Source organism: Ostrinia furnacalis, unplaced genomic scaffold (assembly GCF_004193835.3).
Source record: "Ostrinia furnacalis isolate ACB-3 unplaced genomic scaffold, ASM419383v2 OfSCF0694, whole genome shotgun sequence".
NCBI lineage: Eukaryota > Metazoa > Arthropoda > Insecta > Lepidoptera > Crambidae > Ostrinia > Ostrinia furnacalis.
The window spans coordinates 25,094-91,224 of record NW_021130933.1 but is presented as its reverse complement, the minus strand read 5'-3'; the positions used below and the strand labels follow the sequence as shown (position 1 = coordinate 91,224).

Here is a 66,131-nt window from a genome sequence, read left to right as displayed (position 1 = left end):
ATAATCTGTATAATCTACCGGCTCTGCTTTTTGTATTCCTTTGCCTAAAATGTCGGTCAAGTGCGAGTTGTGCCCGCATGGCATGGTTCGGTGTATTTTGGTCAGATTTTCTTACCTTTTCTTGTAATTAAAACAGTTTTCAAACCTTTATTTTAAATTGAAATTATTTCATCTTGGTGAATTAAACATTTCAACAGTTACTTGATTTTAAAATAAACTGATTTTGATAAAATTGAAACGTAACCAATCCGGGATCATCCTTTGAAACACATTTTTTTATTGTCAACAGCAACATTATCATCATTTCAGTCACAGTCACAGGACGTCCACTGCTGTACATACTAGGCCTCCCCCAATGATTTCCACATAACCCGTTTGGTAGCGGCCAGCATCCAGCGCCTTCCTGCTCTCCTCTATGAGGAGAGCAGTACTACTACGTTTTCCTGTACGTGACCTCCACCCCACACTGTCATACTGACAGAGTGCTCCGAACAAAAAAATACAAAGCCTCTCCCTTTTTAGCATTCCAGAGATAAAGAAAAGAAAAGTTTATTTTCTTAGTTAAGTAAACGGTTCAATTAATATGCAAAGGATGTATTTACCCACGGGACCCTAAACTTGCAGTCCAGGTCCTAACAAGATACTTCGGGCTCTGTCACTAGTCATTAGTTAAAGGCCCAGACGGCGCGAGATGGCTCGGTGGTCGCCTGAGGCGAGCGTTCCCGGTTCGATTTCCAGTCGGGTCAGGAACTTTTAGGGGGAAATTACGATACAAACTCTCTAAATTTAAAATTAACAAGTTTTAAGAACATCTTTAGCTAGCAAACTGTCGTGAACTTACCTAATGCCGTTCGTTCGTTTCAGCCGAAAGACGTCCACTGCTGGACAAAGGCCTCCCCCAAGGATTTCCACAAAGACCATCCTGCGCCGCCCGCATCCAGGCACCTTCCGCGACTTTAACCAGATCGTCGGTCTACCTAGTGGGAGGCCTGCCCACGCTACGTCTTCCGGCTCGTGGTCGCCAAATGCCGATTAAAATTGAAATCGATCATATTTTATTTTGTCTGTCCGATTTAATCTAGAACGAGAGCTGTGAATCCATCCCCATCACTTAGATGGTTGGCAGTCCATTACTACAGTACGTTTCTCTAGAAACTTCCTGCCCCGTACAACCAACAAAACTGTGGAATGGACTGTCGTCTGCGGTGTTTCCGGACGGATACGACCTGTAAGCTTTCAAGAAGAGAGCGTATCTTCACCTTAAAGGCCGGCAACGCACCTGTAACGCCCCTGGGTCTGCGGGTGTCTATGGGCGACGGTAATCACTTACCATTAGGTGATCCGTCTGCTCGTTTGCCTCCTGTCCTTGTCACATAAAAAAAAAGAAACTAGAAGTACTTGGCGGTATAACAGACATAATAGTGGTGTCTACTAGGCTATCAGAGACTTTATCAAGAAGACATAGATAGTATCACAGATAGTATGTAATAAAGCATGGTATTCTTGAATTTGCCCATAGAGCTGTCCAGTTTTTTCATACATCCTTTTTCGTTATTGTCATAGTCGCTCTGCTGATTTAGGGTGTTTGTGTTTTGGTCAGACGTGATATTAGGGTGCATTCCTTCACGTTTACTGGAAAAATATAAAAAAATCTACGTGACTGGGACACGTTGGGAATCTGGGAGAATATCTCTCGGTCATTCACGAGGACCTTTATCATTGAAATCGAAAGCCATTTTTTACAGAGTAGTCGCTGGGTAAGCCTAAGGATCGTAGGTTCGATTCCCACCTTAAGCAATTCGATATTTCCAAATTACTAAAAATGTAGTTAGAGTTACGACTGTTATCGCTAAAGGCCATTATTTCTCTACTGTTTTATAACCCCGTGTCCGTTTATTGGGTTTGGTTCATTTCACTGGAAAGTAATTTTCCGGAAAATTCATTTTCTCATTGCTATTTGCTATAAACACCATAATTATTATCAAAAGGGAACTAAAATCATAAAATTAATAAAATACACTGGCAAACATTAACAACTGCCGCTGTCCGTTTCCAGCGTTCGTCACTTCCTAATAACAATAAAAAGGATATCCAGGATGTGTCCAGGAGAAAGCTTCCGTCCTTCATTTGTGTGGTCGAGACTTTAATGCCGGCTACACTTTGCATCAAATCAAATAATTTATTTACTTAAGTATAGACCCGGCACAATAAGATGGTACCATTTTAGAATTGCCTGCGGTTTCGCTTGCATGAATAGGGTAGTTGACACACTAGTCAATTGACATACTTTTTATAAGCTGACAAATTATGACTCCCAAGAGTTTGTGCGGATGTGACGTCACATTTTGCAAATTCAATTGACTAACCATTGATTGCTAAAATCTATTTTTTTGTCACTTTTCTTTTTTAATAGCTTACAGACCACAGAGCACGTAATAATAAGGTGGACCTGCGAATACAAAAAATCTGGAAGAGATACCTATCAAATGTGTTGTTTTGATGACGCTTGCGTATCTTACCCTGTTACCCTAGATAGGTACGCCAATGAGAATATGAGATTCTGTGCCAGTCTAACATCGACTTGCTGCTGTATATGTTACGGTTAATGTGATAAATTGAAAATTATTAATAATAACCGGTTATTATGAATAATTACCGACAGTCGCGGTAAAAGTGATAAATTAATCACATTTAACAGTGATTATTTAATAATTCAACCTTAGTACTATAGNCTGACATGCAAGGTGACATGTCAATGAAGTTTTCAGTTACTGTTGCCATTAAAAGAAATTAGTACCATTAGTTTTCCGCAACATGGCGAGGGTTTTTATGTTCCTGGTCAGGCTATAGGTAGGTATATTGAAATATTGGGAAGTGTAGAAGAAATAAAGGGTGTCCAGTGGGAATTTTTCAACTTCAAAAATGATTCATACAAATAAATTAATGATTTTTTATTATTTATTACTAATGCAAACTGGAGTTTAACAATGCGGATTTATTTTTTTATAGGCAATGTCTTTTAAATGATGCCCGTTTTACTATGCACTCTCACAGCCAGACCCTTACATTCGCAACTGNTTTGGGGTGAAAAATAGAAATTAGCTACATCCGTTTTAAGGCGGCTGTCAAAATGTGATACGTTTTGGCATTGGCAAAAAATGCAGGGGATGAGAACATTTTTATGGTGAAATAACTGAATTTTTAGTTAGCACTTCTTAACTGGGTTTTTGTGCTCATCTTTAATTCTTATGTAAAAATGTATTTAACACATAATTAATTTTCGATTAAGTGTAATTAATTGATCAATACAAGTAGCAAACTTCTATTTTCTTCTAAATTAATTCTACCAAAAAGAAAGTCTGTGAAAGTGTCTAAGGGCTGATTTTTCAATCGTCAGATTTCTTTTAACTGAAGAATAACTTGTCATTTTGACATATTTCCCATACTAAAACTGTCAATGTGCCAAACTTATTCTTCAGTTAAAAGTTATCCAATGATTGATAAATCAGCCCTAAATCAAATTTTATTTTATGAATTTGAAAATTTTCGTGTAATTTATTTTTCACAAACAATAAACCAGTGTGTCAATTGATTTATTGCCGCCCAGTCCGCCCACTACCAAAGATTACCAACCCCTGCCTTTTTTTTCAATCCAAATCTTACGGCATGCACCGCCTTCCGGCGACTGCACGTGGCGACATAATCTCTATAATCTACCGGCTCTGCTTTTTGTATTCCTTTGCCTAAAATGTCGGTCAAGTGCGAGTTGTGCCCTCATGGCATGGTTCGGTGTGTTTTGATGAGTTTTTCCTATTTTTTCTTGAAATTAAAAAACAGCTTACAAAACTCTCATTTCATCTTGGTGAATGCAGCATTTATTACAACTAAATTAGGGTTAATAATTCAAGGCCAAGAGGGTGCTTCGCCTACTTCCTTCGGATAGATCGTCCAAGTACTTTCCAATTTCCAATGAAGAATCCGGTGAGAGGCACCGCAAACCATACGTAACGGGAGGTGATACCGAAGATGGCTATTTTACTTCTATTTCAGCGCCTTCCACTTCCACTTCCTATTGAATCGATTTTGATAAAATTTGATAATTCTTTGAAATAGATTTTTTAACTCGATGTCTTACTGACCGAGTGCTGCGGTCAAAAATATACAAACAAATTGAGATCACTAAAATGTGCGATGAGAGAATAGGTACCTACTCTTCCGTTTTTAGCATCCCAGAGATAAAAAGAAAGTTAAAATGGTTCAAACGTGAAAATGATATATTTACCTACGGGTCCCTAAAACCTTCAGTCCAGACATAACAAGATACTTCGAGCTCTGTCCCTAGTCATTAGTTAAAGCACGGTAATAATATCATAGTATTACCGTGGTTAAAGGTCCAGATGGCGCGAGATGGCTCGGTGATCGCCTGAAGCAAGCGTTCCCGGTTCGATTTCCAGTCGGGTCAGGAACTTTTAGGGATAATTTAGGATACAAACTCTCTAAATTTAAAATTAACAAGTTTTAAGAACATCTTTAGCTTGCTACTGTTTTGAACTTACCTAATGCCATTCGTTCGTTTCAGCTGAAAGAAATCCACTGCTGGACAAAGGCCTCCCCCAAGGATTTCCACAAAGACCGGTCCTGCGCCGCCCGCATCCAGGCACCTCCCGCGACTTTCACCAGATCGTTGGTCCACCTAGTGGGAGGCCTGCCCACGCTACGTCTTCCGGCTCGTGGTCGCCAAATGCCGATTAAAATTGAAATCGATCATATTTTATTTTGTCTGTCCGATTTAATCTAGAACGAGAGCTGTGAATCCATCCCCATCACTTAGATGGTTGGCAGTCCACAACAGTACGTTTCTCTAGAAACTTCCTGCCCCGTACAACCAAACTGTGGAATAGACTTGTCTGCGGTGTTTCCGGACGGATACGACCTGCAAGCTTTCAAGAGGAGAGCGTATCTTCACCTTAAAGGCCGGCAACGCACCTGTAACGCCCCTGGGTCTGCGGGTGTCTATGGGCGACGGTAATCACTTACCATTAGGTGATCCGTCTGCTCGTTTGCCTCCTGTCCTTGTCACATAAAAAAAAAAAAAACTAGATGTACTTGGTGGTGTAACAGACAATAGCGGTGTCCTCTAGGCTATCAGAGACTTTATCAAGAAGACATAGATAGTATCACAGATAGTATGTAATAAAGCATGGTATTCTTGAGCCATTTACCCATAGAGCTGTGTCCAGTTTTTTTATACATCCTCCTTCGTTATTGTCACAGTCGCTCTGCTGATTTAGGGTGTTTGTGTTTTGGTCAGACGTGATATTAGGGTGCATTCCTTCACGTTTACTGGAAAAATAAAAAAAAAATCTACGTGACTGGGACACGTTGGGAATCTGGGAGAATATCTCTCGGTCATTCACGAGGACCTTTATCATTGAAATCGAAAGCCATTTTTTACAGAGTAGTCGCTGGGTAAGCGTAAGGATCGTAGGTTCGATTCCCACCTTAAGCAATTTGATATTTCCAAATTACTAAAAATGTAGTTAGAGTTACGACTGTTAACGCTAAAGGCCATTATTTCTCTACTGTTTTATACCCCGTGTCCGTTTATTGGGTTTGGTTCATTTCACTGGAAAGTGGTTTTCCGGAAAATTCATTTTATCATTGCTATTTGCTATAAACACCATAATTATTATCAAAAGGGAACTAAAATCATAAAATTTATAAAATACATTGGCAAACATTAACAACTGCCGCTGTCCGTTTCCAGCGTTCGTCACTTCCTAATAACAATAAAAAGGATATCCAGGAGAAAGCTTCCGTCCTTCATTTGTGTGGTCGAGACTTTATCGCCAGCTACACTTCCTTTGCATCAAATCAAATAATTTACTTAAGTATAGACCCGGCACAATAAGATGGTTCCATTTGAGAATTGCCTGTGGTTTCCCTTGCATGAATATTGAATAGGGTAGTTGACACACTAGTCAATTGACATACTTTTTATAAGCTAACAAATTATGACTTTGTGCGGATGTGACGTCACATTTTGAAAATTCAATTGACTAACCATTGATTGCTAAAATCTATTTTTTGTCACTCTTCTTTTTTAATAGCTTACAGACCACAGAGCACGTAATAATAAGGTGGACCTGCGAATACAAAAAAATCTGGAAGAGATATGCCCCTAGACAAAACGCACTTTTTGATCGAATCGAAAATCGAATCCGTCAAAACTCCATACAAAAAAGGGGCTTTTCGACCACTTTTCGACTGGTTTGCGATTATAATTTGCTCTTTGTCTAGACCCAATGGTCAGCATTATCAAATGTGTGGTTTTGATGACGCTTGCGTATCTTACCCTAGATACGCCAATGAGAATATGAGATTCTGTGCCAATCTAACATCGACTTGCTGCTGTATTAATAAAAACTGGTTAATTATGTATTTCTTATTCGTCTCCCTGTATCTCTGTTGTATTTCGTCGATTATTCCGTTCTTAACGGTTTTGAAACGATCCAAAAAACTGTCCACTTCACGCTTCGTCTCTCTCGCTAAGATACCTGAGAACAATTAGTTTCGTTTGCTCAAATCTTTAATGAAATGTAGTCACTTTGTTTAAAACATCATTGCAATAATGTAGAACATTTTGAAAGATTTCGTGATAGCTTCGTAACGTCCTATAGATTGATAAATCTATACTAATATTATAAATGCGAAAGTAACTCTGTCTGTCTGTCTCAATTTTACGCCTAAACCACTGAACCGATTTTGATGAAATTTGGCAGGGAGGTAGTTTGAGTCCCGGGAAAGGATATAGAATAGTTTTTATCCCAGTTTTTGAAACAGGGACGCGTGCGATAAAGTTTTTCTGTGACAGACAAAATTCCGGGGCGGCGGGCGAAGCCGCGGGCGGAAAGCTAGTAATGCAATAAATTGAAAAAGCCAAAGCTCAGAAATTCTATTTTGTGATGGCTTCATGTACCTATAAAACTGACAGTTTCAGACAAATAACGAAGCGACAACGATATTGAATCAGTCGGTTTCTTTGTCTACAAACACAAATGATCAAATTCCCACCCCCCTTATGCGGAGTTGCACCATCTTACTTTAACAAACGTCAAAAGCCTATCAAATTCCATACAAAAAGCGTACCGGTTATTGTTACAGTTACGGTCAAAGTAAGTTGGTGCAACGCCTTAGTTTTACAGGGAAATCGAATCGCACTTAGCCTCTTGATTGGGCCACTCCAATCAAGAGCTCTCAAGGATCCCCTCAGTAAGCAAACAGCCTGTTCAAGCCGTTACAGGCTTCTCGTAGCGATGCTGGTGATTGGAAAAACTTTTAGTAACATTCGTGAATCTTGATCCTCATCGCTCGACTTTTATTACGTTAAACTACTTTCTGCCATGAAGTGATCGCGAAATAAAATCTTTCAAAAATGTCACTGTCCAAAATTTTATAGATCACTAGCTTTCTGCCTGCGGCTTCGCCCGCGTGGAATTTCGTTTGTTAAATTTTATTGAATTTTCTTTGCTATAAGCCCGAGACCTTTCCAACGAATGCAAAACCGTGGAAATATCGGTTCGTGCGTTCTGGAGTTATAGCGTCAGGAAGGAAAACCCGATATAGTAGATTTTATCCTCTTACTTTACTATGGGCCTTATAAGAAGGCTCAAGGTCACCCAAAGGGCGAAAAAGCATAATTTTAATGTTTCTAGCAAAACTTTTGTATCTTGCATCAAAGATAGGAAGGTGATTATTTTTTCAAATATCTGCAATTAATAACGAATCTATAAAAAAAAAGAAATCTGAGAAAAATCAACCCAAAATAAAAAAAAAAAATTGTAAACCCTACTAGGTCATAAAATTTTAAAATATCACAAAATTAACTCTATCTCCTAAACTAAGCAAAATCGTATTATACACATGGGGGTGATTTAGATACACCTTGATGTAAGGAATCTAAATTTTTCTTTTTGACCTCACTGTTTTGGCCACCGTGTATATTTACTATTTATGTATTCGTCATTAAAGTGAATAGCCCAGAAAAAGAAATCAGTTTTTTTTAAAGGCCTTAATATTATGGCTTTATGTAACTTTTTGGACTTTAAATAAAAGGCGTCATTATTATAAGCCATTTTATTGATGTTTACCTCTAAGATTAAAGTATTTCATTTCATTAATAGGAAATTGTTGTAGTTTTTTAATATCCGGTATCCGGCCGGATAGTGAGTTAATATCCGGTATCCGGCCGGATAGTGAGTTACTATCCGGTATCCGGCCGGATAGTGAGTTACTATCCGGTATCCGGCCGGATAGTGAGTTACTATCCGGTATCCGGCCGGATAGTAAATTTAGGCCGGATATCCGGCCTACCGGATAGTTGCCGGATATCCGTTTCATCTCTAGTCATTATTGTAGTGTGCGTGTGCACTCATAGATAATTTAGCGTGTACCCCGATAACACTCAAAAATTAGCGGAAGAATGGTGGGGCGCGTCTTCGTGGATGAAACGATCTATACAGGCACGCAACTGTTTTACAGCTTGCAAAATACTTAACTCACCAATAAACTGTATGAACTGAGTCATAGACAATTGCTCTCTATTCGGCGCTAACCTCTCATACGACACATCGAACAAATGCTCTGTTAGTATCAAGCCATCAATAATCTGGCACTCGTGGAACCATCTGGAAACTTCGTCGTACGATGCGCCATTCCCACCGCTGGCCCCTTTTAAAACCTGGTACATTTCTTCTAAGTCCATCTTTAGTACAAATTCTTGCCAATAGATGGGGCTATATTCAAATTGCACGCGAGTGCGATTTTCTATTAGTAGAAAATACTTACTTGATAGAAGTAATTTTGTTGCTATTAATATTTTTAGTAAAAGAAAATGCACATGTAAATAAGTAGGTAATGTAAAATCAAGTAGGCTGTGCCTGTAATAAATAGTTTTGGTGGGTATTTTTTAATACGAGCCAAATTGTTGGGTTTAATATAATTTATTTTAAGTAGAATATAAAGCATAGTATTTTACCATTCATACAAATCATTCAACAATTTGTTTGAAACTATCATTATTGTTTCTGAAGTTTTAACTGCACTCTGATGGTGTGAAATGGAGGGTATCTGTAAAAAGAAACGGCATTTTTAGGAATTGATATGTATAAAATGCAATTCAAACTGAAAAAGAACACTGCGATATTTTAACAGAATAATGTACAAATATTATATTCAAAAGTTGGAATTAGTTGTTGTGGATTTTTAGATGTTGATATGCTATCGGTCATGTACTAACCCTGGCTATTATGTACATTCCGAACAAATATAGAAGCCTATGTTTATGAGAAGACTTCTAATGACTAACAGCATTTAAGGTCAATACCTTAGTCTGTTTAAATACAAATTAGAAAGGTATAGGACCAGTGTTATTCAATCTGTGGGTCGCGACACCCTGGGGGGTCGTAAAAACTGCCTTAGTAAAAAAACAAAAGTTTTAAAGATAGATTTATCCGAAATCTAATTATGCAAATGCATAAAATGTTGTATGGATTCTTTGTAAAATGCGCAAAATATTTTTTTCATACTAGGGGTCGTGTCATAAAAAATGTTTAAAAACATTGGTATAAAAGACAATCTGGGTAGCGTAAAGCTTGGCTCAAAATTCAATTACAATGGCGACAACTTATAAAATTAATCCCAACTAATATTATAAATGCGAAAGTAACTCTGTCTGTCTGTCTGTTACGCTTTCCCGCTTAAACTTCGCAACCGATTTTGATGAAATTTGGCATAGAGATAGTTTGAGTCCCGGGAAAGAACATAGGATAGTTTTTATCCCGGTTTTTGAAACAGGGACGCGCGCGATAAAGTTTTTCTGTGACAGACAAAATTCCACGCGGGCGAAGCCGCGGGCGGAAAGCTATATAAACTAAAGTAAACTAAGTAACAAAAATTAAAAAAAAAAAAAAGAGTTTTACCACGTTCCACCACCTGTTCCACTACCACTTCGGGAAAAATTTCAGTGTTTACCTCTAAAGAGTGAGGAAGTCTGGCGCGTTGTGGTGCAACAGCTCGGCGGCGCCGGCCACGGCCGCGCACCACGCGTCCAGTCGCGCCGCCAGCAACGCCGCGCCCGCGCGGGGCAGAGCCCTAGGCCGCACCCAGCGGATGCTCACTGTCTCGCTGACCTGCGACACAAAAAACAAGGTATAGATGACCCACACTGCACCGGAGATGAAAGGACTCGAGTCTTCCGAGTCCTTTGGGACCGGACTCGATTTTCATGACTCGACTCCAAAAATACAACTCGAGACTCTTCGCTGAGCCGAGGGAACTCTGATGATTATAATGAGACTCGAAAATAAAACGACTCGAGTTATTTATTGAAAGACTCACGACTGAGTTGTGAATCTTTTGATAAAGAACTCGAGTCGTTTGGCACACGACGAGCTCTATAAAATGAAAATAATAAAACTTATAAATAATACTCCAATCAAATGGTTCTATCCTGCTTTACATTACATATACGAAAATATGTGGGCAATACATAACTTTAGCTGTAGCAGTCTAAAAGTGAACTGAAATATTAGAGACTCACGACTCCAACAAGTCGTGTCGTTTTAAAATGTTTGAGTCTTTTCGTCACGACTGAAATTTGGAATCTTTTTAAATTAACTAAGTCTAAAAATAAAACAAATCATAATCGAAGAGTCCTAAAAAGCTCAAGACTTAAAGACTCAATAGAGTTGTGAAGTCTCATAAGTCGTCCAAACGAGTCGAGTTTCTTTTAAAACACTCGAATTCTTTCATCACTACGCTGAACTGTCCCACCAAACTCAATGACAGGAGGGTCAATGGATAGGACAGTTCAGTATATTGGAACTAGGCTTTTGTAATACTTGTGAAAGGACGCCATGATTAAGTTTAGTGTGTAACAGGGATGTTATGGGTATCCGTAACCGTAACCGAAACTTTAGGATAGGTATTCGAAATAAAAAATTATCCGTAACCGGTATAATCTTATTCCTATATCCGTAACCGTATCCATAACCGAAACTACATTATCCATAACATCCCTAGTGTGTAAGTATATTAAATTAGAAATGTGAAATGTAATAATTAAATGTATTGAAGATCGAGCAGGTTCCTCTTAATACAGGTTTTACAATTAGACAGGATTTCCCAAGAAATGTGAAATGTAATTTGGTTCCAATAAATATATTTTTCAATTTTTAATCCATGTAAGCAATGAATGTCTTAATATCCTTAGCTGGTAGATGTGTCCCCTGTTTAATCTTTCAGCTACCAGATCCCCTCTTATCCATCCTAAACCCGACAACGGGCGAGGTTGCATAACCACCATCATGTAAGAAATGTTCTTGTCATCCCTGATCATTTTAGCTCGACTTTTTACTCATCCTTAACCTGATCTTTCCTTTTCCTTCCCTTCATCGTTTCCTTAGAACTCCAGGCCATACCCTAGATAAGTACACAACGCTCATTCCAGCACTTCTCCCATTCACATACACACTTACACATATACACACACAGGTCAGGTTTTAGTCGGTCACGTCGAGAGCGGAGAGTCCTGGTGTTCTGTAATACAGGCTCGCAACCTAGCTCAGACACCAGTCTCCCGCAATCTAAGTGTCTGTCCACTACATTTAATTGTAATTTAAGATAATCACCTTACATTGTAAACCTTTAGATTTAGATTGTGGAGAAAATAAAGAATTTATTTAATTATTATTATTATTTATTTACCCTGGAAGTACCCTTACCTGGTCGATGTGTCCCTTGATCAGCCCCTCGGCCAGTGCCTTCATGACCAGCAGTTCGACGTCGTCATGCGGCACGCGGGCTTCACGCGCGATCTCGCTGAAGGTCAGCCTGCGCTGCGCTGACGTGCGGTTGAACGCCATCTGGGAACAACAATGATTTAATAAATAAGGTATAGAAAAAACTAAGGTATAGTCTATGCCATAGACTCTATGGATACGTCCCATAAAATTCAGGCCACAATCTACTACGTGTAGTACAGATTGGTGGAGAAGGGGAAAGGTAATTAGTGACCACTGTTGGCGGAAATTAGTGACCGCTGTTCAGACTTGACAGAATATAGCTTCTCCTAAAGCTGCCACCAGTTCTTATAATGATCTTTTTGTTTAACTACCAGCTGGTCCTCTATAAGGCACAGCAAGTCTTCTGACCTTTCGATTCGAGCGACTATGTAACACCGTTACATTACAGTCGTTTGCTTCACCCCACACTTGCTGTTGTGATTGTTTTAACGCTATCACCCAACGGTCACTCGGGGCACTCGGCAAATTGACAGAGAAAAGTCGTCTGTGTTCCTACCTCCATAAGGCACAGGATGGCCAGTTTCCGCTGCAGCGTGTGGTCAGCTCTATGTACCATAGAGGGACTCACAGAAAGAAGAGAACTGCCCTCTGTGGTGTGTGCTCTCTAGACACTAAGGCACATTCATATGGCCAGCTTTTCCTAAGTCTGTCACACCTCAAGTCTTACTGACCACCAGCAGGGAAGAGTCTTCCTATAGCACAGTAAGTAAGTCTTCCGAACTTACCACGCGCGCTGTTGTGTTTGTCTTAACGCTATCACCCAACGGTCGCGCATTGAATTAGGCACTTTTCAGGATGACTGTCACATTTGTCATCTCCACCTACGTTTGTTGTTGTGATTGTCTTAACGCTATCACCTAACGGTCGCGTATTGAATTCGGAACTCTGCCAGACAAAAGTTGTCCCTATTGTTACCTCTCTCCCAAGCCAAACTCGTCTCTATCCCTACCTCCATAAGGCACAGGATGGCCAGTTTCCTCTGCAGCGTGTGGTCGGCTCGCCTCAGGTCGGGGTGGTTGGCGCGCGCCGCGACAGCGGTGAAGGCCTGGATGTCGCCGCGGGAACACGTGCGGACCAGTTCTATGGCCCACGCGTCGGAGGTCCCTTCGAGGGATTCCAGGATCGGGTGCGCTAGCTGAAGGAGAAATAGGTGGTGTTATTGGATAATTATATGATTTATTTGAGATAAGAAAATAAAATTTTACATTTAAAAAATACATCTTTTGGCACTTCTGATCATCTTTAAAAGCTNCAGTTCTATGGCCCACGCGTCGGAGGTCCCTTCGAGGGATTCCAGGATCGGGTGCGCTAGCTGAAGGAGAAATAGGTGGTGTTATTGGATAATTATATGATTTATTTGAGATAAGAAAATAAAATTTTACATTTAAAAAATACATCTTTTGGCACTTCTGATCCCATCTTTAAAAGCTTGAAACAGGAAACTATGGTGAAACCAGGGTTCGAAAATATCCGATATTTATTATAAATATCAAAATATCGGATATTTATGATATATATCCGATATATATCAACTTTGATATATATCAATTTTGTATGAAAGCCATAGTATTATTTTATTGTATTATTCATGAATACTATTGCATATGTGTTACATAAACATGTTTTTAATGTTTTTAAAACTTAAAATCAGACAAATAAAGCAAAAACATAAAATATCTTTGAAATACGGCAAAATCAACTAAAAAAATAAAAATCTTATGTCAAAAAGTACAAATACAGTAACAAATTTTAAAAATTGATATATATCATCAAAACCGGCTTGATATATATCCCTTGATATATATCCTCGAACCCTGGGTGAAACCAAAGGTAATGGCAACTAGGGCATGCAAAAACCGAGCGGTTTGGAAAAATCGGTTTTTTTATTTTAAAAAACCGAACTAAACCGGTTTTTTCGGGTTTTTCGGGTCGACTGTTTGTAAGTAAATAAATCTCCTATTGGAGACCAAGACGTATTTTGAAGCTGAATGCTGAGCCATCAAGTATCAATAAAAAGACTTAAAAATGATAAAAATATTGTAGCAAAAAGAATAACCAGAAGTAAACGGAGGGTTTGGTCTACAGTCCTTATGCTAGACAGATGGGTAAACGTTTTTTTAGGTTCGTTTTAAATCTGAAACGTGAGTGAGGTCCACTGCTGGACAAAGGCCTCCTTCAAGGATTTCCATAACAACCCATTCTGGCAAATGGAGGAATTGTTCTACACTTCCCCTCGCTGGCCAGACGAATACAAGTATTTTTTTCTCAGTTAAAACAATTACTAATCCCAACTCAAACCGATCTGGACCTATGGAATAGAACTCTGGGGATCAGCTAGCAACTCCAACCTGGAGTTGGAGATATTACAGAGATCTCTCGCTCGCGCGTAATTATATTGCTGTCGCGACTGTGCGACGGGCGCCCGCAGTAAGTGTGCGAGCGCGACAGCAACATTATAGATAAGGATGGGTAGCTTGGGGTCATTGGACAACATTCTACGTGCTCGCAGACCAGACTACAGATGTTGCTGGCAGTTTGGCCAGCAATCCTCTTTTGATAATTGTTTATGGTTTTTTACTTTTTTTTAATATTGTTTTTTTGATTTTTGAAGTTGCTTTTGTACTCTCGTGTTCTGCTAATGTATTGAGCAATATACCTACTGTTTTGGCCCTTTTTTGGAGTTTCCTTGCTTCTTGCATACCTATAATCACCACCGGCAGGCCTATCCATCTAATACAGTCCACTCAGTCCTTTTTAACATTTGTATAGTTCCGTCCACTCACCAGCTCGCCCGCGTCATACACGCTTGGCGCGAGTACGGCAGTCAGCGCATAGAATTTTGTCCAATGACCCCAAGCTACCCATCCTTATCGCTCTCGCGTAATTATGTTGCTGTCGCGCTCGCACACTCACTGCGGGCGCGCGTCGCACAGTCGCGACAGCAATATAATTACGCGCGAGCGATAAGGATGGGTAGCTTGGGGTCATTGGACGACATTCTACGTGCTCGCAGATCAGACTAGTTCCGTCCACTCACCAGCTCTCCCGCGTCGTACACACTCGGCGCCAGTACGGCAGCCAGGGCAAGCCGCAGCGCGAGCGCCCGGCGCTCCGCTAGAGGCAGCTCGGCGCCCGCGCGGACGCAGCCCAAGTAGCGTAGCGCCGCACGGTAGTAGCGCGCCATGGGCCCGCGGACCCTGACAATAAACGTCACTGATTAAGCAACAATAATAACAATAACAATAGGCACACTACTCCCTCAGTACAACTGAATCGGTTAGGCCTTATAGGCCCAGAACAGACGGTGAAATGCAACTGCAACTGCTAGTTACTTTTGAGTTGCATCTAAGTTTCTGCCATAGCGTCCGTTGAGAGACCACATTTTGAGATAGGTTGATTAAATTGACATAATAAGTTTATTATATTTGCTGCTACGGAACCCTTTGTGCGCGAGCCCGACTCGCACTTGGCCGGTTTTCTTTCTTAGTAGTGACGTGATGAGCTAAAGCTTTCTTAAAAGAAAAGTGTCATTTTAGTGATAGTGACAGTGTTCACGAAACGATTTTGAAACAAGTGGTAAAAATAAAAAACTAACAATCCTTGATAGTAGCGCCCTCTTGTAAATGTCATAGTCCAACGGGGCAAACATTGGAACTAATAGGTAATCCAGTATTTATAGTAGCGCCTTCCTGGCAGTGTCATAGCTGGGACGGTTCAGTGTTGGACATCTTTCGTACGGCCAGAGCTCAGCATAATTTTATGCGCGTCCACTCAATGTCAAAACGTGTAATTTTTATTGATCCTGTACGAAAATTAACATACGTTCATCCATTTTCAATAGACTTTCAGAACACATTTCTAAATCCACGAAAAAAGGAATTTTCCGAGAAAGAAATATTTTACTCGACATTGGATAGGATATATTTTCAGCCCTATCCTAGACTTTACCCAAGTAACATTTTACTCCATTTAAGAGTTCAATAGTCGTTCACATGTACTCCACAAGCTGTGTATGTCAGCTGTATACGAGCTGTATAGCTTGCTATAATGCTTTTATAGAACCAGTTTGGGCACAAATTAGACAGCTTTAAGTTCACTATGGCTGTACATTAGCAGTATAATAGCATTATAATAGCAGTTTAAGTAGTAACNGGGGATGAACTTTTTTATACGCAATATTTTTAATTTTTAGTTTTTTTAATATGTGTTCACGCATTTGAAGTCGGTTTTATTTTTTTAAAAAGTTAATTATGTAATCAAAAAACATGGTTTGGTCGATGGCCGCGCGAAAAAAAAAAGACGCCACCTTCCATACAAAATCTGGCATTGCCATTTATTCTTCAGTTACTCGACGATTGAAAAATCAGCTCTTAATCTCTCTTTCATTCTTTCCCAGGATATGTACCTAAACAAGTTCACCCGCTGGGAGCTGATCGTCCAAACGGCGTTTCACTTCGCGCTATCCGTGTTAGCCATCGCGTGTCCCTGCGCGCTGGGGCTGGCCACGCCCACCGCCGTCATGGTGGGCGCCGGCGTGGGCGCCGCCCAGGGGCTGCTGCTCAAGGGCGCCGAGCCGCTGGAGAACGCGCACAAGGTGGTCATAGTCATGATGCAATAGGTGGATCATGACGCGCGAGGCGGGTCATAGTCATGGCGCGCGAGGCGGGTCACGGTCGTGGCGCGCGAGGCGGGTCACTATGGAGTCACTTTCGCGTCGCTGCGGAGTCACTGTCGCGTCACTATGGAGTCACTGTCGCGTCACTAAGTCACTGTCGGCGCTCGCCATCGCGTGTCCGTGCGCGCTGGGGCTGGCCACGCCCACCGCCGTCATGGTGGGCGCCGGCGTGGGCGCCGCCCAGGGGCTGCTGCTCAAGGGCGCCGAGCCGCTGGAGAACGCGCACAAGGTGGGGCGTGACGCGCGAGGCGGGTCACGGTCATGACGCGCGAGGCGGGTCACTATGGAGTCACTGTCGCGTCGCTGCGGAGTCACTGTCGCGTCACTATGGAGTCACTGTCGCGTCACTAAGTCACTGTCGGCGCTCGCCATCGCGTGTCCCTGCGCGCTGGGGCTGGCCACGCCCACCGCCGTCATGGTGGGCGCCGGCGTGGGCGCCGCCCAGGGGCTGCTGCTCAAGGGCGCCGAGCCGCTGGAGAACGCGCACAAGGTGGGGCGTGACGCGCGAGGCGGGTCACGGTCATGACGCTCGATTCGGGTCACGGTCATGGCGCGCAAGGCGGGTCACGGTCATGACGCTCGAGGCGGGTCACGGTCATGGCGCGCAAGGCGGGTCACGGTCATGACGCGCGAGGCGGGTCACTATAGTGTCACTGTCGCGTCACTAAGTCACTGTCGCGTCACTAAGTCACTGTCGGCGCTCGCCATCGCGTGTCCTTGCGCGCTGGGGCTGGCCACGCCCAAGGGCGCCAAGCCGCTGGAGAACGCGCACAAGGTGGGGCGTGACGAGCGAGGTGGGTCATGACGCACAACGTGGGTCATGACGCGCGAGGTGGGTCATGACGCACAACGTGGGTCACTATGGAGTCACTGTCGCGTCGCTGTGGAGTAACTAAGTCACTGTCGCATCGCTGTGCAGTCACTGGGTGGTTCATGACGCGCGAGGTAGGTCATGACGCACAAGGTGGGTCACAATGAAGTCACTCAGGGTGCGGCGTGGGTGCCGAGCCGCTGAAGAACGCACACAAGGTGGGTCACGACACTCAATGTACGAGATGGCGAGCCCAGTACGGCTAGCACGAAAAACTTTCGAGTTCGAATCGCCATAAAAAGATTTAGTACGAAAACTACAACAGCGCCCTTGTGAACGTGTCGTGAATTGAACTTAGTATGAGAAATGCTTGCACGAAACTTATTTTGAGAATGAAAATTGTCACTTTATCGTTTAATTCGAAGGTTGAGTACTTGAGTATCGAATTTTGTCGAATACGCAAACGATTTGAAGACGAAAGTTGTTCATGCTAGAGGTACAGATCACAAGGTGGAGTCAGAGAGCGTCACGCCGGTGTCACGGAGCGTCACTATGTCACTGTCGCGTCACTGCCACGTGTCGTTCACTGCCACGTCTCTGTCACTGCGATATTACATTTACAGGTGATCATGTGAGATAAGATACAGAAATTGAATCGCAGTGCTGTCGCAGCAAATTTCAAGAGTAATATTTTTCTTTTCATGTTTTTTGTGTCTTTACTATACAATTTTAATTGAATGCAACAGCGTTTAACCTATAGTTTGCCTCTTACCCCAAAGATGTAAAAGACTGGCTTTTAAAATGCTCTGTTTACAGGCATTTATATTCACTCAATAATGTATTGTAATAGTCTGGCTTTTATAATGCGCTTTTTACAGACATTCATATTCACCCATATTTGTTATTTTCAGGTGAAAACAGTGATATTCGACAAGACCGGCACTATAACACGCGGCAGTATGGCAGTGGCCCACGTGTCGCTTCTAACCGGATCAGCCAATACATTGCCGGACGTGGTCGCTTGCCTTCTGGCCGCTGAGACCAACTCAGAGCATCCGGTCGCTGCAGGTATAAATAACCAACTATAACTTTAAAAAAAAAATATAACCGACTACAAATGCGTGAACACAAAAAAATAACTAATAATTAAAATTATTGATTTTACCTATTCGACAAAAAAATAATCGTTCAAATTGGTTCATAATCGGCGGAGATATTGCGTATAAAAAAGTTCATCCCCAATTTTCCACCCTTTGGGGGTGAAATATTTTCTTCAAATTCGCATGAAACCACCCTTTTGATAATACCTATTCAACAAAAAAATTTTCGTTCAAATTGGTTTATAATCGGCGGAGATATTGCGTATAAAAAAGTTCATCCCCAATTTTCCATCCTTGGGGGTTGTTTTTTTTATTATTAAATTTAAATGGAACCACCCTTGAGGTATTACCTATACGCCGAAAAAAGATTTGTTCAAATCGGTTCATAATTTGACGGAGTTATCGCGTAACAAACATAGAAAAAAAAAACATACGGGTCGAATTGAGAACCTCCTCCTTTTTTTGAAGTCGGTTGAAAATAATATGTAGTTGCCAAAACCGCATCCAAATCGATTCACTCGTTTAAGAGCTGAGCACAAATAGACATGTAACACCCCTCTTTTTGCGTTGCGAGTTAAATGTCTTAGGATAAAGTATACAAAGAGACATATTTCCCATATAGAAATAGTTTTAGTAAGAAACTTATTTTACATTATATTATCTCACCTAAAATAATCAGAACATGCCATAAAATGTGACATTCTATAAAATAATTAGAATTCGAGGTATTTTCTCTACAAAAACAGCTTAAAATATGCCAAATACCAGTCAGCCACTGGCTTAGTTTGGGACTAGATTGTGTAAAATAGTTGTATAGTTATACTTTTTTTCTTGTAGTAAAACTTAACATATGCTTAAACTAAGTCTTAAATGTTTCTAAAGATTTACTTACTAACCAAACATTATTTCCCAACAGCAATAGTGAAATGGTGCACTTCAGTACTAGGCGAGAGCACGCCTCTAAAATGCGTGGGGTTCGTAGCGGCACCAGGCTGTGGACTCCGTGCTAGATTGAGAACGAAGAGAGACCAGAGTGTGGATGTACCTTCGTTGAAGAACGTGCTTAACCAGGCCAAGTAAGTGTGAAAAAGTTTGAGTGCATTTGTACCCTAGTGAGGTGTGGTGGAGTGCAGTTGTACCCTTCGCAGTGAAGTCGCACTATAGACGCAGCTGTTTTAACACGCGTCTAAAGTGCGTGGGGTTCGTAGCAGCACCAGGCTGTGGACTCCGCGCTAGATTGAGGACGAAAAGGGACCAGAGTGTGGATATACCTTCGTTGAAAAACGTGCTGAATCAAGCCAAGTAAGTGTGTAAAAGTTTGGGTGCATTTGTACCCCATTGAGGTGTGGGGGAGTGCAGTTGTACCCTTCGCAGTGAAGTCGCATAATAAACGCAGCTATTTTAACACGCGTCTAAAGTGCGTGGGTTTCGTCGCAGCACCAGGCTGTGGACTCCGTGCTAGATTGAGGACGAAGAGAGACCAGAGTGTGGATATACCTTCGTTGAAAAACGTGCTGAATCAAGACAAGTAAGTGTGAAAAAGTTTGGGTGCATTGTACCCTAGTGAGGTATGGTAGGGTGCAATTGTACCCTGGGTGCATTTGTACCCCAATGAGGCGTGGGGTGTTAAAAGGTACAAAGCAGCAACGCAGTGGTGTTACAGGTAAAAATATTATTAAATTCATGTCGTTTTTATTTATAGACAATTAACAACTGCATCCCACGACATTTCAATTAGATTAATCAATTAATTAATCTTGGGGTACAGTTGCACCTCACAAAAATCATCATAATTATCATCATTTCAGCCACAGCACGTCCACTGTTGAACATAGGCCTCCCCCAATGACTTCCACATCGCCCGGTTGGTAGCGGCCTGCATCCAGCGCCTTCTTGCTACCTTTATTAGGTCATCGGTCCGCCTTATGGGTGGACGTCCTACGCTGCGCTTTCTTGTACGTGGCCTCCACTTTCAAACCTTGCTGCCCTATCGGATGCTTAATTAATGAATGTAAATAAAAGTGCTTATAAAAATGAACCTAATAGCCATTATAATGCACTCAAAAAGCACCAAATCAACATTGGGGGTACATCTGCACCCCACAAAAAATACCCAACTATCTATAAACTATTTCTACCTCCATCAGGGTGGGCAATTCTTTCGAGCTACACGGCGTCTGCGTCCAAGTGTTGGCCAGCGACGGCGATGCTGCCTTAAGTTCAGCGCAGGCCGCTGCCAGGCTGCACACGCTGATCAAGACTGACAATGAGGGAGAGGTGAGTCTTTATGCCTAATAGAACGTGTGGCGCCATCTATTGACGCGCCACTACAGACTAGTGTTACACCTGTATTCACAAACGATACTTGCTTAAGTGAAACAGAAAATCGAAGGCACAGCGTTGAATAGAGTTCTGTGATTGGTTCGTGTGTGACCCTGTGTGTCCACGCGCACTGTGAGACCTCATAGTAATGTTTGTGAATACGAACGTTAGTCTTCTCCCAACCATAAAGTTAATATTACTTTGGAATAGAGTAACAACCACGAGCTGTCAAACAAACCCGATTGTTGATGACACAAGTGTGTCAGTGTCAGGATTATTTCACTGAACCAGTCACCACATTTCTGAAGCACTATTTCTCATAAACATCCACGATTTCACATTCAAAGTTCAAATTTTCAGCGTGCCACTAAGTGCCTCCGAACTGTCAAATAGTTGCAATTAACGGTATTTGATAAGTGTGCTATGACCTTAAAGCATCTACAATAATCTACATACACATGAAGCAATAGAAAAGATTTATATAGTCTATAGTCTGGTCTGTGGGCACGTAGAATTTTGTCAAATGACCCCAAGCTACCCATCCTTATCGCTCGCTGTTGCTGTCGCGCTCGCACACTCACTGCGGGCGCGCGTTGCACAGTCGCGACAGCAATATAATTACGCGCGAGCGATAAGGAGCTTGGGGTCATTGGACAAAATTCTACGTGCTTACAGACCGGGCTTTATATGTCAATGTTCAACTTGTGCTTTATTGTTGGAACTTCTGTAACATTGCGAAGTGAATAATTGAATATGAATATCATCTTCGCAGGAAGTGGAGCAGGTGGTGTTAATAGGCAACCGGAAATGGATGAACAGGAACGGGGTTCCCGTTCCACGTTCAGTCTTGGAGGCTCTTCTGAGGGATGAGGAGTTAGGAAGGACAGCAGTACTGGCTGCTATTAACGGTGAGACAAACTTATCATCATAATCAGGTCATTTAGTCTCCAGGCTAGTTTCCTAAAAAAAAATTTTTAGTCCGTCATGTTTAATATCAAAAAATATTGGACATGTATATTTTTATTTGTCAATCTAACAAATAATTACATAGTTATGGTGCGTTGAAGTTCCGCACGATGTCACACAGTGCGGCACTTTTAAGCACTCATTGACGTCACGGGCCTCTTCTCTTGAACTTTGGCGCGCTTTATCTCTTTAAATTTTCATCAGTTTGAAAAAGTGAAAAATACCTACGTGTAGAGTATTTTTTAATAAGTTAACTAACGGAATAATTAAAACTCCTGCTTTTTGACCCAGGAAACATCACTCCCCACGATGGCCATTTATCCCTTAATCGCCATTAAACGCTCGCGGTCAAATACAGTCCTCTCAACTTAAGCTGAGAATTGCATTTGTGTGAGTGCACACCGATAGTGTAGAGTGGCAATCGGCTTGAAGCGCGGCGCGTCCCGCGCATGGTTTAAACCGGTTTATTATAGCAAGCGGCCTGAAGCGCGGCGCGTCCGCCACGCACCGCTTCCTTGTCGCTCACATACTTCACTTCACCCCCGGTACTGGTAGCAGATACGTGTAATTTTATGTAATTGTGTTCCAAATATTAGTGAAATGGCTCCTACTGTAAGTGAATTTCCTGTACGAAATCCATTAAGCAGCCAAGTGAAAGAAATTTTATGAAAATTGAATATGTATTTTAAAGGTGTGAACGAAAAGTTTTTAGTGTGTTTTTATTTTGTAATTTTATAAAGTTTGTCTTTTTGTTGTATTTTGTAAGGCTGGCTGGACGCCCTCTCTATAAACGGTGCTCGCAGAATATCAGCGTCGAGGTACTTCGTGCCTTGGCATATGCTGAGCGAGGACCTGTTTTTATTTATTTATTTATGTAAAAGGATGTGTCAAGTGTCGTTACATGCATCGGCCCAATTGGTAGCAAATGTTTTATAGACTTCCTTTTAATAAAACCTTAATTTTATTTGTATGTGTTTTACTAACGGTACTTTTGGCGATCACTCACACAAATGCAATTCTCAGCTTAAGTTGATAGGACTGTACCTGCCTTGTCAAGCATAAAAAAAAAAACTTATTAATCCCAGTCAATTCTTGTTTCTTCTTATCACCAGCCAGTGCTGCTCATAGCAGCGTCACTCAGATACTTTAGAGAATGACTGGTAGAGAATGCCATTTGACATTAAGTCCGCCACTGTGAATTGCTTTTATGTGCAAAAAGTTTAAATAAATAAACAAAAACAAAGTACTCGTGAAATAAAAGTGTAAAAGTGAATAATAAATTGAAAGCGAGCAGTCGGAAAGGGACTTAAGTCTGGACTAATAAATTCTTAATAAAAATAATGAACTCAATTCAATGTTGTGTCAATGTTTTGCTTGCTTAAAGCAATAATTTTCTATCCATTTCAGACCAGCTAGTGTGTACAATAGGCATTTCAGACGAGGTGAAGCCCGAAGCCCATTTAGCGGTGTACTGCCTCAAGAAAATGGGCTTGGAAGTGTGTCTGCTTACGGGAGACAATCGCAAGACTGCCGTGGCTATAGCGCGACAAGTAAGTCCTTCACACCCTGTATCACAGTCATATATAGTACTTATTACACCCTGTGTCATGACCCTGTGTAGTACTTAACCCTATATCATGGCCTTGTGTAGTACTTACACCCTATATGTCATAGCCCTGTGTAATACTGCACAGTCCTGTATAAAACGCAGACCTGTATCATAGCCCTGTATAGTACGTAGCTTTTTATCTGTATTTAGTACTGTGCGTAGTCATGTATAGCAGCTTTGTATATCACATAACCCTGTTTTGCATGTAGCCCTGTGTAGAACCTACACCCTGTATCATATTTCCTGATGACCGGAGACATACGAGACTGTGTAATACTACGCAGCCCTGTATAATACTATGTAGTCCTGTATAATACTATGTAGTCCTGTATAACACTATTAATTTTTTCTCAGGTCGGCATAAACAAGGTGTACGCAGAGGTACTGCCCTCACATAAAGTGGCGAAAATACAGAAACTGCAAGAGCAGGGACAGAAAGTTGCTATGGTAAGCTACTTCGTTTAGAAATAGAAATAAAACAAAGCTGAGTTAGTATTACTCTAGAACGGCTGGACACATTTTGATGGTATTTGGTATTGAGGTAGTGGGCAAAAGTTGATAACACAACCTTATTCCAATTGTAACAAAGACGTATTGCGAACTTATTGGCTATTTTAGATTTTACAATCTGTTTGATGCTGACAAGGCAATGCAAGCTGCGCCCTGCCCTTATGTATTGAGTAAATTACTTGATTTGATTTGGCTACCTGTATAAAGAAGAGCCTGGATGCGGGCAGCGCAGGACCGTTAATTGTGGAAAACCTTGGGGGAGGCCTTTGTCCAGCAGTGGACGTCATTTGGCTGAAACGAACGAATCTGTATACAGGGTGTTAGGTAAATGGGTATATGAGCCGATACTAGCCCATGTTAACATGGGCATATAAGTGGTATGGTGATGTCAGAAAATTGATATCTTCATTTTCATTATTTTTATTTTCATACAAATCGGATTTTATAAAATTTATTTTGTATGAAAATTAAAAAAATTAAAATGATGATATCAAATTTCTGACTTCACCATACCAAATACTGAACTGTCCTATCAATGATATTGACAGTGGGGCGCCACCGTCAATACCGGATCGCTGGTTCCGATTTTTGCCATGTTGGAAACCATATAGTTGAACGATGGTAGCGCCCCCCTGTCATTGAGTTTGGTGGGACAGTTCAGCGTGGGTCATCTATACCGCCATGTATTTGTGTTTGACAGGTTGGTGACGGCGTGAACGATTCGCCAGCGCTCGCGCAGGCAGATGTCGGAATTGCCATCGCCAGTGGAACCGACGTCGCCGTAGAGGCCGCTGACTTAGTACTCATGAGGGTAAGTCATCACCATCATCATCATCAGAGCATCATCATCATCGCCAGGCTGACGTCGGCATTGCAATAGCGAGCGGCACTGACGTCGCCGTAGAGGCTGCTGAACTCGTGCTCATGTGAGTAAGTCACCATCATCATCATCATCATCATCATCATCGTCAGGCCGACGTCGGTATCGCCATCGCCAGTGGAACCGACGTCGCCGTAGAAGCCGCTGACTTAATGCTCATGAGGGTAAGTCATCATCATCATCATCATCATCATCATCATCGTCAGGCTGACGTCGGAATTGCAATAGCTAGTAGAAGGTAGGCCGCTGACTTAGTACTCATGAGGGTAAGTCATCATCATCATCATCATTATTTATCATCATCAGCATTGCCATCACTAGTAGAATAGCGAACCTGAACGACAGTTCCCTGTCATTGCTGGTCAAATTGATTGGGAAGGCTTGATGTTCGCATATTTATAAGAGATTCCTCTTTTATTTCGCAAAGGACGACGTTTGGCAAATGAATGACGATGCTCGACGAGGTGGTAACCTAGGCTTCAGTCCGACGAACAACTTGTCTAATACCTATTCGAAGTAGGTATTTGTTACCAAATTGTCTACTTATGTAAACTATGTATTTGTTATTAGATTGTTCCACTATCTGACCCTGGGTTGCACCATCTTACTTTAACTTTGGTTAAAACGAACTTTAACTTAACAAACTTCAAAAGTCTTCAAAACTCCATACAGAAACACCTAACTTAACACCGTCTAGTTGTCTGTCAGATATACATCACCCAAACCTTACCTCAATAGCTTATTTATTAACCTGTTTCTTTTATTCCAGAACGATCTGCTAGACGTGGTGGCGTGTCTCACTCTCTCCCGAGCGACAGTGCGGCGCATCCGACTCAACTTCATCTTCGCTTCAGTATACAACCTGCTGGGAATTCCGTTGGCTAGCGGCGCCTTCGCTGCCTATGGGCTACAGCTGCAGGTAAGACTTTGAGTAGGGGACAGTTTGGCTCAAGCAAGGGACAGTTTGGCTCATGGAGGGGACACTCTGGCTCAAAGGAGGGACAGTCTGGCTCAAGCATGGGACAATCTGACTCAAGGAAGGGGGACACTAGCTCAAGGTGTGGAAAGACTGGCTGAATGAGGGGACAGTCTGGCTCAAGTATGGGACAATCTGACTCAAGGAAGGGGGACACTAGCTCAAGGTGTGGAAAGACTGGCTGAATGAGGGGACAGTCTGGCTCAAGAAGGGGACAATCCGGATCAAGGGAGGGAGGGGGGTGACTAGTCATATAGTAAGACTGACCTGCTAGACGTGGTAGAGCTTCTGAGCGAGAGGGGGGCTGTCTGACACAAAGGGGGTAATTAAACACAGAGGAAGCTGTCTGACACAGAGGGAGACAGTCTGACATAGAGGTGGCAGTCCAACACAGAGGGTGAGGGCAATCTGGTCTAGTAGGGGGTTGGGAGTCAAGTCTCGTCTAACATAGAAGGGGGGAGGGAGAATTGAGGGTGGCATAAGAGGGAGTATAGGCCTTTATTTTAAGTGGGTGAATATCCTAGATTCTAAGCTAGGAAGAGGTAGCCTGTCTTAGGAGGGTAGGGATGCAGCTATAGGTAACGAAAGCTGAATGGTGCTGAGTTCGATTCTCAAAGGAAGCATTTTTGCTTGGTTTGTTAGAGCAAGGGGCGGGAGGCGGACTGACCCAAGGGGGCTCAAGAGGGGTTGTATTCCCCAGTAATCTGGGGTTAAAGGGTTGTATTCCCCACTAATCTGGGGTTATAGGGTTTGTATTCCCCACTAATATGGGATTAAAGGGGTTGTATTCCCCACTAATCGGGGGTTAAAGGGGTTGTATTCCCTAGTAATCTGGGGTTAAAGGGGTTGTATTCCCCACTAATCTGGGGTTATAGGGTTTGTATTCCCCACTAATATGGGATTAAAGGGGTTGTATTCCCCACTAATCGGGGGTTAAAGGGGTTGTATTCCCCACTAATCGGGGGTTAAAGGGGTTGTATTCCCCACTAATCTGGGGTTAAAGGGGTTGAATTCCCCACTAATCGGGGGTTAAAGGAGTTGAATTCCCCACTAATCGGGGGTTAAAGGGGTTGTATTCCCCACTAATCTGGGGTTAAAGGGGTTGTATTCCCCACTAATCCGGTGTTAAAGGGGTTGTATTACCCACTACAATGGGGTTAAAGTGGTTGTATTCCCCACTAATATGGGGTTAAAGGGGTTGTATTCCCCACCAATCTGGGGTTAAAAGGGTTGTTTGGCCTAAGAGAGAATGTCAGTCTGGGCCAGGTTAACGTTTAAATCACTGAATTGATATGGATAACGTTATTGAGATCTGAATTAACAAACATTTATTAATGTCCACAGCCGTGGATGGCTTCAGCAGCTATGGCGATGAGTTCGGTGTCCGTCGTCTGCTCAAGTTTATTGCTCAAGACGTAAGTGAAACATATACTTTTGCCTATATTTGACGAAATATATTTTCTTCAATACAGGGTGTCCCAGAATGGGTGATTAAAGCTTGTCCACTTGTCGGTATCGTAAGCAACGGACGCATCGTACAAAACACATCGTATCGGATGTGCGATGCGTACGATGCGGACAGGTGGACGCTAGCCTTTATTTACCCTATGCTATGGGAAGAAGAAAATTCCATACAATTTGAATAACATAAGTAAAATGTAAGTTTTTTTTTTAATTAATTCATCCATTCTGAGACAACCTGTATACAGTGTTTTAAAAAAACTGTCCGTTCTGAAAATTTATGATCCCTGTTCTCAAATAGCAACTTGTTTAGACTATGCTTAGGATTATGTTTTTCGAGTGCAGTAAGTAAGCATCAAAATAAAATATTTTCGTAAAAAGCTTGCTAAAATTCATGAAACTTGAATGTTTAGATAATGTAGTTAACTTTCAATGTATTTTACATTAACAAAAACATGTACAATTTTTTTTTATAATTAATTAACCGGTGTTTCCAGCTTCAAGAAAGCCACAGCAGAGGAACTGACTACCCCAGAATACCTGCAATCAATCCACTTGGAGGACCTGGACTCGGTGTCTGTGCACCGAGGGTTGGATGATAGATTGGATCCAGCCGGCAGGGCAGCTTCGCCTCTTGCCAAGTTAGTATAATATCTATAAGGTCACTGACTGACTCACTCATCATCATCATCATCATTTTCAGCCATAGGACGTCCACTGCTGAACATAGGCCTCCCCCAATGCTTTCCATGTTGATCGATTGGTAGCGGCCTGCGTCCAGCGCTTCCCTGCTACCTTTATGATGTCATCGGTCCACCTTGTGGACACTGACTCACTCACTCATCACGAAATCTCAGAAACTACAAGTGCTAGAAGTCTCAAATTTTGCATGGGGGTTCCTTTTAAAGCGTAGGTGCTCAAATTTTACANAAGAATAAATTGCGTGGTCAGAGATTTTCATCACCTGAAGAAGCTGTGGAAGCCTACAAAACGGCCATTTTGGAGACCCAAACTTCCGAATGCAATGGTTACTTCAATGATTGGTTTCGTGTATGGAAAAATGTGTCAAAGTTCGCGGAGAATACTTTAAAAAGCAATAAATACATTTTTAAATAGTAATGTTGTTTCACTTCCTTGATTCCCGAAATTTTCAGTGCCGCCCTCGTACATTCAGAAGCAAGTTACTTACCACGCGCTCCCGTTGATAGAAGGTGGCCTTTAAGACGCCCATCTAGCACGAGACCGCGTGGCAGTTTTGAATATATTTCTTTAGTGCCGTGCTAATTTCTACGTTAATTGTTGATACATATATTTTATGACAGGTATATCTCATTCGTGGTCATTCGGGGCACTCGGCAAATTGACAGATAAAACTCGTCTGTGATTCTACCTCCTAAGGCACAGTATGGCTCAAGTTTCGTTAGTTTGCCTGCCAGACAAAAGTCGTCCTTATTGCCACCTATCTTTCACACAAAACTCGTCTCTATCCTTACCTCCATAAGGCACAAGTTGACCAGCTTGCGCTGCAAGCGTGTGATCATCGCGCCTTATACTGATTGATATTTATGACCATGTCGAACGCTAACACATTTGTCATCTCCTCCACCCCACGTTCGCTGTTGTGATTGTCTTAACGCGCTCACCCAACGGTTGCGTATTGAACTGGGCACTCGTCACTATGCCTGCCAGGGAAAAATCACCTTTTTTGCTACCTCATTGCGAAGCAATTCTCATCCCTATCCCTACCTCCATAAGGCACAGGATGGCCAGTTTCCGCTGCAGCGTGTGGTCAGCTCGCCTCAGGTCGGGGTGGTCGCCTTAAGGCCTGGATGTCGCCGCGAGAGCACACGTCTATGTACCATAGAGGGACTACAGACACTAGCAGAAGAGAACTGCCCTCTGTGGTGTGTGCTCTCTAGACACTAAGGCACATACATATGGCCAGCTTTTCCTAAGTCTGTCACACCTCAAGTCTTAGTGACCACCAGCAGGGAAAAGTCACTGACCTCCATATAGCACAGTAAGTAAGTCTTCCGAACTTTCAGTTCGAGTGACTACGTAACATTAACACTCATCTGCTATACCCCACGTGCGCTGTTGTGATTGTCTTAACGCTATCACCCAACGGTCGCGCATTGAATTGGGCACTTTTCAGAATGACTGTCTATATGGCTTAAGTCTTGTCTGACAAAAGTCGTCCTTATTGCCAGGGAAGAATGGACCCTATAGCACAGTAAGTCTTCCGAACTTTCAGTTCGAGTGACTACGTAACATTAACACTCATCTGCTATACCCCACGCGCGCTGTTGTGATTGTCTTAACGCTATCACCCAACGGTCACGCATTGAACTGGGCACTTTTCAGAATGACTGTCACATTTGTCATCTCCACCCTACGTTTGTTGTTGTGATTGTCTTAACGCTATCACCTAACGGTCGCGTATTGAATTCGGAACTCTGCCAGACAAAAGTTGTCCCTATTGTTACCTCTCTCCCAAGCCAAACTCGTCTCTATCCCTACCTCCATAAGGCACAGGATGGCCAATTTCCTCTGCAGCGTGTGGTCGGCTCGCCTCAGGTCGGGGTGGTTGGCGCGCGCCGCCACAGCGGTGAAGGCCTGAATGTCGCCGCGGGAACACGCACGGACCAGCTCTATGTGCCATAGAGGAACTCACAGAAAGAAGAGAACTGCCCTCTGTGGTGTGTGCTCTCTAGACACTAAGGCACATTCATATAGCCAGCTTCTCCTAAGACTGTCACACCTCAAGTCTTAGTGACCACCAGCAGGGAAGAAGAGTCACTGATCTCCCTATGGCACAGTAAGCAAGTCTTCCGAACTTTCAGTTCGAGTGACTACGTAACATTAACACTCATCTGCTATATACTCCACGCTTGCTATTGTGATTGTTTTAACGCTATCACCCAACGGTCGCGCATTGAATTGGGCACTTTTCAGAATGACTGTCACAGAAAAGTCGCCACTATTGTCACCCTATTACCAAGCAATTCTCATCCCTATCCCTACCTTCATAAGGGACTATATGGCTCAAGTCTTATCAGTTTGCCTGTCAGACAAAAGTCGTCCTTATAGCCAGGGAAGAATGGACCCTATAGCACAGTAAGTCTTCCGAACTTTCAGTTCGAGTAACTACTGACTGACTACGTAACACTAACACTCATCTGCTTCACCCCACGCTCGCTGTTGTGATTGTTTTAACGCTATCATCCAACGGTCACTCGGTACACTCGACAAATTGACAGAGAAAAGTCGTCCTTATTGCTACCTCATAGCCAGGGAAGAATGGACTCTATCCCTACCTCCATAAGGCACAGGATGGCCAGTTTCCTCTGCAGCGTGTGGTCGGCTCGCCTCAGGTCGGGGTGGTTGGCGCGCGCCGCGACAGCGGTGAAGGCCTGAATGTCGCCGCGGGAACACGTGCGGACTAGTTCTATGGCCCACGCGTCGGGGGTCCCTTCGAGGGATTCCAGGATCGGGTGCGCTAGCTGAAGAAAAAATAGGTGGTGTTAGAGAAGAATGGAACGACTTGTTATTATTGATTTACCAGAGACAAATGAAGACAGGTTCGTTGAACTAAATGAGGTCTACATATTTAAAAAAAAAATGTTACGCAATGTGCATTAAGATTTTTAATGAAATACCTGCTTGCATGAAAGAGCTACACTACTTTTGACAAATCAAAACAAAGTCAAAACTGAAATGGAGGATTTGGTTGGCCTATACTCTATCTAGGAGTATAGGCTAACGAGTTGGACGGGTAAAAGTTTTTTCAAAAGTTCATTTCATAGCTGAATTGTGAGTGAAGTCTGCCGCTAAACAAAGGATTTAAGGATTTCCATAACGACTTGTTCGGCATTACCCGCATTTAAATGATGTTAGAGGCACGCTATAAAGAACTTATTAACTTGCAAATGGAGCATTTTAGTCCCTTCGCTGGCCAGACAAATACGAATTTTTTTTTTCAGGTCATCATCAATATTTCAGCCATAGGACTTCCACTGCTGAATGTTTTTCATGTTGATCGATTGGTAACGGCCTGCATCCAACGTTTCCCTGTTATCTATGTGATGTCATCGGTCTACTTTGTGGGGTGGACGTCCCACGCTGGGTTTGTTCAGGTAAATGATCAATATTATTATAATTCGGCCGTTTAATTTAGTCGGCCGTTTGGTGTAGTGGTTCAGAACGGACTATTATGCCGAGAGGTTCCGGGTTCGATTCCCGGCCGGGCAGAAATTGAAATGATGAATTTTAATTTCTGTGACGGGTCTGGGTGTGACTATGTATAATATTTATGTATTTATAAAAAAAAAAGTATATAAGTAGTATATCCGTTAAGCTAGCACCCATAACACAAGCATTAAGTTGCTTACTTTGGGGCTAGCTGGCGCTGTGTGAAATTGTCCAAAGATTTATTTATTATTTATTTATTAATCCAAGCTCACCAGCTCTCCCGCGTCGTACACGCTCGGCGCCAGTACGGCAGCCAGCGCATAGAATTTTGTCCAATGACCCCAAGCTACCCATCCTTATCGCTCGCGCGTAATTATATTGCTGTCGCGACTGTGCGACGGGCGCCCGCAGTGAGTGTGCGAGCGCGACAGCAACATTACGTGCGAGCGATAAGGATGGGTTACCTTGGGGTTGTGGGATATGATGCTCAACACACAATAAGGAAGCTAGATGTTAATGCTTCCTTCCGAGCGGGTGTTATGCTCGGGGACCAAGGTCCAATTTACACCATCTTGGTTTGTCTATATGTACTTGGCAGGGTAGAAAACTCCGTCACCGCGATGCAGGTTTGTATGAGCGGCGTAGTGTGCCATAGTGCAGTCGTAACAGCGCCATCTGTTGGTACACGTTTGTAGTGGCGTATCGTAGATGTCGCCACAGGGTCATTGGACAACATTCTACGTGCTCGCAGACCAGACTAGTTCCGTCCACTCACCAGCTCGCCCGCGTCGTACACACTCGGCGCGAGTACGGCAGCCAGCGCATAGAATTTTGTCCAATGGCCCCTAAGCTACCCATCCTTATCGCTCGCGCGTAATTATATTGCTGTCGCGACTGTGCGACGCGCGCCCGCAGTAAGTGTGCAAGCGCGACAGCGATAAGGATGGGTAGCTTGGGGTCATTGGACGACATTCTACGTGCTCGCAGACCAGTAGGCCTAAGATGCGCGCCGTGATAACTTTTATCGACGTCAATTTGTATGGGCAAAATCGATAAAATGGCGTGATAACCGCCTATCACGGCGCGCATCTTAGGCCTACAGACTAGTTCCGTCCACTCACCAGCTCTCCCGCGTCGTACACACTCGGTGCCAGCACGGCAGCCAGGGCAAGCCGCAGCGCCAGCGCCCGGCGCTCCGCTAGAGGCAGCTCGGCGCCCGCGCGGACGCAGCCCAGGTAGCGTAGCGCCGCACGGTAGTAGCGCGCCATGGGACCGCGGACCCTGACAATAAACGTCACTGATTAAGCAACAATAATAACAATAACAATAGGCACACTACTCCCTCAGTACAACTGAATCGGTTAGGCCTTATAGGCCCAGAACAGACGGTGAAAAGCAACTGCAACTGCTAGTTACTTTTGAGTTGCATCTAAGTTTCTGCCATAGCGTCCGTTGAGAGACCACCCAATANACTCCCTCAGTACAACTGAATCGGTTAGGCCTTATAGGCCCAGAACAGACGGTGAAAAGCAACTGCAACTGCTAGTTACTTTTGAGTTGCATCTAAGTTTCTGCCATAGCGTCCGTTGAGAGACCACACATGACGCGACCAGTTTGAAACTTTCAATTTCAGTTACATTCATAAGAATCATCAGAAAGTTGCAGTTTCGTTTCACCGTCTGTTCTGGGCCATAGTCAGCATACTTCAAGACCACCCAAGTCACTTACATTACAAAATAACTCAACCAAATAAATGTGTTCCAGTAAGAAATTGGCAGACATCATCACTTTCTCTCTATTCCAATAGACCTACTACTTTATGTACAGTAGAATCTCGATTATCCAGACTTCGATTATCCGGACTCATTATTTACGATTTCTAATTACCAATTTGAGGTCTGGACCCATAAAAACGGAAGGCGCCGCCACCGTAACACGGTACGGACGTCGTTTAGTTCATTTTTAAAAGAAATGGGTTCATCCAATGGTCTAAAATTTAGATTTTTAGACTCTAAATGATGTATTGAAAACCCTTTCTATTGTAAAAAGTTAATTATTGTTCGATTTTTCAACCGACTTAAAAAAAAGGAGGAGGTTCTCAATTCGACCCGTATGTTTTTGTTTGAAATCGATTATCCGGAACACCCCTGGTTTTAATTGATCCGGATAATCGGGATTCTACTGTATCAACAATCTAGTGTGGATCATGGAATGGTGAAATGGTGGCACAGGACTGGTCATTGTGGTAATGTTTGGGGGATACCTTTGTCCAGTAATGGACGACATTAGGTTGAAAGAAAAATAAGACATTAAACTCTTATGATAATTACCAACGATTGGATGAATGGATTATGTTAATTACCAACCTGTAGTACTCAGAGGCTAGTTTATAAAACCTCCCATGCACTGGAGTGACTCCGTCTGCGTCTTCCAGAGTGCCTTCCAAATGCTCAATGATCTTCTCCGTTGAATCCAGGTCGTTCAGGTCTTCGAGGTATATCTGGCCTTGTAGGACCTTTAAAAGCAATGGTAATAACTTAGTTTGTATTATGCAAAAAACTGTTTAATGATGTATCTTGCTGTTGTAAGTTGGGGCATAGTTATTTTATTTTTTTTAGGAACAGTACAGCACAATATTGTTTGAGGTTAGAATATTTTTTGTAAGATTTTGGCTCTCTATAGGACTTGTATGCTTTTCAGTTCTCCCAAAGGCAGGGGAAAACAGTAACCCTGGAATCTTTAAACTTGTTTTATCTTTAAGCAGGGGTCTTTGCATAAAATATCATTAATTGTACCAGTTCATGTTAATGCCATATTGGTACGATCAAAAATTATACTTTGTATTTAATTTGAAACCCAATTGTCTTTGTTTGGTACAATAAAGAACTTACTTTTCTTGCATAACGAGGCAGGTATTTGACCACAATCGCACCAGGTGTTAAGTGGGATGCAGTCTAGGATGGTACATATCTGCCCTGTAAGTGCCTATTCACTCTCGCCTTGAAAACAATTATTAAGATTTCTTACCTTGCACAGAGCCAATGCTTCATCGTTAGCCTTGACCTTAGCTTCAGTCTTCTCGAGGAATGCGATGGCATCCTTCTTGTTGCTGAACTGCTTGATGACGTGTGCGATGATCTCAACTAGAGACAGTGGGTTGATTCTGGATGTTAATAAAAAGTTTTATTTAGTAAAACACATATTTTATTGGTTTTAAAGATATTACATAAGTTATTCCATGTACTTTAATAGGTAAGATTCCTCTCATGCTGTGAATTATTTCTCAAATTTATTCATAATAAATCTTTTTTACAAGCTTTTATTGTAAGAATTCACTGTTAGCAGGGTCTTTTAGATATTTCTGTGGACATCGGTCATTTACCTGTGACAATTATTATGTTCATCAAAACCTAGCAATGAAAACAATCTCCCTTAGTTTAGTGCGCCTTTTAGTATACGGCTCTACCGTTGGTTTTTCACAGTTGAAAATCTATCCTAAAGATACTTGTGGACTGTGGTGTCTGTGACAAGTGACAACAACAGAAGATTAAATTCAGTTTTAGGTCAAATCTATATATATAAAAATGAAACCCGTTTTCCGTTGTCACGACATAACATGAAAACGGCTTGACCGATTTGGCTGTTTTTTTTTTGTAGTTTTCTAATACTCTGTACAAGGTTTTTACGGAAAAAAATATAAAGAAAATCTCTACGCTAAGGCGGTACGAAGTTCGCCGGGTCAGCTAGTAATGTAATAATTATGGTGTGGAGATATTCCTAGAGTGCTACTAGTCAAGGGTCACAAAAGAGTAACTCATAAATGTAGAAAAATCACTGAATCACCATCATTATGCTGACAGCATCAGCAAAACAATGATATGACTTGCAAAACTTACTTGTTCTCAAAAGTGGTAAGGAAGTTGTTGTACAGCTGAATCAAGTTATCCCCAGTCTGAAGATTCGGGTGGTCGACGAATTCCAGCAGTTTTAAAGTCAATTGATGCCATAATCTACGAAAAACAATAGGATGAGGTTAGAATTGTTTACATACAAATATCTGATAAATTATGCCAGTTGGAATGTGAAAGACTTACTTCTTGTTGTAAAGCTCCTCTAATCTTGCCCAGTCACCAGCAATATCGGGCTCTGCAGCCTGTTTTTTAGATAGAAAATCATTTACATCGACAACAGCAAACTTGACGGTGGCCATCTTTCAAAATTATAACTTGTAATGGCATGAAGTTGGCAAGCTTGATTGTCAAAAATGCAGGCAAAGAAATAAAAAAATAAAAAATCATTCGTCTAAAGTGAAGTTAGCTGCAAGTGCTGCCATCTGCCGGAGAGTAGAAAAAGCTTTTACGTCTAAAGTTCTAAGATGGCGCTGTACACATTTATTAGTTTGTGCTTTCTACACTAGGTATCGCTGTCACACATTTTATAGAGCTAGAATAATAGTAGAGTCCGAAAATAGAGTCAAATTACGTGAGAAATAGGTAATTTAGCGATATTTAGTTATGCAATAAATACTGTAAGGTTTAAGTACCTACTTTTTTGTATTTCTATCTGATTTTTAAGTAATTTAAAAGAACTCTACCAACATAATTATATTTAATTCTCACCCTAATATTTTGTAGGTATTTAGCTCCTTTTTTCAATGTATTTAGGTCTGTAGGATATTCATAAAATTGTATTCAAAGGTTTAGGCACTAATACAAAGTTACTTTTGCATTATTTTATTAACATCACCTTGAAAACTACTCTAAAAGATGACTTGTAGAAGTACATTAAGTATGAAGCTTTGTACAAAAAATTCTAGCTTTCGAATACTATAAAACATTTTTATCATTCGCATTGGAATACGTAGGACGTCAGTGCAGAAAAGAAAAAAATGCAATTCAGTTAATCAGTAAAAAACGTCCAGGTGCAATGAAACACAATGGCTTTACAAATCACCCTTGCAACACCCTTTTGCGAAAGGAGTCTTTATTTAAAAAGGGATTTTTTGTTAAAAAACAACAAATTGGCGATATTATTAACGAATATCGAAAGGGGAAGTTTTTTTACATTATTTTTTTTGTGGAATATAGAGACGGTATCGCCAGATGTGTGCAAAAGTGGCGTAACTGATTTTTAAGCGATTGTAAGCAGATATCCGGGATCTAATTTCGGCACAGTGACATTGTAAAAATGTAGCACAAACTCAAAAAAACTCAAAAAATAATAAAAGACTGAGTTCTTTGCTAAAAATCCTGTTTTATTCTGTCCTGTCTTGAAGCAGTGGTAGAGTTGTGATTTGATTTTGATTTGAGTTCAGTCAAAAGCTTTAATTGGAAAGTATAAATGTTTCTTTTAAAGCTAAAAAGGTAACTATGTAAGTTTTAAAATATAAATACAATCAGCCTCATCGTTTTGTTTAAAAGTTTAGTTTGAAGTGGTACATACAAGGAGAATAAATAAAACATTAAAGTATAAGTATTACATAATTTAATACTGTACTCAGTGAAAATCCAAATAAGTAGCTTTACAACTTCTAAACGGTTACATATTAAATTTATATCTTAGGCGCTAATTAAGTAATAAGGTACAATTTTATACAAAGAAGTTTTAAAAAACAGTAGTTACATTGAACGGAAAAAGCGTAGAAGCATTTTTTAATCCTCTCAAATCACAAAACCTATGTAATTAAAGTAGTAGTGGCTTTGACAATAAAAAAGTGGGACATTTAATTTTACTATCATGTTCTTGGGTTAATTATATTTTTTCAGATAGTAAAAAATATGCGAACATCATCCCGCCAGGGTGGTGGGTGTAGGACAAAATCTCATTTGCATTTTTGGTAAATTAAAGAGGGTCGTGCTCATGCTCCTTCAGTGGAGACTGAATGACCTGACCTGATGGTAACAAAAACATCCTATCTACTTACTTATCGAAGTCATATAATTTGAGCGTTAACTCTATCATGACATTTATTAAGGCAACCATGAATAAAATACGTTTTTGTATTGCTTGCCTGGATGCGAGCGGCGCAGGACCGGTCTTTGTGGAATCCTTGGGGGCCGTCCAGCACTTGTCTATCGGCTGAAACGAACGAACGGACGAACGATTGCTTACATTACAATGCCTTTTCTGGCAGGCTTTTTCAAGTTCTCAACTTTGTCTACACAGGCACCAGTGGAAACGACAGGTGGGAAGGTAGGAACGAGAGGTGGAAACAGTCCCGAAAGAATACTAGAATGCTTCTACCCTTTTTTCGCTTGCAAAATAGATAAATCGACCAAAAGTTTTCTGCAATTCTTCTTCATGATCTTCTTTCTTCCACCGATGCTATGCCGCCGGTTCGGAAAGTTAGCAGGCTATACAGTCTCTCCAAAATGTTGTAATACAGTACTATACAACCTACTACCTCACCGCGCCGACGGCTTATAAGTTCTTCGTTCTTCGACAATTCTTCTCCAGTAGTGAATAATTGAAATTCTTCGGATGACGCTAGATAAAATACAGGGCAATTGCAATAAAAATAATGTTATATTATTAATATGTTGACAGTTTTTGAGATGGGTTCTAAATTGCGTAAACTATTCATTTTATTGTTCAAGCACATTGTAAACGTTTTTATTAAAATAAAGATTGTTACTATTTAAATTACCAAGCATAATTAGTTATCTAAAATATTAAGCATACATTATTTAAAAATCACTTAACTCTTTCAAAAATACATAAATTTACTAGAGTGCTTACATTAGTCTTATGAATTTAACTTTATAATAAAGAAAACACATTAAAAACTAAAAGGAACATTAATTAAGAATTTTAAATTAAATTAATTTATTGTCTACGCAAAAATAATAAAAATCACTAGCGCAAAAGTGACATAACTGAAGTTTTCCAGTTATTGCAATTTCGTGAAGTTTTTTTTATCAAATGACAGATTTAATCAGTTTTGTCACTTTCTTGTCCAAACAGATACAAAAGAAAAAAAAAACAAAATGCACAAAAGAAATGAAAAAAAAGAGAAAATTCAGAAGAAAATATCGAAGAAACGATGAAATCCCACCAAAACTGTGCCCGCGTATCACCAAACTTGTGTGGAGGTCACGTGACATAGCTGTCACACCGCACCGCGACCGAAAACGAAAAGAGCGGGAAATTACGCGTTCCATATTTAAAGTTTGACAGTTTTTTTCATCAATCTCAAAATAAGGCAACGGAATAAAATTTCGGAAAAGCAAAAACAGTTTTTTTTGACAGATTTTCAGTCGCATTTGACAAGTTTGACAGAAATGTCACAGAATATTGCCTCCAACACGTGTACACGCACAAGTTCGGATCTACGGGTTCCAGTTGAGGGGGCCAGTGATGGAATAACTAAAAAGGCAAAAAATTTCGACACATATTGTTACATCCAATTGAAACACATAGTACAGGGAAAACAAAAAATAAAACAAAAATTTTGGCAAGCTTTTCCGGTAGGAAAACAATCAGCTTTTAGGTACCCATCAGAGAAAAAAGACTAGATTAAAAATTAAACTATTAATAAAAATAGCTAATGTATTCTTATTAAAATGGTACATAACTTGCCAAAAGACATGGGACTAAAAGGTTTTCATAGAATAGATGAACTAAAAAAATAAATTAATTAAAGAACATTTCATACGTCATATAAATGAAAATAATAATACTCACCTGTTACCTACGTAAATTAGACCTCATAGTGCCTAATCTCTTGTTACATAGGAAATTAAGTAAAATTAAAAAAAAACTTGCAATCTACGATAAATCGTGATAGCTCTATCAGGCCTGTTCATCTCCGCGAGCTTACGTTGAAAACAAAACAAGCACGATGGCCCACCTACAGGATACTATTCGACAAGGCCTCACATATGAGTGAACCTTGACTCACGCACACGTATTCTTGTGTATGATGGAAGAAAATAAAGAAAATGGTGTACTAAGTACTTTTTAACTGCCTAAATAATAATAAAAACACAGAATGTACTTTTTTAAGTTACCTCAAGACACTGAGAGGTAAATAAGTAGTTAATATTATTCATGATAATTCATACTAAATCAAGTATTTCCTCCGCCATTTTCCGCAGTTTGGCACCTCACGTCACATCATTTTACCGAAGTCAGCCCTATAGCTTCGGCGCTGTGCCGATCACTGACGTTTGTCAACAAAATGGTGCTTGACTCTTGAGACAGGCTAAATTACACCATATGTTAATGACATTGAGCATAATTTTTTTTAAATACCTTCGCGAAGTAAAACTTCTGTACATAGTACTTATTATTATTCTGTGGCTCTACTCTCCGCTTGACAATATTTTTTGACAACCTTGGATTTTTCAGACAGCGCCATCTAGTCGCAGATTAAGCAAAGCCTACCAAGTTTTCAAAGCACAACTTTTTATGATAAGAAAACTTACTGCCTTAAACGGGATTTGAACCCGCGACTTTTTGCGTATTCGATGACTGGTCTGGCAACTAAGCTATGAAAATTTTTGCAAAATAAAATCGTTGGATAAATATGAATAATTCACTGGTCTAGTTCGGCACTCTGAGGTGGAATTGTGTAAAGCAATCGTAATCATTTGACAGTTCATAACGTACGATAAAGTCAGTTAAACAAAGCGTTTGACAGAACAATCGTACGTTATGAACTGTCAAATGATTACGATTGCTTTACACAATTCCACCTCTGATCTATTATTGTAAAGAGTATGTCCCAAATTGGGTTCTGGGTTCGATTACCAGTGGGGGCATGTTTTGATTTGGTTGCTGGTACGGCTTTTTGTAACTTCGCCGTGCAGGCCACCATTATACCCCAAGTCTATTGCCGTTACAACAACAATAACAATGTCGTTGAGTTTCAGCACTTGGAGGTATGATAGTTCCTCTGTGGTTGAGGATTCTGGGTTCTATCATCGCCCTCATTATCACTTTCTATCAGGCTTTTTACACCGGCCAAGAGCGTCCACATTGTGGTTAAAAAACTTGCTATCTTTCCTATTAAAAGGGTCAAAACGATTATTGCAATGGGTTCATCCAGTTTTAAACATTTCATTCATTCCCATAGCTGAAAGTTTAAAACCGTGTTAAAATTGGAGCTCCATTATTTGCATCTCCTTTCTTGACCGAGGCTGGAGTCTTCTACATCTTCAAGGTCATTATTGATAAAGATAATTATTTTGAAGGGTGATTTAGAACATGTCTAAAAGGTCCATAAGTTATTTTTTTTAAATTATAATTTTTGTTCAAGCTTTAAATCTTGTTTGATAAATACTTGTAACAACATAATCTTATGGACAAACATTTACTTTATTTTTGTAGTATTGTAATAACTGAGGTGACACCTTTGAGGCCGGGCTTAACAAGCCACCATAGGCATCTGACATGGCTTTATGTGCTATACGAAGCACAAAATCATGTTTTTTTTATTTCGATTGATCGAAGCCTGAACCAAATTGCGAAGAAATTAAGAAGCGACTTTACACCAAGTGTGACCCACCTGGGAATCAAAAAATAAGAACCTTTGAGAGTCTGAATTGTCCCTACTGGACTATGGAGGAGTTAATTTAATAATACAAATTTTTTTTTTGACGGTCACCCTTTAAAACGCTTTACCAATAAAAACTTCGTTTGAGATTCTTCGTCCGGAACGACCTGAAAAATACAAAATAGTAATTAATTTACACATTTTCAAAGTAAAGATTTATGGATGGTAAAATAGTGGAGAACTATGAAATCATCTGAAGGGAAACCCTTCACTCAACTCAACTTCAATATTAAATAATAATGAATCATTATTATTACTATCCTAGCGAGGAATTCGGATTAAAAATAAATACGTATCTTAAAAAATAAATTCTCACGTTACGTCTTTTTCGCTTAATGCGTACAAACAAAAATAACAAAGATTTTTTATCACATTTTTACTAAAAAGCGCTACCTTATCCACCGTTACCGAATCTCACATGTTATAATTTTAACAAAAACGCATTTTTGACAAAAAAAATGCAAGATCTTTAGCTACGTATTCCCAAAACAGGGACAATTCAATGCAAGTATGTTTTTTACTTTAAAGGGACTTAAGNATACTCACCTGTTACGTAAATTAGATCTCCTAGTGCCTAATCTCTTGTTACATAGAAAATTAAGTAAAATTTTAGGTTCTTCCTAAAAAAAACTTGTAATTCCAAGTTTTTTTCTTTTTCTGAGGATTCAAAAAAAAAATTGTCAAGCGGAGAGTAGTCTCTCAATATTTTTTGACAACTTTGGATTTTTCAGACAGCGCCATCTAGTCGCAGATTAAGCAAAGCCTACTAAGTTTTCAAAGCACAACTTTTCATGTTAAGTAAACTAACTGCCTTACACGGGATTTGAACCCGCGACTTTTTGCGTATTCGACGACTGGTCTGGCCACTAAGCTATGAAGATTTTTGCAAAATAAAAGCGTTGGATGATTATGAATAATTTACTGGACTAGTTCGGCACTCTAATCTATTATTGTAAAGAGTATGTCCCAAATTGGGTTCTGGGTTCGATTCCCAGTGGGAGCATGTTTTGCTTTGGTTGCTGGTACGGCTTTTTGTAACTTCGCCGTGCAGGCACCACCATTATACCCCAAGTCTATCGCCGTTACAACATCAATACCAATTTCGTTTAGTTTCAGCACTTGGAGGTATGATAGCCAGTTCCTCTGTGGTTGAGGATTCTGGGTTCTATCATCGCCCTCATTATCACTTTCTATCAGGCTTTTTACACTGGCCAAGAGCGTCCACATTGTGGTTAAAAAACTTGCTATCTTTCCTATTATAAGGGTCAAAACGATTGCAATGACATTTGCATTTGGCATTGCATCCAGTTTCAAACATTTGCATCTTCTTTCTTGACAGAGGCTGGAGTCTTCTACATCTTCAAGGTCATTATTGATAAAGATATTTTGAAGGGTGATTTAGAACATGTCAATAAGTTAATTTTTTTTAAATTATAAATTTTTTTCAAGCTTTAAAAAAATACTTGTAACAACATAATCTTATGGACAAATACATTTACTTTATTTTTGTAGTATTGCAATAACTGTGACGCCTTTGATGTCGGACTTAACAAGTCACCATAGGCATCTGACATGTCTTTATGTGCTCTACGAAGCACAAAATCATGTTTTTTTATTTCAATTGATCGAAGCCTGAATCAAATTGCGAAGAAATTTATGAAGCGACTTTACACCAAGTGTGACCCACCTGGGAATCAAAGTAAGAACCTTTGAGAGTCTGAATTCTCCCTACTGGATTATGGAGGAGTTAATTTAATAATAAAAATGATTTTTTTTTTGACGGTCACCCTTTAAAACGCTTTACCAATAAAAACTTTGTTTGAGATTTCTTCGTCTGGAACGACCTGAAAAATACAAAAAAGTAATTAATTTACACATTTTCAAAGTAAAGATTTATGGATGGTAAAATAGTGGAGAACTATGAAATCATCTGAATGGAAACCCATCACTCAACTCAACTTCAATATTAAATAATAATGAATCATTATTAAAATTTATTACTATCCTAGCGAGGAATTCGGATTAAAAATAAATACGTATCTTAAAAAATAAATTCTCACGTTACGTCTTTTTCGCTTAATGCGTACAAACAAAAATAACAAAGATATTTTATCACATTTCTTAATAAAAAAAACGTTACCTATCCACCGTTACTGAATCTCACATGTTTTATCAAAAACGCATTTTTTAACAAAAAAAAGTGCAAGATCTTTAGCGACGTATTCCCAAAACGGGGACAATACAATGCAAGTATGTTTTTTACTTTAAAGGGACTTAAGAATTGTCATTTTAAAGTAACACCGTTATAAATAGGTTATTAATGGGCGGATTAACAAAACCATTTAATTTATTTTTTTTTCAGTGTGTTTTAAGTAACTTTTTTTTAAATTTATTTGATACTAATACTTTTTAACTGCAGCTTCGCTCTAGTAAATTGTGATCTCTCACAGAAAGATAATATTGACATTATTCTATTATTGACAGCATTCAAGCAACGTAATTATTTTGTTTCCCAAAATTTTTACGGTAACGATTTCAAATTTTTTAAAATTGGTTCTACCTGAAACGTCCTAACTAGGACATTTTCAGTCTAATAACGTCCACTGCTGGACAAAGGCCCCAAGGATTTCACAACAACCGATCTTGCAATGCCCGCATCCAGATACTTCCCGCGACCTACTGATAGAAACAAAGTGGTTTTTACCCGACTGCGGCAGAAGGTTATGTTTTTCATGTGTCCCTCCTGAGTATCGAACCTGGGACATCAGCTTGTTAAAGGGCGTTTAACTCGATCTCATAACCATATGCTTAACCAGCTTCATTGAACCTTCATAACGGTATATTAAATTCAAAAGCTCGTCAAGAATGATGTTTGCGGGCATGACAAATGGTTCCGTACATTAAAATAATAAGAGCAGTCGCCCGGCAAGCGGAAGGTCGTGGGTTCAATTCCCGTCTTAGGCAGTTCGATTTTTCAAGTTATTTATAATTTTCAAACATTAAAATAATGTCTAGAATTTAGACTAAATTATTACGTAATTTGTTTTTGATTTAAATTTGTTTTTTTTTAGTATTTACCCTTTTTTTATTTTTTTTCCATAAAAAGACACGCATAAAAAGGTTTACCTAATGTATAAGTAGCTCAGAGTTCAACAGTTAGTAGCTGTAGTAGTCTGGCGACCAAAGGGGTAGTGAGTTCAAATCTCACCATAGGCTATTCGATTTTTAAATTAAAAACTTTGATCCAACTCTGATTGCTAAAAAAAATAGTTTCAATAACTTCAGCCTGTCTAAACTGTCTGTGACTTGTTGAACAGACAGACACGTGAATGTGAGTATAAACTTATGACTCCGCAAAACGTAATGTAACGGAACCATAAAAATCGCAAATTTACAACTTTTTTAACAAAAAAACGGGCCATACGCCGCCATCTGCTCACTTTCTCACGCGGCCATCTTGTTTTTGTGTTTTTTAACAAATTTTCGCGCAGAGGAAGTCCTACCGCACACCTGTTCGCTTTTTGTGCCACAGCATGCCTTTGTTGTGATTAACGCATTATTTTAAGTACGAAATAGTGTGATACTTTCACGTGACACTTGATTTGTTGACCTCTTTCTGGATTAAAAAAAATAATTTTACTAGATCCCGCCATGGGAGCAAGCTTTTAAAATACTATTTTTATATCTTTATTTTTCATTTTAGCTGACTTTTTCGCAGCCCGTTTTTAAGTTTTTCTTAAGTTATGTCATTATTGTCTTTACTTGTCGTCAACAGAATTAAATTAAGAGAGCTTAAAACTGCATTTTCAAGAAAGTTTCATGTCTGATACTGTTAGATTAACTTAACCCTCCGTGCACCAGGTGACTAAAGTTACGTCCTGCACTAGGTGGGGTATGACATACCCCACCTAGTGGGTTTAATCGTTGTATTTTTTTAAGTGTTTGATCCCACAGGCACTGTAAGAGCATGTAACTCTAAGGTTAACTAAGATTTAGTAAATTATTCTAACTAATAAGATTTTTTGAAGTCTTCCGAAAAGTCAATAAATGAATGGTTTTTATGTAAAGTCACTGAAATATAATTTAATCGATTGTACAACATCAGTGGTGGTGTTACGTTACAAATTATGATTAGGAAACCCATCTGTTTGGTGTCTGCCTGTCTGACATTGTCAGTGATTCAAGGCATACTAATATTATAAATGCAAAAGTAACTCGTGTCTGTAGTCACCTTATCATTAAACCACTGTATAGAGATTTGGTATTAAGATTAACCGTAAAAAGTTTAACCCTGGGTTGCACCATTTTACTTTAAACTGCAAAACCGGTTACAGTTATAGTTACGGCTAAAGTTAAGGGTGCAAGTGCAACTGAGATTCAAACGTATATTTTATGATTCTAAAAAAATCTACTAAACCGATTCAAGTAAACGAATTGGGAACCTCTTCCTCTTTGTCTGTACACTATCTACACTAATATTATAAAGAGGAAAACTTTGTTTGTTTGTTTGGTTGTAATGAATAGGCTCAACAACTACTGGACCGTTTTTAAAAATTCTTTCACCATTCGAAAGCTACATTATCCACGAGTAGCATAGGCTATATTTTATTTTGGAAAAATAGGGTTCCGTAAAATATTTGGGTTTTTCGGAGTCCACGCGGGCGAAGCCGCTGGCGGAAAGCTAGTATCTGATAAAAAAACTGATTTTCATTTTTAAATTTCACACCTCTATGTAAAAAGGTACTCATAAAAAAAAGTAAAACCTCACTTTAAAAAGAATTACGTATCTCTTCACAACCCAACTCACTCTCACTTCATATCCACTATAAATTCTCACAATAAATTAAATAAACCACTCAAAAACGCACACGTCACAAATTCGTTATTTTGAACTGGAAAAAACCGGTTTGATCCAGTTCAATCAGCCCGAATCCGGTTTGGAATAACAAGTAACAACACTATTGGAACTGCAGATCTGCAACCTAGCGACCGGTTTCGATTACTGTCTAGACAGCCCCCCGTGGGTTGCCCCCACTAGGGAGGGGGGATAGTCTAGACGAGCCGTAGACGCCCCCACCTGAATTATTTTTGTCAAAACAATACAGTTACCTTTCAAGTGGTTATTGTAGGAGTAAGTTTAGAGCTTTTATGGTTTATTTATTTATGACTTTGTAGTCCAGTGTTTAGTGACTTGACTTCTTTCTTTCTGGGTTGGATTCCCACATGTCATAATATAGTATTAGTATAGATTAGTTTAAATATTTAAAACTTAATAATATTAAATTAAGATATTACCTGCAATAACATGATCTCAAGAGATACAGACAGACAGAGTTACTTTCGCATGTATAATATTAGTATAGATTAGTTTAAAACTTAATAATATTAAATTAAGATATTACCTGCAATAACATTATCTTCTGAATCTTTGGAAAAGCAGCAGGGCAGAGGCATCTTCTAGAAGCAACCTTCTTCTTCTTCTCTTGTTTTCTGCATTTGGTGACCCTGAAAATTATGAAAAAGATGTGTTTACATTTACAAAGAAAAATATTATTCCAATTTATGTATCTCAAGTGTAAATGTATCTCAAGTTTTTCAGCAGACGTGGAGGTGGAGCAGGCGGCTCGATGGACAGACGACCTTAAAAATATGGCGAGTGCACGCCATAACAAAGTAAGCGAGAGATCGTGATTTTTAGAGCTTCTTGCGAAAGTTTACGGCCAGCAGTGGAGTACCTTTTAAGTAGTAGAGCTAGGGAAAACTATAATTTGGTTAGGACTCGTGCAAGTGCCTGAAAAACCTCCACTGCTGGTCAAGACTATTCCCATCTCTCGTTCCCACCGCTGTAATTCCTGTGAAGCCAGGATATACAGCTTGATTGCCAATAAAAACCCAACCAGTGAAGACAAAGTTTGTCCCGGGGGAAAGTTAAACTGTCATTGGACTATTGAATTTATACAGAAGAACATAGAAGTTCGAAGTTAAGGTTCGACTTCCCTCCAGTTCAGATTAATGAGTTAATCAAAAGGCCACGCGGTCACCCATCTTAAACCTGGCCAACCTAAAAGCTCCTTAACTTTATAAATCAGTGTCAAACTGTGCGAACCAATAGGCCACGGCTTCTTTGCGGATTGCTGACGAAACATCAATAGCTATCAAAGTAAACAAACGTAATGATACTACCGGAAACGGGGCAGACGGCTGATAACAAGTCAGTCACCGGTAGGTTGTAAACAATTTATGGGGTTCCGTACCCATAGGGAGCCAACGAGACCCTAATATGAAGGACGCTTAAGGAAACTAAAAAATATGTTCATTCTGTTTTCAGTAGCAAATCAAATCAAATAAATAGTTTATTCAGTACATAGGCCTTTTTAGGGCACTTACACAAGTCCCAAATATGGCTTGCCCTACCACCACTTCGGGACAACATATGGGCTGGTGCTGAGAAGAAGTGGTGGAAGAAACTCAGTCACCTTTGTCAGCCTTTCAAAAAATAGTTACCTAAATAATGTATATGAACCTACGTAATGTAGGTATACTAAGACCTTATTAAATGAACAAATAATTAAAATGAAATAAAATGAAAATATGAGAGAGGCAATCACAGGTAACGTATGACATAAGGATAGGCGAAAAAAGTCGTATTTTGCTTTGTAATTTTTGTCCGTTTTATAGCATTTGGAGGTCTTTGTGGTTCTTCATGGATCTTTTATGATGATACGGAACCCTTCATGGGTGATTCGACTCGCACTTGTCCGGATTTTCAACTGCTACATTCACCGTCATAATAATAGCAAACGCAAGTCAGCAATTTGCAGATTGGAAGCGTATTTAAAGATAGTTGAAATAGTTTGGGGAATTTTATTCTTTAGCCCTAGTTGAGCTCGTAGAGCTTTTGGCCGTTAGGGCAGAAAAGCTCTCTAGTGGCGACTACAGGCCGGAAGACGTGTGGGCAGCCTTCCACTAGGTGGACCGACGATCTGGTGAAGGTCGCTGGAAGAACCTGGATGCGGGCAGCGCCGGACCGGTCTTTATGGAAATCCTTGGGGGAAGCCTTTGTCCAGCAGTGGACGTCATTTGGCTGAAACTAACGAATTTCTAGCAAACTACTTCAATGTTAAAATTTGCTCGTACCTATGGTCCTCCAATGTTCAAAATATTTTTTCCTATAATAGATAAGGCCGTATTTTCTACTGGACACCGTCTATTTGCACTACTAATCTAATATAAACATGCCTATTTATCTATTTGCCATAATTCGTCCAATAGATTCACAGCAAGTTATCTATAACTTGCTTATTTCTGCCACTTGTAGATAAAACATAAGTTTATATGATACGACTATTTTTGTAGCAATATTTTTATGTTACTGGACTGTTATCATTATTTGGGAAACATTTTATACCGGGATACAAATGTATGTTTAGATAGATTCGTGTGGGAAGTACCTTAGTCGAAATGAAGCTTTTATATTGTGTACCTATGTCTATTACTCAGATTCTCATTTTAAACTCTACATGAAATAAATTCAACTACTTTGACTTGGTATATTATTAGATGACCTTGTCCTTACAGTTTATCCCTAAACCATGTAACTAAATATAAATATTATCCTTACTTCGCGGGCGTGGACTACATTATCTACATATTTTACGGAACCCTATTTTTTTCCAAAATAAAATTTAGCCTATGTTACTCGTGAATGTAGCTTTCGAATGGTGAAACAATTTTTAAAAACGGTCCAGTTGTTTTTGAGCCTATTCATTACAAACAAACAAAGTTTTCTTCTTATTTATTGTTAGTGTAGATTGTCATTTTGACATAATTTCCCATACAGAAACTGTCAAGAGACCAATTTTATTCTTGAGTCTCTAGGTCAGAATGCCCTAAATTATTATGTATGACCGAGATAGCTCAATTTATAATTTGACTTTTTAACATAATTTGAGCACAGCCTCTGACCTCATAAGCGTCATTAAACTGCACAAACGGCTGGCTTAAAGCCTGCATTCTCGGCCAGTCAAAGCCAAGTGCCTGGACACCTCCGTGCAACCCGCGACGGGTCGACGACTCGCAGACGGGGGGCAGACGTTTTTTTCATCTCGCAAACCGGATTCGCGAGACGGTTGCGTGGTCCAAGGCGTGAGGTGTAGCGATTTAAAAACCATAGCGAAGGTTGGGTTTTTGTAGGCGGTCAATTAAGCTGTAGGTCCTGGCTACACAGGAGTTAAAGCGGTGGGAATAGTCCCATTAGGAGCGAAGGAAATGTCAAATTACTAAAAACCCTTATTCTGGTTGAACACAGACTTTATACTGGATTTCTTCAAACTCTGCTTCGAGCTTCTTCGACAGAATATTATAAATGCGAGAGGAACCTTTCTGTTTGTTGTCTGTCTTATAACTTCTCTGAAAACGCTGGACCGATTTAGATTGAAGGTCTATGGTTTATGGTAAGGTTTGAGCCCCGGTTTTTAAAAGGAGACACGATGGAAGTAATCCACGGGCAACAACTAGATAGGTTGTAACAAACTTGACTTAAAGTTGTTACCTTTTTATAGTTTTTGCAAGCCTAAACTAGGTGTTCATACTGTTCATTTCAGCCAATTTAAATGACGTCCACTGCTGGAAAAAGGCCTCCCCTGAGGATTTTTATAACGATCGGTCCTGTTCTACCCGCATCCAGGTACTTCTCTCCCGCCACCTTCACCAGATTGTCAGTCCACCTAATGAGGAGGTCTGCCCACACTAAGTCTGTCTAGACTATGTGTAGGACTGTACAAAATTCATAATAATTTGTATTCTACACATTTTGACATTAATTATTATTTATTACACTTTTCGACGGTCTTAAAGTTTCTGAGTTCATAATCTGAATTTTACGATATTGATTTTATAAAAGTTTGTAATACACGCCATGTCCTATAACTTGTACCACGCCCAAACCAGTTGCAACTTACTTAAGAAGTCTCTGTCCTATTTCTCTGCCTTTCATCTCGGCTAGATCTAGCCCGAAACTGCTCTTACTCTACTATTTTAGAAACTTTCTTCAGTGACTTTAAGTTACATAAATAAATAAATAAAAAATGTATTTATTGCCTTTGAACCATTAGACATAGGTAGGTACAGGTAGTTAGACTTACAACTAATAAGTGCACCGAAGGCAATTTGACCTGGCTCAGTATACGTTGTAAGGACAGATTCTTGCAACACTGGTTTTCAGCCATGCCCAATTCTCTAGGATGTTGAGCGAGAATAAAGTTATGAGGGCTTAAGAATCTACAAGAAGGGCTAATAAGCTACATAGTAACTTAAACTTTTAACGTCTTTTTGCGACAAAGATTATTGCGTTTAGAACTTTTTTTTCTTATAAACTCATAAAACTTATTTATTTGTGCAAGTAGGCTTTTAAAAAGCACTTTTACACGTCCCGTATTAACCCTACCACTGCTTCAGGACAATAAATGGGCCAGTGGGCCAGTGGTAATTCTTAGATATTATGTTTACCCAAAAATGTGCAAATAAATATTTGAAATTTGATAAATGGGAAGCAATTCTATGCTATTTAATCTTTAATGCCATATAAATTGGTACATTAGGCGAACTTAATGTCATAAGGCATTCTCTACCAGTTTACCTTTCCAGTTTACAACGGGTGGATTGCATTTAGTTTAGGCATTTTCCGTTAGTCAACTACCCATCATGAAGTTATTGGGAAAATTGCATTATACAAATGCATTAAAATAAGTAGCTACAGTTTTGCTGATTTCATGTAGAGATAGTTTGAGACCTAGGAGAAATCATAGGATAGTTTTTATCCCGATTTTTGAAAGTTCACTAGCGCGATAAAGTTCTGTGATATGTAGATTCAAGAAGGCGAAGCCGCGGGCGAAAGCTAGTGTATAAAATTAAAGGACACTTGGTTATGAATGATTAAATACAGAAAGAAGGACGATAGACTTAATTCTTTAGCAAGACGAATCAACAAATGCGAATTACGTTAACGTTTGCTAAAAAAGAAAAAAAAAACGTCATTGTGTCATCTTTTGCGTACAGAATAAAAATAGTATTGAACCTCTTTTGTGTGTTCCCCATTCGCGAGCAGCTGATTCCTTGGGCGTAAAATTAAAAAGTAAACTGTCATTGCTATACGCGGGGTTTTTTAATCGGTTTTTATGGGATTTTGTGGGCATAGCGGTGATAAGCGAGGTTTAGATAGACTAGCAATAAAACTTGCAGAAGTTGACTTCCGCAAGATGTCACCACTATGTAAATCTTGCAGAAGTTGACTTCCACAAGCTGTCACCACTATGTAAGTAAATCTTGGAGAAGTTGGCTTGCCACAGCTATTTACACAGTGGTATACAGCTTGCGGAACTCAACTTCTGCAATTTTATTGCTAGTCTAAACCACAGAATAAGTAATAGTATCTAAACTTCAAAATAGAGAATTCTATTGTCATTGTAAGATTAGATTTGAAATCAACGTATCATAGAGCCTTCTTTAAGACAAAACTAAAGAATCCAAGCAAGGCATTGACTTAGCATCTTAGGGTACTAAGTTTCTTACCCTGCTTCTTCTCAGCACTGGGATTTATTGTCCCGAAGCAGTGGTAGTTGTGGTAGGGTTAAAGTAATAGGTACTGGGACGTGTAAAAAAGCTTTCAAAAAATTATTTTTATTGACTGGTCTACGGTGGTCCAGGCAGCAGAATTAGGGCAATCAGTTGGATCACCATCATGCATTATTTTATGCATCACTTATTATTTATATGTGTTACTGTAAAAGCTCGAACTACGGTTAATCTTAAGATTTAAGTGTAAGTCTTAGGATTTACCGACATGAGTTGGTAAATGTAAGTATTTCTGAAAATACGACAATTTTTTCGAGCTTTTACCATTCGAATTCAGTATATGCTAGGTTTTACCTCTGTCAGCTGGTAGATGTTGGTTTTAGGAATAAAACAATGAGTAATTCTTAATGGGGAATTATAAAACGATCAAATAAAAAATAACTTAGCGACTGATGATGACATACTGTTTTAATAACTTGAGCGGTATGAATTTGAGTAAGCGAAAAATTAACTTAAAGTAACTAACGACGAATATTGATTAATAATCAAATGCAGAACGAGCTTACAAAAAGTGGGTTATGTTCTACCCATTTTAGATATTAAAATTCTGTCCGTGCGACTACATTACTAAGTGAGCGACTAGAAATACAAAGAGGGCAACTTCAATATTAAGATAGATTCGATTTTTTCCAATTGAAGTAATTTCTGATGATGAGATGCCCTGAGCACGTTATGACATGTTTTGTTTTTCAACATTTACCGTGCCATTAATGTAAATCCTAAGATTTACCAACGAAATGGTGGTAAGAGTTCGAATCGCAAACTTTTTGGGACATTTACCATTAGGAATTGGTAGATCTTAGGTTTTACTGGAATATCTTAGGATTTACTGCAATTCGAGCTTTTACAGTAACATATGCATCAATAATTGCATCGACTACATACTTCTAAGAACATTGTTACTAACTCTACTAACATAGTCTCTAAGATCAAATTGTTACTAACCAAACTATGGACTGCTTTTGTCTGATAGTAGATAAATGATTATATTTTTTTTATTTATTTATTGTCATCAGGTTTATACATGAGCCATAGATAAATTATTTATCTATGACATGAGTACATACATGAGTACTAGTAAATTTCAGCCAATTTAAGCTACGAGAACTGGTAAAAAATTAAGTTGCTAGATTTGACCTACACTGCAAGTTAAACAAAAGCTTCAAAAAATATAGTTTCGTAGAGTTATATTTTTTGCAACGTAATAATAATTGTCAATCGATACTGCGTACGATTTTACCCCATTTTTATGGCAAATAGGGGTAATCAAAGCTGGGGTTACAAAAAAGGATATTTTTTTCCAATATTCGCCATGGTTACTGATTTCGTTTCATTATTTAAACGCGAAACGTTCTAAAGGACTGTGAGGGGTTGTATTTCACCCTATCGGGGTTGTACTTTAAAATTGTTAGTTTTATCCCGGTATAAAATGTAACCTTGTATTTTTTCGTCAGTTTTCATGCGCAATTGGTCAGTTTCTTTTTATAATAATATAGGAATAAAAAAACATCAAAATAAAAGTAGAGTTAAAAGTTAACCGATATAACTAACTGTAACTTGGGTAACTTTAAATTTCAGATTAACTATGAGCTACAAGGAATTAATGCACAAATTAATGAACAATATATTATTCTTTCAAAATTGCCTGAATTTATAAAAAGTTAAGTGAATTTCAATTAGGCTGATTTGCACCACCAAACTTTGACTGTAACTATAACGATAAGCGGTGTATTTTGTATAGAGTTTGACAGATTTATGACGTTTGTCAAAGTTAAAGTAAGATGGTGCAACCCAGCCTTAATGAATTAGTGCATTAATTTTTATTGTTCGAACTTACCCTGAAATTAAAAGTTACCCATGTGGACTGTATACCAAATAAATATTTGATTTGATTGAAAACAATGCTATAACCATTATAGTGCGTCGTGACCAAAATATCATTATACTTACGCAAGTAATTATTATAGACAAGCATGGCTTATGGCGTTGTCACACCATTGTGTAGAGGTCTATGACTTTAGGCATAGTAATGACCTGCCGGGCTAGGATGCGCGCCGCGATAAAATTTTATCAATTGACGACAAATGTATGGGTTTATCACGTGAACTCGATAAAATGCCTCGAAAAATGACACGCATCTTAAGCCTACGCTACGCCTCTAATGGGCTAGTAGTCGAACGGTTCAGTAGTCCGAGATTTGATTCCTGAGTTGAACAAATTCGGTACGATTTTCGAGGACGGGAGAACGGGCATCACCGTTTTCACCATTAATCCCTAATTTTTAAGTGAACCTTATGGTTACACATAACAGGAATTTTGTTTTCGTAGGGGTCACTTAAAAATTACGGATCGATGGTGAAAACGGGCATGAGGGTGCCGCATTTTTATTACCTTTCCATCTTAATATATCTGTCCTTCCGTCCATTCTCATATTTATCGCTTAGTTAGAGATATTGTAAAGTAGGTGAGATATTTTATGACCATTTATTTGTTTTTTTTTTAAATTTTATTGTACATCGTTCGTTCGTTTCAGCCAAATGACGTCCACCGCTGGATAAAGGCCTCCCCCAAGGTTTTCCATAATGTACGGTCCTGCGCTGCCCGCATCCAGGCTCTTCCCGCGACCTTTACCAGATCGTCGGTCCACCTAGTAGGAGGCCTGTCCTTATTGTACATAATTTTAAATAAATCTTTTGACGTTCGTAAGTGCGGAATATTGTTCATTTTATTAAATATCATTAAAATCAGTAAAATAAATTTAAGGGTAAGGTAAGTAGGTACTACCTACCAGTAAAACGTTGATAATTATCATTATTTCAATACAAAAAGGAAAGAACTACTCTACTAAACTACAGTTTTAAACCTATAACAAAGCTTAATCAATAAAGAGCGAAACTTAAACCTTGTGAAGACAATTGAAGTGTATTTTAACTCGGTACAGTTAACCAATTGTTCTGTAGTAAGTACTGTAATAAAATCAACAATCAATCTACCACTGGCTAACATGAGTGTACAAAGAAAAGGGATTTCATGACAATACAGTTTTGTACGTTTTTTGGGTTAGCAGCTCTTTACGAAATGGTTAAAAGGCAAGTTGTCATTTTTCATAATTGTTTCAGCGAATTTTCAATTAGAAAATTAAACAAAGTTAAACGCAAAGTTTCGGTGGAAAATTCACTGGAATTTCATTGATTAAAATAGTCAGATGTCATGAATACAAAAGTAAGCATGAAAGAATTCGCAAAGCCGTTTTATACTTTACTCAAACTTCAACAAACTTGTCATTGGATAAGTACTCTGCAACTACATATCTACGAACATTTTCCCTGATTTTCCTTACTCTCGTACATTCACATTGAAATTATTTTGTTTTAAGAGATTTTTGCTAAAAATAATTGAACTTACTGAACTATAAGCTTTTTACAACCTTATCATAATATCAAGAAAATTGTGTCATAAATATTGTCCCAAATGACTGTAAGCATCAGAATTTATATACCGACCCAAAAGAGGCTTCCAAAAGCATGCTATGCACTTCTGCACACAAAAAATGCACTTTTGTCAAAACTACATTTTCAAAAACCAACCTTGTCTTCCTCCCAAACAACACAAAACATTTCACAAAAACACATTTCACAGTATTAATCCAAATATTCACAGTATGCCACGAAAACTTTCAAAGATACCACGACGTATTTCACTTCGCGATTTTTCTGGAGCGAGCGCAATATCCCCACGTCGACTTCCCTCGACGGACCGAGGTGTACTGATTGAATTGAACGACCCGTCTAGCTAGGGTCTAGGTGTGTGTCTACTATTGTCATTTGACAGTTAAAATTGTGATGTAACTATAAGTGTCGAAGGTACATTTTTGATAAGTTATGAATGTATGAATCAGATGCAAGGGAGTGGTTTGATTCCAATTGCATCTAGGGGTAGTTGAACTAGGATTTTTTTCATAACATGGCTAGTATTTGACCGCAATCGCACCTGGTGTTTAGTGAGATGCAGTCTAGGATGGTTCATCTGCCCTGTAAGTGCATTCACTCTCGCCTTGAAAAGGCCCGGATTATAGTGTTCAGGACCGACGACATCATAAAGGTAGCAGGGAAGCGCTGGACGCAGGCCGCTACCAATCGATCAACATGGGAAGCATTGGGGGAGGCCAGCAGTGGACGTCCTAATATGGCTGAAATGATGATGATGATGATGATGATGATGATGATGATGATAGTGTTCAGAAAAGACAGCAGCAGGCAGCGAATTCCAGTCCCTAGCTGTTAGGATAACTGGCACTAATGAATACTTACCTAATATTACTCTGTTTCCTGTTAAGCTTAAACTAACCGTTATTAATGTAATGATAGATAGTTTGAGACCCAGGTATAATACAGGAAAATTTTTATCCCGGTTATGAAATAGAAAAACGCCCGAGAATGCCTGAGATATAGTCTTTCAGTAACACTCTGAAATTCACGCGAGTTAAGTTTCAGGAAAAAGCTAGTAGATTAGGCTTTATACACACCTGTTGATTTTTTCTTACAGCCAATTTTTCAGCATCAGTAACCGTCAAATATTACCTGAAAACAAATTAAATAAAGTTATTCACCATAACACAACATAACACATCATCATCATCATCATCAACGATGATGACATCGTCAGGTCATTAGTCTCCACTACAGTTTTCAGTCAACCCTCAGTCATATGGAAGATTAAACACCATGTTTTCGAAAATCTTTAAAGATAATTTTCCAATTGGAATCTTCTTAAAGGCAGCAATACTTGGAGTAGCAGGTTCGACAGACCAAACTAGACAAAGTAATCATCTCATCATTTCAGCCACAGGACGTCCACTGCTGAACATAGGCCTCCCCCAATGTTTTCCATCAAGGCCGGTTGGTAGCGGCCTGCATCCAGCGGTTTTTTACGGAATTGCAAACGGAATATTCGTGTGAACGTTAATATTGAAACACGTATACTAGTAAACGGTATCCTGAAAAAAGTTCCTGCATAAAACGGGATGTCTCTGTGAGAACAAGACCTAAGACTGTATTTCTTATAAGAACTCCAAAATTTACCGCCTCTAATGAATTCTTATTGGAATTTTTACTCACTGTGGGAAAGCTCTTGGCCTGTATCTCACCTGATGGAAAGTGATGATCAGGCCGAAGGTGGAAGCGTAATTCACCCGGAATCCTCACGCAGAGGAACTGACTATACGTCGAACTGTGCCAGACCGGAATACAACAAAGTTTTTAATATTGTTGTTATGACAGACTTAAAGATGGTGGTAGCTAGCCAAGCGGACTTAGAACAATTTAAGCCCTGACACGGACCAAACCGAACAGAAAGATCTGCCCCACTGGGAGTCGAACCTTAACTTCGAACTCCTAGGCAAGGAAATTATTCAAAAAGAATAATTTCCTTGCGGTTCCAATAGTTAACTTTCCATTGGGACAAACTTAACCTTCACTGGTTGAGTTATTGGCGGTCAAGCTGAAGATCCTGGCTACACAGGAGTTGCAGCGGTGGGAACGAGAGGTGGGAATAGGCCCGTACGCATGTTTGACTCAACACTATTTAAATTTTAATAACTAACTCGAAAAAATCGAATTGCCTAAGGTGGGAATCGAACCCACGACGAGAGGCGACTCAACGCCAGAAAATTTTAATAAAGTGCTACTTGAGAATCGAACCCAGAACCTCCAAGACTTCAAGTTTGTAACCACTAGACCAAAAACTCGAGATCCAAAAATAACTCAAAGCACTAATAAGTTATCACCAACAAAGTATGTCAGGTGTACAGTCCTCCCAATTGATAACAAATCGCCTTAAATTGGACCTTAATACAACGGCATAGAGGCTCTAGAGTGCGGCACACTGTACAGTCTGACAAGTTTTGAGGCAAACAGTACCAAAACAATTCGGACATTATTGTGGCTACTTTAAGGATGATACAGGGTGTTTCTATTATTCCTACCCCCTAGACAAAGTATCTTCAAAATGTACATTCCTTACTAGTGTGTAGGGATAGGTTTTCAGGGCAGTTATTCCCGTTTTCACCATCAATCCTAAATTTTTAAGTGACCCCAATGACATAACAGGAAAAGTTGTTAAAAATTAGATGGTGAAAACGGGCATTAAATACTTATACACGTCTCAAAATATATTTTATTAATTTTATTTTCTTTATATTAGCAACACATAGCTTGCCCTACCACCACTTTGAGACAACTTATAGTGAAGTATATTTCTCGTGATCACTTTACGGAGGGAAATAGATGATTTCGAAATTAATTTGACACTAATTTAACTGATTTGACACTAATTTAAAAACATCAAATAACCCTCCTTCTGGCGCAGTCGGGTAAAAAATATTACTTCAGGTGATAACTGAGCCCACGATCATTCGTTTGCCAGACCACTACTCTTGATTTTGCAAGTTTTAAGTAGTTTAAGGGTAGCGTCATAATTAAGTTCAAAAATCATAATCTAGTAAAACTGTCACGAGTATCACGTTGTCTAATGGGGTTATAGAAAATGAAAAATTCAATTCGTTTCTTGATTGTGATAGCGTCACTGCAAACTTATCTTAATCACTGTAAATTATTTTTTTCTTCAAAAACTGTGTGTTTGTTTGTCATAAGTACAGTATACTGCGCAGTCCAAAACCTAGTTACACTTTTTTACACTAAATTGTGTAACGAAATCAAAAATCTACATCAAGACACCCTGTATACCAGCTTGAAGTCTACAGTCTGGCAAGTCGCACACACGCGTAGAGTAGATGCACACATACAAGGACGTCTGCGAAACTTGTAGTGCAGGGGATAGGAGTCGTCGGGTACACTTTTTGCGGTGGTACAGTTGGAGTAAAATTTTCGATTGTTTAGCAAGTAGAGAGAAAAATATTTTTCATTACTTTTGAAACTTTTGTTACCTCAATGATGGGATCATTGAAATTAATTTAATTAGGTACCATATTAGAACTTAACAATAATAATTTCATGGTTACTTCGGTTTTTCTTGAAATTTTCTCTAAAATAATTAAAGAGCTTAATAGTGATAAACATTGCTTATTTTGTAATTAATTTAAAGTACAATTTTCAGTGTCTCATGTCGAGACATCCTAAGATTTTCAACGTAAGCACCACGTCCCCAAGCCTAGCCGATGCTGACGCGGCGTCTCGCTCTGCCGCGGCTCTCTCGCTCGCACAGTCTGCGGGTCACCGACCGGCCGTCAAGCGTTTTTGCGGACTCTGATTTAGCCGATTCAGGATATCCCGAGAACCTAGATTTAGTACGCGAAATTCGACCTTGTTACTAATGACCTGATGGCTTTGTGGCACGAGCCGGTTGGTTCCGATAAAGAAAGTTAAGCGCCTTTGCTTCTGACCGGTATGGGGATGGGTGGACGTTTTTGGGAGTTTTATTTACATGAATTAAAATTAAAGTAAAATTCTGAAATATCTTGACCCAGTAGCTGGCCTCCGGGACTATTTAACCCTTACTGGCCAATACGCGTTTCACAAACGATGCTTGCTTAAGTGAAGCAGCAAATTGAATGCACAGCGTTGAATAGGGCTCTGTGATTGGTTCGTGTATCATCACCCTGTGCGTCCACGTGCACTGTGAGACCTCATAGTAATGTTTGTGAATACGGGCGTGAGTTTCATTGAAAGCCAAGCTGTAGATCCTGGCTACACAGGAGTTACAGTGTTGGGATTAGTCCAGTTTGACTAAAAGGTCCCGGATCCGACTCCCATATTAAGCAAAAGTAGGTATATTGCTACTGGTTTAAAATAAATAAATTCAATCAGAAAGGAAAGTTGGTCACCAAATAATAATATGCTAACATGATAGAAAATTATTATTGACCATTGACTCAAATTTGCATTAACTCAAGGTTGAATGGTAGAGAATACTGCAAGGCATTAAGTCCTCCAATTGTACTTCCTTTGTGCAATAAAGTTTAAATAGATAAATTGTCGTCCCTATGATATATCGATTGAAAGTAATCAAAACTCTATTTTTGCAAGTAAAGCATTTTTACACGTCCCAGTATTAACCCTACCACTGCTTCGGGACAATAAATGGGCCAGTGCTGAGAAGAAGCAGCGCAAGAAACTCAGTCACTATTGTCGGCCTCTTTTCTTCAAAATATACATACCTAGTTATAATTACATATTAGAGTTACACTCTCTCTTCAGAAGTTCCGAGTTCGATACCCAGCTAAGACCCTGCAAAATTTTGAAAACAATAAAAATATTGAGTATCGATATTGAGTATCTATATTGATAAAAATTGCTAGAGATTTTCGCTAGAGATTCTAGATTCGAATCCCAGTTAGGACATAAAAATAATTTTGTAATTAGTTTCATTGATAAGTATAAGTTCCATGGTAGAGCCAATGTCAAAAAAATATCTTTTTAAAAGCTGAGGATCATCATCATCAGGTCATTTAGTCTCCACTGCAGGATAACGACCCTCTCTAATTGACCAGAGGCAAGAGGATTTGTCCTACACTCCCCACGCTGGCCAGACGGGTTGGAAGGTATTTTTTTTTACTCGTCTGTGCCAGATGAGGGTTATGTTTTTTAAGATTTGAACTTCCTTCTCTTGGAGAAAGTTGTATAGTAGAACCAACAGTTTTTTGACTCAAAAAAACCCTGTACCTGTGTGCCTACCATGAGTTTACGTTAGGTGTGCTCGCTAGCGACTGCGTAAAAAAATGACATTTAAATGTATGACATATTGTGCAGCGCCCCTAGTGGCTACTTTCAAGAAATAAAATCTTCATAGAATTTTTTGACGTATTCGCTAGCGAGCTCACCTAACGTAAACTCATGGTAGGCACACTGATACCCTGTATAAAAAACAATGTTTTTGTATAAAAAAAAAGTTTTTCTTTGATAGAAGTAGGTGAATAATATTTGACCCTAATGTTACTAGGAGGTAAATTAGTTATTTATTTGTACTTCAGTTTATCAAATGTAGGTCAGCAAAATTAGCGTACAGATAAGCAATTTCAGACATAATATGCCGGTTGATTATGTCTGACACAAGATGGTTACCTCTGTAACTACCACCCACATGACGGAAAATGATCCACAACGATGAAAAACAGGTAAGTATGTGTGAAAAGAAAAGGCTACTTTTGCCAGTAAAATAGGTGAATTAAGTCTGTGTAAGGAAAACCTTTTCTTAAATGAAGGATATAAAAAATTGGAATGAAGATTTTTTCTTAATTCTTTTGGATTTGCTTTTGATATTAACGATTTTCACTCACAGATAAAATTATAATGTATAAATTAGTTTTTTTAATTAAAGAATACTGTCCATTATCTCTTTGTAATCAAATCGCCTTTGCACAAAATTCTCTAAAATTTATTTTTTGTTCCGTATAATATCAAAAACTGCTGTAGTGATTTTGAGGTGATTTTCTCGGGTTTCAAAGTAATACAGACTACGTATCTATAAAATAAAATGTTGAATTTTGTTGACTTTATTTGGATAAAGTTTTCGACTGCATTACCTTCACAATCTCTAAATTACTCAACAATCAAACTCTAAATCAGCCGCCAATACAAAGAACTACAATCACCAAACTACTTAGGGGTCCAAATATCCACACTCGACAACCAAAAGGGACAAAGCCCAACAAAATCATTAAAAATGACAATCAACGTACCCATTGGACGGTGCAATCCGCGTGGGGTGGTTTTGACCAATAGAAATTACGATTGCACCCTCCACAATGCGAGGGGTTGCTGACATTTGAGCTGATATCAATAACCCTTCTGGCGCAGTCGGGTAAAATGCTGTCGATTTGAGCTGGGTCAGTTTTGGAAGAGTCGCTGGTGGAAAGGAGAGACATTTGCTTAAGGATGTTATGGTTATTTTGTTTAAATTTAATTATGCACTATTTCAGGGTTATTGTTAAAACTGTAGCCCAATTTTTGGGAATGAAAAGGATATAAAAAATTTAAAAAATAAAAGTGCCTTATACAGGGTTATGGGTTAAAATAATAGCTCAATTTTGAGAAAGAGATAGGAAAGCAAATTCTTAATTTATTTTAATTTATGTGCAATAATGCACACTCTGTATAAACAGTGATTTTTAAACGGTTGTAAATTTTCAGGGAGAGAAAGGAAATTAAATGTATGTTGTATCATCATTTTATTATATTATAAGAAAATTAAAATTAATTCATAGTCCAATTCTATTTCCACTTAATCTCTACATTGTATAATTAAGAAAAAGTCACTCCGTTTGTCTGTAAATTTGTACTTACAGTACACTTAGGTCTTTCAAATTATGCACCGGATTTTAATGTGGTTTTCATCGAAAGATAGAGTGATTTAAAAGAGAGTTTTTGCAATCGTTCAAAGCCTAATGAATGTATATTTTATGTAGTATAGGTTAGTGTCCGTGACTCTCACTCGGCATGGGGCACACTGAAAACCAGCGTCGTGGCTTCCCTCACCGGGGGCCACGGCATATGCTGAGTGAGGTCCCATTGCGATGGGCATCGCTGTGCGACAGGGTGGCACTGCTTAGTTTATTCATTCATTTATTGTATGTTTTATGTCACCTCTGTCTTATTTGCTTTTTTTTTTCATTTTACCTCTTTTGTCTTTTGTGATGTCCATAGCAATAAATGTTTCTTTCTTTCTTTCTTACTTTCTTTCTTTCTAATGATAATAAAGATAAATTATTTTCTTATTAAAAACCATAATTTTACGCGTGCCCACAATTTATTAAGAGTATCCTTTTTTGAAGTGGTTCAAAAACATACGGAACAGTGTAACAATGCGTGCGGATCGTCGCGAGCCAGTTTTTGCAGTGAATCACCGTCAGCAATGGAGCGAGCGGCTACCGGCTTACGCAGTGCGTTGGTCCGTTGTCGCACGGGATTGGAGTAATATCGGACGAGATAATGTGTAGTAGATGTGTTGTAAAGTTGTTGAGAAAATGTGTTGTAATAAATGTATCTTTCTTTCTTTCTTAGTAGTGACGTGATGAGCTTTAGGAAAAGTGTGATTTTAGTGATAGTGACAGTGTTCACGAAACGATTCTGAAACGTCAAGTGGCAAAAGTAAAAAACTAACACCTAGTATTGATAGTAGCGCCTTCATGTAAATGTCATAATTGTAATGGTTGTCCAACGTGGCAAAAATCGGAACTAATAATCCAGTATTGGTGGTAACGTCCTCTTGACAATGTCATAGCTGGGGCGATTCAGTGTTGGACATCTTTCGTACGGCCAGAGCTCAGCATATTAATGTACGCGTCCACTCAATGTCAAAACGTGTAATTTTTATTGATCCTGCAGGAAAATTAACATACGTTCATCCATCTTCAATAGACTTTCAGAACACATTTCTAAATCCACGAAATAGAAAATTTTTCTATGAAAGAAATATTTTACTTGACATTGGATCGGATATACTATTTTCAGCCCAAGACTTCAGAATTTATGTAGCAGATATGTTCCTAATCATCTATCAGGGACTTTATCAGCAAGCTGTGAAACATCTTTAGAAACCCAAGCGTAATTTTTTAACTGACTACTAAAAAGACGGACCAAAATTCCCGGAGCACAATGGACCAGTGCCATCATTTCCACAAGGTCGCCGACTCGATGCCGGTCCGCGGCAAGACGTCTGCACACTACAACACACACTATAGTATAGTGTGCAGTTATCATCTGCCTATAGCTCTCTCTCTGGATATACAAAATTAAGAATTATAGCGCACAACTCTGTGTGAACTTCACTAGTTCAAAGAAAAGTACTTGTTTGAGAACTTTACTGTTTTTTTTTGGATACCTAAGTTATGGGATATTTTTTATCCTAAGTTAAACACTCCATAATAATTATCATCTGCCTATAGTTCTCTCTCTCTCTCTCTCTGGCATTAATATTTATAACGCACAACTCTCTGATCTCTAGTTTAAAGAAAAGTACTACCAAGGTAGGATAATTTTTATCCTAAGGATAAGATTCCATATCATCTGCCTGTTGCTTTCTCTTTAGATACACTATTACAGTGGCATTCAAAATTTTACCGCACAAATCTCTGTTCTCTAGGTTATAGAAAAGTATTTTAGAATCAGGGGTAGGGTATAGGATATTTTTATCCTAAGGATAATACAGACTTTCATAGTCTTAATCTTAGAGCAGGAATGGGTTAAATTGGATGGGATACTTTTTATCCTGGGATAATACATTGATTTTCTGTGAATTAAATAAAATGAATAAAAATAAGAGCAGTAGATAATTTCTTAAAATATTTCTTTGATAGTGACTGAGTTTTTTGCGCTGTCTCTTCTCAGCACTGACCCAAATTATTGTCCCGAAGCAGTGGTAGGGTTAATGTGAAAAAATACAGGGTGTTAGGTAAATGGGTATGGGTATATGAGCCGACACTAGCCCATGTTAACATGGTCATATAAATGGTATGGTGAAGTCAGAAAATTGATATCTTCATTTTAATTATTTTAATTTTCATACCAATCGGATTTTATAAAATTTATTTTGTATGAAAATTAAGCTTATATGTATACCTATTTACCTAACTTCCTGTAATATGGGACGTTAAGTGTTTTTATGGCACTAACTAAAAAACATAACATTCTGGCACAGTCGGGTAAAAAAAATGTTTCAGGTTTTTTTAAAGCACAGGGTTCCTAATATCATAATTATGAGGGAGAAATTCAAATTATTAAATTCATAACTACTCTAAAAAAATTTGACTGTCAAAAACACCCGCTCCCATACCCCAGGCTCATACTCAGGCTAAGCGCTATAGGTACCTATAGTATTGATAGAATAATGAGTTAATGTGAGAGTATTACTTCATGACGTAAGCTACTGTATCCTACGTCATGATTCGCCAGGTCATTGAAGGTCACGAGAGGTATTATTTTTTGTAATAATTACACGTCCGCTTACAAGTTATACATAGGAAAATATGTAATTAAACTGTAATGTATATTTGTAATAGTAATAGCAGATTCCACACGTAATTATTTTTTAATTAAATTGCTTCTTTGCTTTACCGATTTGAAAAATTCTTTCAACACTTGAATTATTCTTTGAACATTTGAAACCCAGTTGCCAGAAGAAAAATAAATTCAAAAAATTCAATCCGGTGACTTGGCCCGTGAACCAAGCTAAAAGTGGGTCAAGTGTCTGAAAGACTCATTGTCATTTACCTATTATCAAAACTGTTTGCATAGGTAGGTACCTACTGTTATTTTTTACATTGATATTAATTGATCATCAGTTTGTATATTTTAAAGACTGTAAACCCCTGCAAAGGTGGCTGACAATAGTGTCTGAGTTTCTTGCGCTGCTTCTTCTCAGCACTGGCCCATTTATTGTCCTGAAGCAGTGGTAGGGTTAATACTGGGACGTGTAAAAGTGCTTTTTAAAAGCCTATTTGCAAAAATAAATGAGTTTTATGAGTTTTTTATAAGTTCTCTCAAGCTCACAATGACGTCATGGAAATGACGTAGCACAAACTGAAGTTATCGGTCTAGAAACGGATTCTGTAAATATCTAGTTAGGTCATCAACATTTCAATCATAGGACGTCCACTGCTGAACATAGGCCTACCCCAATGATTTCCATATTGAACGGTGGTTGCGGCCTACATCCAGAGCCTTCCTGCTACCTTTATGAGGTCGTCGGTCCACCTTGTGGGTGGACGTCCTACGCCGCGCTTTCCGGTTCGTTAGGTAGGGTATTTTTAATCCATAACGAGGAAGCTCTTGGCCTGCATCTGACCTGATGGAAAGTGATGATCAGACCGAAAGTGGAAGCGAGCTTCACCCGGAATCCTCAACCACAGAAGAACTGGCTATCTTACCTCCAAGCATGACGTTCCCTCTCGGGACAAACTTGACCTTCACTGGTTGGGATTTTTTTTGGCAGTCAAGCTGTAGATCCTGGCTACACAGGAGTTACAGTGATGGGAACGAAAGGTGGGGATAGTCCCATTATCTTACCTCCAACTGCCGGAACACAACAATGCTGTTAACATTGTTGTTATGGCGACAGACTTAGGTAAGATGGTGGTAGCTAGCCAGGCGGACTTAGAACAAGCTATGCTGTTTTTAATTGGATAAGTCGATAGATCCCATGTAGTAGGTAATACACCCAAAGTAGCCAAAAAGTTTCTTTGGCACCCAAAGAAGCCACAACAGTTTCTTTGGCACCCAAAGAAGCCACAACAGTTTCTTTGGCACCCAAAGTCGCCAAAAAGTTTCTTTGGCACCCAAAGAAGATACAAAAGTTTCTTTGGCACCCAAAGTAGCCAAAAAGTTTCTTTGGCACCCAAAGTAGCCAAAAAGTTTCTTTGGCACCCAAAGTAGCCAAAAAGTTTCTTTGGCACCCAAAGAAGCCACAAAATTGGCACCCAAAGTAGCCAAAAAGTTTCTTTGACACCCAAAGAAGCCACAAAATTGGCACCCAAAGTAGCCAAAAAGTTTCTTTGGCACCCAAAGTAGCCAAAAAGTTTCATTGGCACCCAAAGTAGCCAAAATGTATTGTCAACTTTTTGGCCACT

General features: G+C 39.4%; 2 protein-coding genes across 3 annotated transcripts; both read right to left on the bottom strand.

The window, feature by feature from the left end:
• Positions 1-6,351: 6,351 nt before the first annotated feature.
• LOC114349657 (uncharacterized) lies at positions 6,352-8,810 on the bottom strand. The gene is made up of 2 exons (XM_028300117.1): positions 8,563-8,810; positions 6,352-6,557 (listed from the first exon to the last, which is right to left on the bottom strand). Exons 1-2 carry the CDS (start codon positions 8,762-8,764, stop codon positions 6,352-6,354), a joined length of 408 nt encoding a protein of 135 aa, XP_028155918.1. The 5' UTR covers positions 8,765-8,810.
• Positions 8,811-8,988: 178 nt separating this feature from the next.
• On the bottom strand, positions 8,989-35,621 carry Rpn9 (regulatory particle non-ATPase 9). Of its 2 annotated transcripts, XM_028323804.1 has the most exons (10): positions 35,460-35,621; positions 35,262-35,375; positions 34,393-34,528; positions 33,732-33,880; positions 32,487-32,646; positions 30,627-30,677; positions 29,695-29,829; positions 11,784-11,924; positions 10,033-10,190; positions 8,989-9,129 (listed from the first exon to the last, which is right to left on the bottom strand). In XM_028323804.1, exons 1-9 carry the CDS (start codon positions 35,573-35,575, stop codon positions 10,035-10,037), a joined length of 1,158 nt encoding a protein of 385 aa, XP_028179605.1. In that variant the 5' UTR covers positions 35,576-35,621; the 3' UTR covers positions 8,989-9,129; positions 10,033-10,034. The 2 variants fall into 2 exon arrangements, with proteins under 2 accessions (XP_028179605.1, XP_028179606.1); XM_028323805.1 differs by lacking the exon at positions 29,695-29,829 and having other exon boundaries at positions 30,492-30,677.
• Positions 35,622-66,131: the final 30,510 nt, after the last annotated feature.

Excerpts from the sequence above, each read along its gene's own strand:
- LOC114349657 (XM_028300117.1), bottom strand. The coding sequence starts at position 8,764 with ATGGACTTAGAAGAAATGTACCAGGTTTTAAAAGGGGCCAGCGGTGGG. Across the intron at positions 6,558-8,562 it reads TCAGTTCATACAGTTTATTG|GTATCTTAGCGAGAGAGACG; the intron begins GTGAGTTAAGTA and ends AATTGTTCTCAG.
- Rpn9 (XM_028323805.1), bottom strand. The coding sequence starts at position 35,575 with ATGGCCACCGTCAAGTTTGCTGTTGTCGATGTAAATGATTTTCTATCT. Across the intron at positions 35,376-35,459 it reads GAGGAGCTTTACAACAAGAA|ATTATGGCATCAATTGACTT; the intron begins GTAAGTCTTTCA and ends TGTTTTTCGTAG. Across the intron at positions 32,647-33,731 it reads CTAGCCTCTGAGTACTACAG|GGTCCGCGGTCCCATGGCGC; the intron begins GTTGGTAATTAA and ends GTTTATTGTCAG.